This window comes from Rutidosis leptorrhynchoides, chromosome 11 (genome assembly GCF_046630445.1).
Source record: "Rutidosis leptorrhynchoides isolate AG116_Rl617_1_P2 chromosome 11, CSIRO_AGI_Rlap_v1, whole genome shotgun sequence".
In the NCBI taxonomy this organism is placed as follows: domain Eukaryota; kingdom Viridiplantae; phylum Streptophyta; class Magnoliopsida; order Asterales; family Asteraceae; genus Rutidosis; species Rutidosis leptorrhynchoides.
This window is the reverse complement of record NC_092343.1, coordinates 118,024,449-118,096,537: the sequence shown is the minus strand read 5'-3', so window position 1 is coordinate 118,096,537 and position 72,089 is coordinate 118,024,449. Positions and strand designations below refer to the sequence as shown.

Sequence of the window (72,089 nt, the reverse complement as noted above, 5' to 3'; positions counted from 1 at the left end):
ATACCCGCATCTATTTCCAGAAGATTCGTCAACACCTTCAACAGCTTAAAATTTCGGGACGAAATTTATTTAACGGGTAGGTACTGTAGTGACCCGAACTTTTCCATGTTTATATATATTAATTGAGATTGATGTTTACATGATTAAATGTTTCCAACATGTTAAGCAATCAAACTTGTTAAGACTTGATTAATTGAAATAGGTTTCATATAGACAATTGACCACCCAAGTTGACCGGTGATTCACGAACGTTAAAACTTGTAAAAAAAAAAAAAAACTATATGATGACATATATATGGTTATATATATAGTTAACATGATATTATGATAAGTAAACATATCATTAATTATATTAACAATGAACTACATATGTAAAAACAAGACTACTAACTTAATGATTTTGAAACGAGACATATATGTAACGTTTATCGTTGTAACGACATTTAATGTATATATATCATATTAAGAGATATTCGTACATCATAATATCATGATAATATAATAATTTAAAATCTCTTTTGATATTATAAACATTGGGTTAACAACATTTAACAAGATCGTTAACCTAAAGGTTTCAAAACAACACTTACATGTAACGACTAACGATGACTTAACGACTCAGTTAAAATGTATATACATGTAGTGTTTTAATATGTATTTATACACTTTTGAAAGACTTCAATACACTTATCAAAATACTTCTACTTAACAAAAATGCTTACAATTACATTCTCGTTCAGTTTCATCAACAATTCTACTCGTATGCACCCGTATTCGTACTCGTACAATACACAGCTTTTAGATGTATGTACTATTGGTATATACACTCCAATGATCAGCTCTTAGCAGCCCATGTGAGTCACCTAACACATGTGGGAACCATCATTTGGCAACTAGCATGAAATATCTCATAAAATTACAAAAATATGAGTAATCATTCATGACTTATTTACATGAAAACAAAATTACATATCCTTTATATCTAATCCATACACCAACGACCAAAAACACCTACAAACACTTTCATTCTTCAATTTTCTTCATCTAATTGATCTCTCTCAAGTTCTATCTTCAAGTTCTAAGTGTTCTTCATAAATTCCAAAAGTTCTAGTTTCATAAAATCAAGAATACTTTCAAGTTTGCTAGCTCACTTCCAATCTTGTAAGGTGATCATCCAACCTCAAGAAATCTTTGTTTCTTACAGTAGGTTATCATTCTAATACAAGGTAATAATCATATTCAAACTTTGGTTCAATTTCTATAACTATAACAATCTTATTTCAAGTGATGATCTTACTTGAACTTGTTTTCGTGTCATGATTTTGCTTCAAGAACTTTGAGCCATCCAAGGATCCATTGAAGCTAGATCCATTTTTCTCTTTTCCAGTAGGTTCATCCAAGGAACTTAAGGTAGTAATGATGTTCATAACATCATTCGATTCATACATATAAAGCTATCTTATTCGAAGGTTTAAACTTGTAATCACTAGAACATAGTTTAGTTAATTCTAAACTTGTTCGCAAACAAAAGTTAATCCTTCTAACTTGACTTTTAAAATCAACTAAACACATGTTCTATATCTATATGATATGCTAACTTAATGATTTAAAACCTGGAAACACGAAAAACACCGTAAAACCGGATTTACGCCGTCGTAGTAACACCGCGGGCTGTTTTGGGTTAGTTAATTAAAAACTATGATAAACTTTGATTTAAAAGTTGTTATTCTGAGAAAATTATTTTTATTATGAACATGAAACTATATCCAAAAATTATGGTTAAACTCAAAGTGGAAGTATGTTTTCTAAAATGGTCATCTAGACGTCGTTCTTTCGACTGAAATGACTACCTTTACAAAAACGACTTGTAACTTATTTTTCCGACTATAAACCTATACTTTTTCTGTTTAGATTCATAAAATAGAGTTCAATATGAAACCATAGCAATTTGATTCACTCAAAACGGATTTAAAATGAAGAAGTTATGGGTAAAACAAGATTGGATAATTTTTCTCATTTTAGCTACGTGAAAATTGGTAACAAATATATTCCAACCATAACGTAATCAACTTGTATTGTATATTATGTAATCTTGAGATACCATAGACACGTATACAATGTTTCGACCTATCATGTCGACACATCTATATATATTTCGGAACAACCATAGACACTCTATATGTGAATGTTGGAGTTAGCTATACAGGGTTGAGGTTGATTCCAAAATATATATAGTTTGAGTTGTGATCAATACTGAGATACGTATACACTGGGTCGTGGATTGATTCAAGATAATATTTATCGATTTATTTCTGTACATCTAACTGTGGACAACTAGTTGTAGGTTACTAACGAGGACAGCTGACTTAATAAACTTAAAACATCAAAATATATTAAAAGTGTTGTAAATATATTTTGAACATACTTTGATATATATGTATATATTGTTATAGGTTCGTGAATCAACCAGTGGCCAAGTCTTACTTCCCGACGAAGTAAAAATCTGTGAAAGTGAGTTATAGTCCCACTTTTAAAATCTAATATTTTTGGGATGAGAATACATGCAGGTTTTATAAATGATTTACAAAATAGACACAAGTACGTGAAACTACATTCTATGGTTGAATTATCGAAATCGAATATGCCCCTTTTTATTAAGTCTGGTAATCTAAGAATTAGGGAACAGACACCCTAATTGACGCGAATCCTAAAGATAGATCTATTGGGCTTAACAAACCCCATCCAAAGTACCGGATGCTTTAGTACTTCGAAATTTATATCATATCCGAAGGGTGTCCCGGAATGATGGGGATATTCCTATATATATGCATCTTGTTAATGTCGGTTACCAGGTGTTCACCATATGAATGATTTTTATCTCTATGTATGGGATGTGTATTGAAATATGAAATCTTGTGGTCTATTGTTACGATTTTATATATATAGGTTAAACCTATAACTCACCAACATTTTTGTTGACGTTTTAAGCATGTTTATTCTCAGGTGATTATTAAGAGCTTCCGCTGTCGCATACTTAAATAAGGACAAGATTTGGAGTCCATGCTTGTATGATATTGTGTAAAAACTGCATTCAAGAAACTTATTTTGTTCTAACATATTTGTATTGTAAACCATTATGTAATGGTCGTGTGTAAACAGGATATTTTAGATTATCATTATTTGATAATCTACGTAAAGCTTTTTAAAACCTTTATCTATGAAATAAAGGTTATGGTTTGTTTTAAAAATGAATGCAGTCTTTGAAAAACGTCTCATATAGAGGTCAAAACCTCGCAACGAAATCAATTAATATGGAACGTTTTTAATCAATAAGAACGGGACATTTCATGCTTCATGTCTTAATTCTTCTAATTTGTTTAGTTGACTTAATCATAGACGTCCGGCTTCATGTAAATCAAGATTACATGTCTTCAAAGCCCAAAATGCTTTGTGTTCAATTTCTACTGGAAGATGACATGCTTTTCCATAAACAAGTCTAAAAGGTGTGGTTCCAATTGGAGTTTTGTAGGCTGTTCTAAAAGCCCAGAGTGCATCCTCCAATTTAATGGACCATTCCTTCGGATTTGATCCTACGGTTTTCTCTAGAATACGTTTTAAAGTTCGGTTGGTATTTTCAACTTGTCCACTTGTTTGTGGATGATATGCGGTGGAGATTTTATGAGTTACTCCATATCTTTTAAGAACTTTCTCAAGTTGATTATTACAGAAATGAGTACCCCGATCACTTATTAAAGCTTTCGGTGTTCCAAACCTTGCAAAAATACGTTTTAAAAAGTTGACTACAACTCGTGCATCGTTAGTTGGGAGAGCTTGTGCTTCCGCCCATTTAGATACATAATTAATGGCTACGAGAATATATAGATTATTATGAGATTTTGGAAATGGACCCATAAAGTCAATACCCCAAATGTCAAATACTTCACATACTTGGATGACATTTTGTGGCATTTCATCACGTTGACTTATTTTTCCGGCCCTTTGACAAGCATCACAGGATTTGCAAAGAAGGTGTGCGTCTTTGTAAATTGTAGGCCAATAGAATCCAGCATCATAAACTTTTCTTGCTGTTAGTTGAGGCCCATAATGTCCTCCTGTTGGTCCTGTGTGACAATGGTTTAATATTTTACTAGCTTCATCTCCAAATACACATCGGCGTATTATTCCATCTGGACAACTTTTAAACAGATGTGGATCTTCCCAAAAATAGTGTTTTATATCACTGAAGAATTTCTTTCGTTTTTGGTACGATAATCCTTTTTCAAGGAATCCACAAACTAAGTAGTTTGCATAGTCTGCAAACCATGGAATTTCTTTATAATCTATCTTCAATAGATATTCATCAGGAAAGTTGTCTTGTATGGCCGATTCATTCAGAACTTCTAATTCGGGATTTTCAAGACGAGAAAGATGATCAGCGCCGAGATTTTCTGCTCCTCTTTTATCTCGGATTTCAATATCAAACTCTTGTAAGAGTAAGATCCAACGGATTGATCTTGGTTTAGCATCTTGTTTTGAAAATAGGTATCTAAGAGCAGAATGGTCGGTATAGACCACCGTTTTTGCTAGAACGAGATATGATCGAAATTTGTCAAAAGCAAAGACAATAGCAAGGAGTTCTTTCTCAGTAGTTGTATAGTTCGTTTGTGCTCCTTGTAACATCTTACTAGCATAATATATAGGTTGAAATCGTTTTTCAATCCTTTGTCCTAAAACGGCTCCCATTGTAAAATCACTTGCATCGCACATTAGTTCAAATGGTAGATTCCAATTTGGTGTTATCATGATCGGCGCATTAGTTAGTTTTTCTTTAAGAATATTAAAATATTTGATACATTCATCTGAAAAGATGAATGGAGCATCTTTTTCTAGGAGTTTATTCATAGGAGTGGCAATTTTAGAAAAATCTTTTATGAAACGTCGGTAAAAACCGGCATGCCCTAGAAAACTCCTAACTCCTCTAACATTGGTGGGATGTGGAAGTTTAGCAATTACATCTACTTTAGCTCTATCCACTTCAATTCCTTCTTTTGAAATTTTATGACCAAGAACGATGCCTTCTTTAACCATGAAATGGCATTTCTCCCAATTAAGTACTAGATTTGATTGTTCGCATCTAATAAGCATTCGTTCCAGATTAACTAGACATGATTCAAATGTATCACCGAAGACTGAAAAGTCATCCATGAAAACTTCCATGCATTCTTCTATCATGTCGTGAAAAATCGCCATCATACACCTTTGAAAGGTTGCAGGGGCGTTACAAAGTCCAAATGGCATGCGTTTGTAAGCAAAAGTACCATAAGGGCACGTGAATGTGGTTTTCTCTTGGTCTTCGGGTGCTATTGGAATTTGAAAATATCCGGAAAATCCATCTAGAAAACAATAGTAACTATTTCCGGCTAATCTTTCCAACATTTGATCTATGAAAGGTAAGGGAAAGTGATCTTTTCTGGTGGCGTCATTTAATTTTCTATAATCAATACATACACGCCATCCTGTTACAGTCCTAGTAGGAATAAGCTCATTTTTCTCATTTGTAATGACAGTCATGCCACCCTTCTTAGGCACGCATTGAACTGGGCTTACCCATGGACTATCAGAGATTGGATAAATTAGACCTGCGTCTAGCAGTTTAATAATCTCTTTCTTAACTACATCTTGCATATTAGGATTTAGTCTTCGTTGGCGTTGCACATACGTTTTATGACCTTCTTCCATAAGGATTTTATGTGTGCAATACGAAGGACTTATTCCTTTAATATCATGAATCTTCCATGCAATGGCTGGTTTATGAGCTTTCAACACAGAAATGAGTTGTGATTTCTCATTTTCAGTAAGAGAAGACGATATTATTACAGGTAATTCAGATTCACCATGTAAATAAGCGTATTCCAAATGGTTTGGAAGTGGCTTTAACTCTAATTTTGGAGGTTCTTCTATCGATGATTTATATCGATATCTGTCTTCTTCTTTTAGCATTTGAATTTCTTCTGTTGTTGGTTCATATCCATTAGCTATAAGTGTAGCTAACATTTCAGTTTCATTAATTGGTTCATTACCTTCTCCTAAAGAACATTCTCCTGTTCCTTGTAATTCTGGAAATTCTTCTAATAATTCTGCATGTGCATCTATAGTTTGAATATAATAACATGTATCATCTGCAGATTGCGGTTGTTGCATTGCTCTATCAACTGAAAAGGTAACACTCTCATCCTCTATACTTAGGGTCAATTTCTTACCGAACACGTCTATCATTGCTTTAGCCGTGTTTAAGAATGGTCTTCCTAATATGAGAGGAACTTGAGAATCTTCTTCCATGTCCAAAACAACAAAATCTACTGGAAATACTAAAGTACCAACTTTAACTAGCATGTTCTCCATTATCCCTCTAGGATATTTTATTGATCTATCGGCTAGTTGTATGCTTATTCTGGTTGGTTTCAATTCTCCAAGGTCTAGTTTAGCGTATAGTGAATACGGCATTAAATTTATACTAGCACCTAAGTCTGCCAATGCTTCTATTGAACTAAGACTACCCAGAAAACATGGAATTGTGAAACTTCCTGGATCGGATAGTTTTTCTGGTATCTTATTCAACAGCACTGCTGAACAATTAGCATTCATAGTAACAGCCGAGAGTTCTTCCATTTTCTTTCTATTTGAGATTAGATCTTTCAAGAATTTAGCATATCTAGGCATTCCTGAAATCACATCAATGAAAGGAAGATTTACATTTATCTGTTTAAAAATATCCAAGAATTTGGATTGCTCGGCTTCAAGTTTCTCTTTCTTCATTTTACTCGGGTAAGGAAGTGGTGGTTGGTATGGTTTAACATAAGGTTTAGCCTTAACTGTGTTATCTTCATTAACCTTTTCAACTACCGGTTCTTTTTCCTTATCTTGATCAGGTTGTGGTTCTTGTGGAGTAGGAATAGCTTCATCAGACGTTACAGGTGTTTCAGGTGGTTTAAGTGTTGTACCACTTCTTGTGGTAATGGCTTTAGCTGTTTCATTCCGGGGGTTAGCATTTGTATCACTAGGTAGACTTTCCGGTTTTCTTTCACCTATTAACCTTGCTAGGTTACTTACTTCTTATTCCAGATTTTGAATAGAAGCTTGTTGATTTCTAAATGCTTGAGCATTTTGTTCATTAGTTTGTTTCTGAGATGTGAAAAACTGCGTTTGAGTTTCAACTAGCTTCGTCATCATATCTTCTAAATTCGGCTTTTTATCATCGGTTTGTTGTGGTGGTTTGTTTTGAAAATTAGGTCTTTGCTGATTGTAAGTATTATTGGATACTTGTTGATTGCTAGGACCTTGTTGGTTGTTGTATGGAATATTTCAGTTATAACTCTGGTTTTGATTGTAAATCGGTCTTGGCGGTTGATAATTATTCTGATAATTATTTCCAGGCCTTTGGTTTATGTATGAAATATTCTCTCTTTGTTCCATTGTTAATTCAATACTGAGACAATCTTTTGTCAAATGTGGTCCTCCACACTGCTCACAACTAATTCGTATTGAGTGAATATCCTTAGTCATCTTTTCCATTCGTCTCTCCACAGCATCTATCTTTGCGGAAATGGAATCTAAGTCATGGCTAGAATCAGCTCTAGCTGCTTTAGATGATCTAATGATATCTTTTTCTTGGTGCCACTCATGTGAGTGGGAAGCAGTGTTATCAATAATTTTGTAAGCATCAGTTTCGGTTTTCTTCATAATAGAACCACCAGCTGCTATATCTATGTCTTTCCTTGTAGTGATGTCGCATCCTTGGTAGAATATTTGTACTATTTGACAGGTGTCTAAACCATGTTGCGGACATCCTCTTAACAACTTTCCATATCTAGTCCACGCCTCATATAGAGTTTCATTCGGCTTTTGTGTGAACGTAACAATTTCTGCTTGAAGTCTTACGGCTTTAGATGCCGGAAAGAATTGTTTAAGAAATTTTTCAACTAAAACGTCCCATGTATCAATCGCCCCTTCAGGTAACGATTCCAACCAATCTTTGGCTTCTCCCTTTAAAGTCCAGGGAAATAACATGAGATATATCTGTTCATCCTCTACTTCTCGGATTTTAAATAGTGTGCAGATCCTATTAAAGGTACGTAGATGTTCATTTGGATCTTCCTTCGGCGCACCACTAAATTGGCATTGATTAGTCACCATGTGTAGAATTTGTCCTTTGATTTCATAATCTGGCGCATTAATGTCTGGATGAGTTATTGCGTGACCTTGGCCAGTGCGTTTAGCTCTCATTCGGTCTTCCATACTTAAAGGTTCCAGATTCTCCGTAATTGAATTTGTTGAATCGGAATCACTAGAGGATTCTGATTTAATGGTTCGTTCCTCAACAATCTCTGTTTGAATGATTGGTGGTTCCGGAGGAAAGTTTAGTGGTTCAGGATCTACGAACCGTTCCTGAATATTCTCCGGATTCTCAATTGTGAGGTCGGGTTCAAAAAATGGGTTATCGGAAATTTGAACTGGAGTACTTGGTCGACTGGATGACGATTCTAAAGAAAAATCAACGGCAGTAATATTTGCTAAATGTCTTGATCTAGTTACAGGTGGTGAACGTACAAAATGTGGTGAACGTCTTGCTCGGTGCATTCACTGAATATCCTATTAGTTTTTAAAAGAAAAGAAAAATTATAATAAGTTATCCAATCAATATACTTTTCTGATTTTGCCCACGTTTCGAATAGCCAAAAGATGCAGCAGAGGGGCAGGATTCGTTTGGTCTCAATATAATTGAGGACTGTTTGGCTCCAATAACCCGGTCCACTTACAAATCCAACTATTACTACGAACCAGAAAATTTTGATGTCTATTAATTTAACCACTTAAAATAAATTTTCATAATTTTAAGAAATTTAGATAAGAAGTAGAATAAAAATCTATGTCCTAAAACTAGAATAGCGAGAAATAAGAAAGAAAAAGAGTTCGTCGGAAAAAGATCGAAAAAGAAAAATAAGAAAGAAAGATAAAAGGTGAAGGAAAAATAAAAGAAACTTATAAAACTTAAAAATACTTGACTAACTTAACCGTATTACTACAACTAACTTAAAATTATAATCGCAAATTGAGATTACTAATTGGAATGATAATTGATACATAGAAAAAAGTCGTCTAAAAATATTAAAGCTTACAGGAAAAACTAAATCCCAAATGGAAATAACTTAAAAAGAAACTAAAACTTAAAAAGCGTCGCAAAATTCTAAAGTACCTAAATCTTAGTCTAGAGAAAAAGCACTTAAAGAATTCTACGGCAAAGTCTAAAAAATCTAGAAGTAAAAATAACTATGGCAAAAACTAAGTTTAAAACTAAATATGAGCTAAAAATACAAATATTACGCTAAAACAATTAAAAAGGGACAAAATATAAAAATATTTACAAAAGGTTGTAAAAAGTACAATTTTTTTTTATAAAAATATTATTTTTATATTATTTATTTAAAAGTATTAATTTAAATATATAAATAAAACTAATTAAAACTTAATATAACTAAATAATTAAAATTAAATATTAATTTAATTAAAACCTAAATCTTAATTAATTAATAATAATAATTACTCCGTATTAAATGCAGTTAGGGTTCTGTCAGGCGCGTGTCAGGTCCCCTCCGCGAGTCGCGGTAATCGATGAAGCAAACCCCGCGAGTCGCGGGGTTCAGAAATTCAAACGACAGTTTTTTTAAAATTCGACGCGTTTTTATTTATTTTATTTTTTTTCTGTTTTCTGTTTTTATATAAATAAAAGATATTTAAATAAAACTTATATTTTTATAAACTAAAATAAAAATAAAGAAACTTATAAAACTTAAATATTTAACAAAATCTTAAAAATACTTATATTTTTGTTTTTCTTTTTATATTTTTGAATAATTAAAACGTATTTTTACAAAAACGAATTTTAATAAAAGTTAACTAAAAATCTTTTTTTTTTATAGCGTTGCGCTTCCGGTTTTTAAGAGTTCCCCGGCAGCGGCGCCAAAAATAACTTGATGTTAAAGCTAAGGGGTATAAAATACTTATTAATTTTAGAAGAAATACTATTAAATACGATACAATTTTACACAAGATATTTATTTATTTATAGAATGGATATACTTAAACCTTGCTACAACACTTATAGGCAGTGTACCTAATCGTACAGTAGTGTAGTTTTTAGTAAGTCCGGTTCGTTCCACAGGGAATCTTTTTTAAACAAATTTTAACGCTATATTAGTTTACTTTTATAAAAATACAAATATATATATAAGTAATATTATTATTATAAAGGGGGGTTTTTACCATTTAATGACCGGTTTGTCGATTTTAAAACTTTAGTCGCAGTTAAAACCAAATGTAAAATATTAAAAATAAATACAAGACTTAAATTAAAGCGTAAAGTAAATAATGATAATGAAATTGCGAATAATAAAAGTGCGATAAAATAAACTTGCGATAATTAAAAAGTACGATAATTAAAAGTGCAATTAAATACAATAACAATAAATAAAAATGCGATAATTAGAAGTGCAATTAAATATAAAATAAAGGAAATTAAATATGAAATAAAAGAATTATGCTTATTTAAACTTCCGTAATCATGATGTTTGACGTGTTGATTTTAGTTTTATGCCCATGGGTTAATTGTCCTTTGTCCTGGATTATTTAATATGTCCATACGGATTTGTCCATAATAGTCCATCAGTCATAAATATAAAGAGCGAAAGCCTTCGTCAAATTATTCTTATTCCCGAAGTCAAATATTCCAACTAATTGGGGATTCGAATTGTAACAAGGTTTTAATACTTTGTTTAATGAATACACCAGGTTATCGACTGCGTGTAAACCAAGGTTTTACTACTTTGTTAACAATTACACCAATTACCCTTGAATGTAATCCACCCCTGTTTTAATGAGTCCATTGACTATTAATCCATCCCCGTGTCCGGTCAAATGAACAATAATTCGTACTTATAAATATTCCGCCCATCGTGTCCGATTAAGCGTATGTGGTTATATATAAATACGTCGAATTATAAGTTTGTATATTAAATTAACAAGGTATTGTTTAGTTAATATAAAACCCATTAATAGCCCATAGTCTAATTTCCACAAGTGTCGTTCTTTTATCCAAACCCCAATTATGGTACAAAGCCCAATTACCCAATTTTTAGTAATTAGCCAAACATCATGATTACTTCGGATTAAATAAGCATAATAATAACTTAGCTACGAGACATTAATATAAAAAGGTTGAACATAACTTACAATGATTAAAAATAGCGTAGCGTTACACGGACAGAATTTCGACTTACACCCTTACAACATTCGCTAAAATACCCTTATTATTAGAATTATAATTAAAATTAAAATTAAAATTAAAATATAAATATAAATATTTACGTGGTATTATGAGAGAAGAAGAAAAAGATGATGAAAAATGCTCAGAATTCGGTTGCTTTTATAGGGACTTTCAAAACTTAGGGCTCCGCGACTCGCGGCATTTTTGGCCTTCAAACTCCGCGAGTCGCGGAGATTGAAATTACAGCTCAGTCCAGTTTGGAGTCTTTCTTGCCAACGGTTTTTATTATTTATTATAATATATAAATAATTATAAGAATTATTTAAATATTATATTATATTTATGTGCATAGTTGACTTGTAATTTTTAGTCCGTTGCGTCGAGCGTTGAGAGTTGACTCTGGTCCTGGTTTCGGATTTTCGAACGTCCTTGCGTACAATTTAATATCTTGTACTTTGCGTTTTGAATCTTGTACTCTTGTAATTTCGAGACGTTTTTTATCAATAATTGGAACCTCTTTGATTGTCTTTTGTACTTTTGAGCTTTTTTGGTCGTTTGCGTCTTCAATTCGTCAAATCTGTCTTTTGTCTTCACCTTTTATTATTTAAACGAATATTACTTGTAAATAGAACAATTGCAACTAAAAGCTTGTCTTTCTTGAGGAATAATGCTATGAAATATATGTTCGTTTTTAGCATTATCAAATATTCCCACACTTGAGCGTTGCTTGTCCTCAAGCAATATCGTCTTGAAATACTAGAATCACTTCTTTATTCCTCACACTTTGTACATCAGTGATTTCTATACGGCGGTATAAACAATGGTAGTAACTATATGGTTTACAGTCCCACATGACTATAAAAATTTAGATCCATTAAGAAAATTGGATCTTTATGAAAATATTTGATCTTTTGAAAATTAAATCTAGTTTTTTACCCTAGATAAGTTTTCCGGAATAACCCTTTACCGGTCTTTGCAAAATATTTTTGTGGGTTTGGTGGGTTTCAGATTTGAAAATTTTAGCTCAAAACTTGCGGTTTTGTGTCACCCACTTGCTAACCTTGTATTTGGAAAGCAACATGTACAGTTTACTTGTCCCGTATATTACTTTTCGGTAAACTACCGTCCGGTTGTAAAGGAAAGCGTTGAACAAGCAACTGTTAAGGCAATGTCCCCTGACATGCTTTTAATTATGGTCTATAACGTGTCGGACGCAATTACTATCCTTGGTAGGAGCAATAGTAAAGCTCACCCTTATAATTTTTCGGTCTGGCACAAGGTCCTGTCTTTGACCATGCTATGCAACCACCGTTCTTACGGATGACACCCGATTTAGTTCAGGTGACCTAATGAATTCCAGGTGAATTCCTAGGATTTTACGTTCAATGGTAATGAATGCATTGAAAATAGGGTTTTCAGAAAACAAATCGGTTTGTAATTTTGATCAAAATATTTTCTCGTTCAAGTTCGAGTTTAGATATCATTGAATTCCATGAGTTTGAATTCTCAATCTTTAAGGTCAATCTCTAGGATTGAGTAATATCAGGCTTAAAAGCTGATTTTTAATCTTTAAGGAGATTATCCTTTTTGGGGATCTGATTCATTAGTCTTATCCAGCTAATTTGCATGGTGCCCCCCCATTTTACGAGATAAATCCTTCTCAGGGTTAGGATAAATCTGACCACTTGGCGACCCTGTTTAATGCTGAGGTCCGTGGATTTCCTGCTGATTTTAGTGATGACTTTTCTAGATTTTTCGTCAACCTACAGCTGGTCTGGACGACAACTTCCTGACCTAAATCAAGAAGCGCGTGTCTTTTTCGGAAGACTTTACTTCCTTTTAATGATGGAATTGATTCATCGTGTAGATCCATCTTTCTTACAGTAAATCAGGTAAAACTTTTTAGTTTAGTCCAAAGCAAAAGTATTTTCAGTTATTTGCACAAAAATATGTGGCATATGTTTAAGATAACTTGGTAATTTTTCCCACACTTGGCTTTTATTTTCCTTTTTTTATCGTCCTCTATTCCATTTTAAATGAATTTTAACATTTTGGTTTGTTTCTCAATTTATGTCCTTTTCGAGGTAACAATAATTTCGGTGTTATAACCTAGTTTTATCGTTCATAAATATGTATAAACATGATTTTGAGTTCATTTAATTGAAAATTTTGTAAAATTTTACTAGAATTGGGTAGTCAGTATATAAGACTAGGGCTGTTCTTTATTATCAGAGAGCACTAGATTCTAATACAACTACTGCTTTACTAGTATTTTTAATGGTAACCCAGTGTTTAAAGTAAAAATTTTAAAATCCGAAAGAATTTAACCCCTTCCCACACTTAAGATCTTGCAATGCCCTCATTTGCAAGAAATCAGTAACAATTTAAATTATTGAGGGTGATTTGTGTGAAAATGATTAAATTTTTACCAAAGTTTCCAAATATATTGGCGTTTGTTTGCTGAATGATAAATGGTGCACATCATTTGTTCATTCCGTCTTGTTGTTATTTCACATGTATTTTGCATCTTGTCGTCAAAATTAGTTGCTTTTGCTAAACTTAATGCCAGTCTTTGAAAATGCGTTGTTTTATCCTGTTGTGTACATAAGATAAACTGCAAACATATATACATATTTTTGAAGTTTGGTATATTACCCCACATTCAAAAATTATTAAAATCTAGGAATAAAAGTTAGAAAATTATAAAAACTATTACAATATTAACATAAGTATTAAATGTATCAATATTACAAATTACAAAATAAATAAAACTAAGTAGACTAGGGATGATACTGGTACTAATAGGGGTTCCATGCATAACCATAGGTGCTATAGAATGCTTCGGCAGGGTTATACGTAGGATACGGTGGTTGCATCTCTATAGACCAGGGAGGGAAGATGGGTTTTGGTGTAGGAATATAGTTTCTACCTATATGTTGGCAATGAGCTATGATTTAGTTCTGATGAACTTGCCAATCTTCAAATGCTCTCTGTCTAGCATTTTCGTACTCCTGTGAAGCTATAAACCTTTGCATTTCTTGCATTTCATTTCCCCCTCCTACATTACCTTGCTGTTGGTTTCTCTCAACCTGTGGATGTCTACCATGGTATTGTACTGCGGCGTTATTTCGCCTCTTCAAAACTTTAGCACCATGGTATACATTTAAACCTATAGTATCGCGGGGTTCTGGTTCTTCTACTAATAATCCCCCCCGACTTATATCCACACCGAGATATTCACCAATCAAAGTAATAAAAATACCACCTCCTATTATGCTATGCGGTCGCATCCCCTTAACCATAGCTGATAAATAATAACCCACACAATAAGGTATACTTACAGCGCTTTGTGGGTCTCGAATACACATATGGTAAAACAAATCCTGTTCATTTACCTTTTCCTTGTTCTTACCTCTTTGTGTAATCGAATTAGCTAAAAACCTATGAATCACTCTTAATTCGGCTCTATCTATATCCAAATAAGAGTAATTTCCCCCTTTGAAACGGTGATGGCTTGTCATTTGACTCCACATACCGTGTGTATCAAAATTTTCATCTATCTTTCTACCGTTTAGTATCAACCCTCTACAATCGGCAGATGCTAACTCCTCAGGCGTATATATACGTAAAGCCTGAGCCATGTCTAGTAAAGACATGTGGCGCATCGAACCTCCTAACAAAAATCTAATAAATGATCGGTCGGTTAAACTAGCTACCCGATCATTTAATTCTATACTACATAACAATTCTTCACACCATACTTTATATACAGGTCTACGCATGGTGAATAAACGTACCCAGTCATTAAAAGTAGAATTACCATACCTCTGTACAAGTAATTCCCTAATTGGCCCGGCCAATTCTACAGCTTCTAAGGGTCCCCATTATATGACCCTCGGTACCTCAACAACCTTAGAATGAAGAGTATGCAAACCCCTTTGGTATTTTGGATAATCTATCCAAAGTCTGTCAAATCTCAGGTTCGGGTGCAACTCTTCTAAGTGCATATCAGAAAAGGTCATGACTGGATGAGGTATATCCTGCTTGTAGTAGTTATCCACCTCCTGTTGTTCCGCATTCTCAGCAGGAGCATTGCGAGCTTGGGATGAAGATTCACCCCTTTCAGTCTGCAAAACACATCAAACACAATTTTTGTGCATCCAAATATGCATTAGTGTCAGCAAAATCATCAATCAAAATAATTACAATGACATGATCAATTTATATCAAACTTAAGCTTATTTTCACATTTTTATCAAATCTACACTTTTTCAAATAAGCATATACGAAAATGTTCGCCAAGTTCATAAGCATTTAACTCAAATAACATGTCAAAATAATCATTACTAGCAATTAAACAAGTCTCAAATGGCATTATCTCTCAAAAATCAAGTTCATGAATTTTAGACTTTGAAAAAGTCCACTTTAATTCTCAAAATCATGTTTAGGCTCAAAGTTTGGATCATTTAACTACCTAAACATGTTACACTACTTAATTTAGCAACAATTCATGACAAAAATCGGCCATAACCTGTTTATATCAAAAAGCCCCAAATTTGCTCAAGAACACAAACCCTAGATTACTCAAAATTTGAAGTTTAAGGCTTCTAATCATGTTAAACAGCATCAATCTAGGTTATACAAGCATAATACATAAACAATTTAAGCCTAATTACACTAAAAAGCATCAAAATCAAATTGGGGAAAAAATTGCTCAAGAACACTAATTTCGGATTAAATGGTGTTTAGGTGTAGAAATTTACCGTTTTTCTTGAGTAATTCCTAGATAGCATCCTTCTCAACATGATTTTAGCAAAAGATTTGATGATTAACGGTTAAAAATTGTGATTTTGGGGTGTATTTTTCGGGTTTTTTCGAGCAATTTTCGCAGTGTTTTTTTTTCTGTGTTGGGACTGATCAGTTCGGGTGTTTATATTTTTTTTTCTGATTTTTGGTCCTCCCGCGACTCGCGGTGTTTGGACCCTTCAAACTCCGCGAGTCGCGGAGTTTGCTTTTTTTTTTTTTTTTATATCATTAACTTATAAAACAATTAAGTAAATAATTTTTAAAATTTTTGTTTCCCTTGTTATTTAGGACGAGGTCGTTTCGGATCGATGTCCTAGTCCGTCCTTCGACAAAAATTTTAAAATTTGTCTTTTTGTAGCGATTGTTTTAAAAGCTAAGATTTTTGGGTTTTTTTAATGTTTTTGGCATACTTTAATTCAATAAGATTAAAAATAATGATAATAAAAGTTCTCGTCCCTCCCTCGGGTAAAGCAATTTCGGTTCAACGACCTAGTCTTCAACTTACGACGAATTTTAAAAATCATATTTTTAACTTAATGAGATAAAGTAAATTTTTGTTTTTAAATTCACACAATTTAAATATGAAATTCAAAATTAATATTAAAAATTCACACCAAACTTAAAATTTAAAATGCATAAAATTAAAAATTCATATTTTAAAAATAAAAAAATTCACACCAAACTTAATTTAAAAATTCATATTATAAATTCACACCAAACTTATATTAATTTTTTCAAATATTCAAAATTTTAAATATATTGATTTTACAAAGTTTACAATATTAATTTAAGATTTAAATATTAATTTTAAAAACATGGTAAAAATAAAATTAAAAATCTTTTTGGCTTTTTATCCCACTTTAATTAATCAAATATTATCAAAAATATGCGCCCCTCTTTTCGGTAAAGTAATTTCGGTTCCAAGACCTAATTTAACTCATGACAAATTTTTGAAATATTTTGAGTTGATTGATTAAAGATATTTATACCTTAAGAATAAACGTTAAATTTCGCAGTAATGTAATAAATTTTTGAATGATATCAATAATTTCGGTCTCCAAACCTAATTTTATTTAATACTAATTTAATACTTTTTAGCGAACAAATTAGCGTTTATTATCAAAAGGTTAAAAATAAAAAAATAAAATAAAAACTGTACAGACTTACCTGTGAAATAGATTTCTTAGTTATATGATCTATCCCATTCATAAGATAGTCGGTTTAATTGGTTTTCCATAGCTACATAGGCGTAACCTCGAGCATTCAGTGTCTTTTCTTCTAAACATATGAACGGTCCGTCTCTGCATAAAGTAACAAATTCGGTGTTTGAATAGGTTTGATTATTTGAACATTTACCTCCATGTGACCATTTTCCGCATTTGTGACATCTTTCTAGGTGTCGTGCTCTTCTTTTCGCTGCGGATTTTGATTTTCCTTTACCAAATTGTAACTTATTATCTTCGCATCTGGATTCTTTTCTAACTCCGTCCATTCTTTCTCTGATTACTGATACTAGTTCACTCGGTAGTATGTCATTATTACGTTTAGTGATCAAAGCGTGTAGCATTAGACCATGGTTTAGTTCACAGGTAGTTTTCAATTCGTAAAAACCTAAAAAAATAAAAATTCAGAATGGGGGGAGAAGACTAGTTCTTTAGGGTCTGCTAGGGAAAGACCATTCGGATTCCATTTTCGAGAACTACACGAAAAACAGACAATCTAACTCTAACAGAAATACATATTATCTTTTAAAGACTTGATTCTCCCCACACTTAGTTAGCTGTGGTGTCTAAATTGTGATTAACTTCGTTGTCGACTTCCATCGGACTATCTATATAATGTTTAACTCTGTGACCATTAACTTTAAATTCAATCCCATTTGAATTTATTAATTCTATCGTTCCGTATGGGAAAATTCTTTTGACTATGAATGGTCCAGACCATCTTGATTTCAATTTTCCAGGAAATAGCTTGAATCGTGAATTGAAAAGAAGAACTCTGTCTCCTTCTTTAAATTCTTTTGAACTTCTGATTCTTTTATCATGCCATTTCTTCGTTCTTTCTTTATAGATTAACGAATTTTCGTATGCTTCATGTCTTAATTCTTCTAATTTGTTTAGTTGACTTAATCATAGACGTCCGGCTTCATGTAAATCAAGATTACATGTCTTCAAAGCCCAAAATGCTTTGTGTTCAATTTCTACTGGAAGATGACATGCTTTTCCATAAACAAGTCTAAAAGGTATGGTTCCAATTGGAGTTTTGTAGGCTGTTCTAAAAGCCCAGAGTGCATCCTCTAATTTAATGGACCATTCCTTCGGATTTGATCCTACGGTTTTCTCTAGAATACGTTTTAAAGTTCGGTTGGTATTTTCAACTTGTCCACTTGTTTGTGGATGATATGCGGTGGAGATTTTATGAGTTACTCCATATCTTTTAAGAACTTTCTCAAGTTGATTATTACAGAAATGAGTACCCCGATCACTTATTAAAGCTTTCGGTGTTCCAAACCTTGCAAAAAGACGTTTTAAAAAGTTGACTACAACTCGTGCATCGTTAGTTGGGAGAGCTTGTGCTTCCGCCCATTTAGATACATAATTAATGGCTACGAGAATATATAGATTATTATGAGATTTTGGAAATGGACCCATAAAGTCAATACCCCAAATGTCAAATACTTCACATACTTGGATGACATTTTGTGGCATTTCATCACGTTGACTTATTTTTCCGGCCCTTTGACAAGCATCACAGGATTTGCAAAGAAGGTGTGCGTCTTTGTAAATTGTAGGCCAATAGAATCCAGCATCATAAACTTTTCTTGCTGTTAGTTGAGGCCCATAATGTCCTCCTGTTGGTCCTGTGTGACAATGGTTTAATATTTTACTAGCTTCATCTCCAAATACACATCGGCGTATTATTCCATCTGGACAACTTTTAAACAGATGTGGATCTTCCCAAAAATAGTGTTTTATATCACTGAAGAATTTCTTTCGTTTTTGGTACGATGATCCTTTTTCAAGGAATCCACAAACTAAGTAGTTTGCATAGTCTGCAAACCATGGAATTTCTTTATAATCTATCTTCAATAGATATTCATCAGGAAAGTTGTCTTGTATGGCCGATTCATTCAGAACTTCTAATTCGGGATTTTCAAGACGAGAAAGATGATCAGCGCCGAGATTTTCTGCTCCTCTTTTATCTCGGATTTCAATATCAAACTCTTGTAAGAGTAAGATCCAACGGATTGATCTTGGTTTAGCATCTTGTTTTGAAAATAGGTATCTAAGAGCAGAATGGTCGGTATAGACCACCGTTTTTGCTAGAACGAGATATGATCGAAATTTGTCAAAAGCAAAGACAATAGCAAGGAGTTCTTTCTCAGTAGTTGTATAGTTCGTTTGTGCTCCTTGTAACATCTTACTAGCATAATATATAGGTTGAAATCGTTTTTCAATCCTTTGTCCTAAAACGGCTCCCATTGTAAAATCACTTGCATCGCACATTAGTTCAAATGGTAGATTCCAATTTGGTGTTATCATGATCGGCGCATTAGTTAGTTTTTCTTTAAGAATATTAAAATATTTGATACATTCATCTGAAAAGATGAATGGAGCATCTTTTTCTAGGAGTTTATTCATAGGAGTGGCAATTTTAGAAAAATCTTTTATGAAACGTCGGTAAAAACCGGCATGCCCTAGAAAACTCCTAACTCCTCTAACATTGGTGGGATGTGGAAGTTTAGCAATTACATCTACTTTAGCTCTATCCACTTCAATTCCTTCTTTTGATATTTTATGACCAAGAACGATGCCTTCTTTAACCATGAAATGGCATTTCTCCCAATTAAGTACTAGATTTGATTGTTCGCATCTAATAAGCATTCGTTCCAGATTAACTAGACATGATTCAAATGTATCACCGAAGACTGAAAAGTCATCCATGAAAACTTCCATGCATTCTTCTATCATGTCGTGAAAAATCGCCATCATACACCTTTGAAAGGTTGCAGGGGCGTTACAAAGTCCAAATGGCATGCGTTTGTAAGCAAAAGTACCATAAGGGCACGTGAATGTGGTTTTCTCTTGGTCTTCGGGTGCTATTGGAATTTGAAAATATCCGGAAAATCCATCTAGAAAACAATAGTAACTATTTCCGGCTAATCTTTCCAACATTTGATCTATGAAAGGTAAGGGAAAGTGATCTTTTCTTGTGGCGTCATTTAATTTTCTATAATCAATACATATACGCCATCCTGTTACAGTCCTAGTAGGAATAAGCTCATTTTTCTCATTTGTAATGACAGTCATGCCACCCTTCTTAGGCACGCATTGAACTGGGCTTACCCATGGACTATCAGAGATTGGATAAATTAGACCTGCGTCTAGCAGTTTAATAATCTCTTTCTTAACTACATCTTGCATATTAGGATTTAGTCTTCGTTGGCGTTGCACATACGTTTTATGACCTTCTTCCATAAGGATTTTATGTGTGCAATACGAAGGACTTATTCCTTTAATATCATGAATCTTCCATGCAATGGCTGGTTTATGAGCTTTCAACACAGAAATGAGTTGTGATTTCTCATTTTCAGAAAGAGAAGACGATATTATTACAGGTAATTCAGATTCACCATGTAAATAAGCGTATTCCAAATGGTTTGGAAGTGGCTTTAACTCTAATTTTGGAGGTTCTTCTATCGATGATTTATATCGATATCTGTCTTCTTCTTTTAGCATTTGAATTTCTTCTGTTGTTGGTTCATATCCATTAGCTATAAGTGTAGCTAACATTTCAGTTTCATTAATTGGTTCATTACCTTCTCCTAAAGAACATTCTCCTGTTCCTTGTAATTCTGGAAATTCTTCTAATAATTCTGCATGTGCATCTATAGTTTGAATATAATAACATGTATCATCTGCATATTGCGGTTGTTGCATTGCTCTATCAACTGAAAAGGTAACACTCTCATCCTCTATACTTAGGGTCAATTTCTTACCGAACACGTCTATCATTGCTTTAGCCGTGTTTAAGAATGGTCTTCCTAATATGAGAGGAACTTGAGAATCTTCTTCCATGTCCAAAACAACAAAATCTACTGGAAATACTAAAGTACCAACTTTAACTAGCATGTTCTCCATTATCCCTCTAGGATATTTTATTGATCTATCGGCTAGTTGTATGCTTATTCTGGTTGGTTTCAATTCTCCAAGGTCTAGTTTAGCGTATAGTGAATACGGCATTAAATTTATACTAGCACCTAAGTCTGCCAATGCTTCTATTGAACTAAGACTACCCAGAAAACATGGAATTGTGAAACTTCCTGGATCGGATAGTTTTTCTGGTATCTTATTCAACAGCACTGCTGAACAATTAGCATTCATAGTAACAGCCGAGAGTTCTTCCATTTTCTTTCTATTTGAGATTAGATCTTTCAAGAATTTAGCAAATCTAGGCATTCCTGAAATCACATCAATGAAAGGAAGATTTACATTTATCTGTTTAAAAATATCCAAGAATTTGGATTGCTCGGCTTCAAGTTTCTCTTTCTTCATTTTACTCGGGTAAGGAAGTGGTGGTTGGTATGGTTTAACATAAGGTTTAGCCTTAACTGTGTTATCTTCATTAACCTTTTCAACTACCGGTTCTTTTTCCTTATCTTGATCAGGTTGTGGTTCTTGTGGAGTAGGAATAGCTTCATCAAACGTTACAGGTGTTTCAGGTGGTTTAAGTGTTGTACCACTTCTTGTGGTAATGGCTTTAGCTGTTTCATTCCGGGGGTTAGCATTTGTATCACTAGGTAGACTTTCCGGTTTTCTTTCACCTATTAACCTTGCTAGGTTACTTACTTCTTATTCCAGATTTTGAATAGAAGCTTGTTGATTTCTAAATGCTTGAGCATTTTGTTCATTAGTTTGTTTCTGAGATGTGAAAAACTGCGTTTGAGTTTCAACTAGCTTCGTCATCATATCTTCTAAATTCGGTTTTTTATCATCGGTTTGTTGTGGTGGTTTGTTTTGAAAATTAGGTCTTTGTTGATTGTAAGTATTATTGGATACTTGTTGATTGCTAGGACCTTGTTGGTTGTTGTATGGAATATTTCAGTTATAACTCTGGTTTTGATTGTAAATCGGTCTTGGCGGTTGATAATTATTCTGATAATTATTTCCAGGCCTTTGGTTTATGTATGAAATATTCTCTCTTTGTTCCATTGTTAATTCAATACTGAGACAATCTTTTGTCAAATGTGGTCCTCCACACTGCTCACAACTAATTCGTATTGAGTGAATATCCTTAGTCATCTTTTCCATTCGTCTCTCCATAGCATCTATCTTTGCGGAAATGGAATCTAAGTCATGGCTAGAATCGGCTCTAGCTGCTTTAGATGATCTAATGATATCTTTTTCTTGGTGCCACTCATGTGAGTGGGAAGCAGTGTTATCAATAATTTTGTAAGCATCAGTTTCGGTTTTCTTCATAATAGAACCACCAGCTGCTATATCTATGTCTTTCCTTGTAGTGATGTCGCATCCTTGGTAGAATATTTGTACTATTTGACAGGTGTCTAAACCATGTTGCGGACATCCTCTTAACAACTTTCCATATCTAGTCCACGCCTCATATAGAGTTTCATTCGGCTTTTGTGTGAACCTAACAATTTCTGCTTGAAGTCTTACGGCTTTAGATGCCGGAAAGAATTGTTTAAGAAATTTTTCAACTAAAACGTCCCATGTATCAATCGCCCCTTCAGGTAACGATTCCAACCAATCTTTGGCTTCTCCCTTTAAAGTCCAGGGAAATAACATGAGATATATCTGTTCATCCTCTACTTCTCGGATTTTAAATAGTGTGCAGATCCTATTAAAGGTACGTAGATGTTCATTTGGATCTTCCTTCGGCGCACCACTAAATTGGCATTGATTAGTCACCATGTGTAGAATTTGTCCTTTGATTTCATAATCTGGCGCATTAATGTCTGGATGAGTTATTGCGTGACCTTGGCCAGTGCGTTTAGCTCTCATTCGGTCTTCCATACTTAAAGGTTCCAGATTCTCCGTAATTGAATTTGTTGAATCGGAATCACTAGAGGATTCTGATTTAATGGTTCGTTCCTCAACAATCTCTGTTTGAATGATTGGTGGTTCCGGAGGAAAGTTTAGTGGTTCAGGATCTACGAACCGTTCCTGAATATTCTCCGGATTCTCAATTGTGAGGTCGGGTTCAAAAAATGGGTTATCGGAAATTTGAACTGGAGTACTTGGTCGACTGGATGACGATTCTAAAGAAAAATCAACGGCAGTAATATTTGCTAAATGTCTTGATCTAGTTACAGGTGGTGAACGTACAAAATGTGGTGAACGTCTTGCTCGGTGCATTCACTGAATATCCTATTAGTTTTTAAAAGAAAAGAAAAATTATAATAAGTTATCCAATCAATATACTTTTCTGATTTTGCCCACGTTTCGAATAGCCAAAAGATGCAGCAGAGGGGCAGGATTCGTTTGGTCTCAATATAATTGAGGACTGTTTGGCTCCAATAACCCGGTCCACTTACAAATCCAACTATTACTACGAACCAGAAAATTTTGATGTCTATTAATTTAACCACTTAAAATAAATTTTCATAATTTTAAGAAATTTAGATAAGAAGTAGAATAAAAATCTATGTCCTAAAACTAGAATAGCGAGAAATAAGAAAGAAAAAGAGTTCGTCGGAAAAAGATCGAAAAAGAAAAATAAGAAAGAAAGATAAAAGGTGAAGGAAAAATAAAAGAAACTTATAAAACTTAAAAATACTTGACTAACTTAACCGTATTACTACAACTAACTTAAAATTATAATCGCAAATTGAGATTACTAATTGGAATGATAATTGATACATAGAAAAAAGTCGTCTAAAAATATTAAAGCTTACAGGAAAAACTAAATCCCAAATGGAAATAACTTAAAAAGAAACTAAAACTTAAAAAGCGTCGCAAAATTCTAAAGTACCTAAATCTTAGTCTAGAGAAAAAGCACTTAAAGAATTCTACGGCAAAGTCTAAAAAATCTAGAAGTAAAAATAACTATGGCAAAAACTAAGTTTAAAACTAAATATGAGTTAAAAATACAAATATTACGCTAAAACAATTAAAAAGGGACAAAATATAAAAATATTTACAAAAAGTTGTAAAAAGTACAATTTTTTTTTATAAAAATATTATTTTTATATTATTTATTTAAAAGTATTAATTTAAATATATAAATAAAACTAATTAAAACTTAATATAACTAAATAATTAAAATTAAATATTAATTTAATTAAAACCTAAATCTTAATTAATTAAAAATAATAATTACTCCGTATTAAATGCAGTTAGGGTTCTGTCAGGCGCGTGTCAGGTCCCCTCCGCGAGTCGCGGTAATCGATGAAGCAAACCCCGCGAGTCGCGGGGTTCAGAAATTCAAACGACAGTTTTTTTAAAATTCGACGCGTTTTTATTTATTTTTTTTTTTCTGTTTTCTGTTTTTATATAAATAAAAGATATTTAAATAAAACTTATATTTTTATAAACTAAAATAAAAATAAAGAAACTTATAAAACTTAAATATTTAACAAAATCTTAAAAATACTTATATTTTTGTTTTTCTTTTTATATTTTTGAATAATTAAAACGTATTTTTACAAAAACGAATTTTAATAAAAGTTAACTAAAAATCTTTTTTTTTTTATAGCGTTGCGCTTCCGGTTTTTAAGAGTTCCCCGGCAGCGGCGCCAAAAATAACTTGATGTTAAAGCTAAGGGGTATAAAATACTTATTAATTTTAGAAGAAATACTATTAAATACGATACAATTTTACACAAGATATTTATTTATTTATAGAATGGATATACTTAAACCTTGCTACAACACTTATAGGCAGTGTACCTAATCGTACAGTAGTGTAGTTTTTAGTAAGTCCAGTTCGTTCCACAGGGAATCTTTTTTAAACAAATTTTAACGCTATATTAGTTTACTTTTATAAAAATACAAATATATATATAAGTAATATTATTATTATAAAGGGGGGTTTTTACCATTTAATGACCGGTTTGTCGATTTTAAAACTTTAGTCGCAGTTAAAACCAAATGTAAAATATTAAAAATAAATACAAGACTTAAATTAAAGCGTAAAGTAAATAATGATAATGAAATTGCGAATAATAAAAGTGCGATAAAATAAACTTGCGATAATTAAAAAGTACGATAATTAAAAGTGCAATTAAATACAATAACAATAAATAAAAATGCGATAATTAGAAGTGCAATTAAATATAAAATAAAGGAAATTAAATATGAATTAAAAGAATTATGCTTATTTAAACTTCCGTAATCATGATGTTTGACGTGTTGATTTTAGTTTTATGCCCATGGGTTAATTGTCCTTTGTCCTGGATTATTTAATATGTCCATACGGATTTGTCCATAATAGTCCATCAGTCATAAATATAAAGAGCGAAAGCCTTCGTCAAATTATTCTTATTCCCGAAGTCAAATATTCCAACTAATTGGGGATTCGAATTGTAACAAGGTTTTAATACTTTGTTTAATGAATACACCAGGTTATCGACTGCGTGTAAACCAAGGTTTTACTACTTTGTTAACAATTACACCAATTACCCTTGAATGTAATCCACCCCTGTTTTCATGAGTCCATTGACTATTAATCCATCCCCGTGTCCGGTCAAATGAACAATAATTCGTACTTATAAATATCCCGCCCATCGTGTCCGATTAAGCGTATGTGGTTATATATAAATACGTCGAATTATAAGTTTGTATATTAAATTAACAAGGTATTGTTTAGTTAATATAAAACCCATTAATAGCCCATAGTCTAATTTCCACAAGTGTCGTTCTTTTATCCAAACCCCAATTATGGTACAAAGCCCAATTACCCAATTTTTAGTAATTAGCCCAACATCATGATTACTTCGGATTAAATAAGCATAATAATAACTTAGCTACGAGACATTAATATAAAAAGGTTGAACATAACTTACAATGATTAAAAATAGCGTAGCGTTACACGGACAGAATTTCGACTTACACCCTTACAACATTCGCTAACATACCCTTATTATTAGAATTATAATTAAAATTAAAATTAAAATTAAAATATAAATATAAATATTTACGTAGTATTATGAGAGAAAAAGAAAAAGATGATGAAAAATGCTCAGAATTCGGTTGCTTTTATAGGGACTTTCAAAACTTGGGGCTCCGCGACTCGCGGCATTTTTGGACTTCAAACTCCGCGAGTCGCGGAGATTGAAATTACAGCTCAGTCCAGTTTGGAGTCTTTCTTGCCGACGGTTTTTATTATTTATTATAATATATAAATAATTATAAGAATTATTTAAATATTATATTATATTTATGTGCATAGTTGACTTGTAATTTTTAGTCCGTTGCGTCGAGCGTTGAGAGTTGACTCTGGTCCTGGTTCCGGATTTTCGAACGTCCTTGCGTACAATTTAATATCTTGTACTTTGCGTTTTGAATCTTGTACTCTTGTAATTTCGAGACGTTTTTTATCAATAATTGAAACCTCTTTGATTGTCTTTTGTACTTTTGAGCTTTTTTGGTCGTTTGCATCTTCAATTCGTCGAATCTGTCTTTTGTCTTCCCCTTTTATTATTTAAACGAATATTACTTGTAAATAGAACAATTGCAACTAAAAGTTTGTCTTTCTTGAGGAATAATGCTATGAAATATATGTTCGTTTTTAGCATTATCATTAATATATCACATAATATATACATGTTAATAATATATAGTTTCCAACAAAAATGTTAAGCAATCATTTTTAAAGAAAACACGATCGAAGTCCAGACTCACTAATGCATCCTAACAAACTCGATAAGACACACTAATGCAAATTTCTGGTTCTCTAAGACCAACGCTCGGATACCAACTGAAATGTCCCGTTCTTATTGATTAAAAACGTTCCATATTAATTGATTTCGTTGCGAGGTTTTGACCTCTATATGAGACGTTTTTCAAAGACTGCATTCATTTTTAAAACAAACCATAACCTTTATTTCATAAATAAAGGTTTAAAAAGCTTTACGTAGATTATCAAATAATGATAATCTAAAATATCCTGTTTACACACGACCATTACATAATGGTTTACAATACAAATATGTTACATCGAAATCAGTTTCTTGAATGCAGTTTTTACACAATATCATACAAACATGGACTCCAAATCTTGTCCTTATTTTAGTATGCAACAGCGGAAGCTCTTAGTATTCACCTGAGAATAAACATGCTTTAAACGTCAACAAAAATGTTGGTGAGTTATAGGTTTAACCTATATATATCAAATCGTAACAATAGACCACAAGATTTCATATTTCAATACACATCCCATACATAGAGATAAAAATCATTCATATGGTGAACACCTGGTAACCGACATTAACAAGATGCATATATAAGAATATCCCCATCATTCCGGGACACCCTTCGGATATGATATAAATTTCGAAGAACTAAAGCCTCCGGTACTTTGGATGGGGTTTGTTAGGCCCAATAGATCTATCTTTAGGATTCGCGTCAATTAGGGTGTCTGTTCCCTAATTCTTAGATTACCAGACTTAATAAAAAGGGGCATATTCGATTTCGATAATTCAACCATAGAATGTAGTTTCACGTACTTGTGTCTATTTTGTAAATCATTTATAAAACCTGCATGTATTCTCATCCCAAAAATATTAGATTTTAAAAATGGGACTATAACTCACTTTCACAGATTTTTACTTCGTCGGGAAGTAAGACTTGGCCACTGGTTGATTCACGAACCTATAACAATATATACATATATATCAAAGTATGTTCAAAATATATTTACAACACTTTTAATATATTTTGATGTTTTAAGTTTATTAAGTCAGCTGTCCTCGTTAGTAACGTACAACTAGTTGTCCACAGTTAGATGTACATAAATAAATCGATAAGTATTATCTTGAATCAATCCACGACCCAGTGTATACGTATCTCAGTATTGATCACAACTCAAACTATATATATTTTGGAATCAACCTCAACCCTGTATAGCTAACTCCAACATTCACATATAGAGTGTCTATGGTTGTTCCGAAATATATATAGATGTGTCGACATGATAGGTCGAAACATTGTATACGTGTCTATGGTATCTCAAGATTACATAATATACAATACAAGTTGATTAAGTTATGGTTGGAATAGATTTGTTACTAATTTTCACGTAGCTAAAATGAGAAAAATTATCCAATCTTGTTTTACCCATAACTTCTTCATTTTAAATCCGTTTTGAGTGAATCAAATTGCTATGGTTTCATATTGAACTCTATTTTATGAATCTAAATAGAAAAAGTATAGGTTTATAGTCAGAAAAATAAGTTACAAGTCTTTTTTGTAAAGGTAGTCATTTCAGTCGAAAGAACGACGTCTAGATGACCATTTTAGAAAACATACTTCCACTTTGAGTTTAACCATAATTTTTGGATATAGTTTCATGTTCATAATAAAAATCATTTTCCCAGAATAACAACTTTTAAATCAAAGTTTATCATAGTTTTTAATTAACTAACCCAAAACCGCCCGCGGTGTTACTACGACGACGTAAATCCGGTTTTACGGTGTTTTTCGTGTTTCCAGGTTTTAAATAATTAAGTTAGCATATCATATAGATATAGAACATGTGTTTAGTTGATTTTAAAAGTCAATTTAGAAGGATTAACTTTTATTTGCGAACAAGTTTAGAATTAACTAAACTATGTTCTAGTGATTACAAGTTTAAACCTTCGAATAAGATAGCTTTATATGTATGAATCGAATGATGTTATGAACATCATTACTACCTCAAGTTCCTTGGATAAACCTACAGGAAATGAGAAAAATAGATCTAGCTTCAAAGGATCCTTGGATGGCTTGAAAGTTCTTGAAGCAGAATCATGACACGAAAACAATTTCAAGTAAGATTTCCACTCGAAATAAGATTGTTATAGTTATAGAAATTGAATTAAAGTTTGAATATGATTATTACCTTGTATTAGAAAGATAACCTACTGTAAGTAACAAAGGTTTCTTGATCTTGGATGATTACTTGGAATGGATTTAGAAAACTTGGAAGTAAACTTGCAATCTTGGAAGTATTCTTGATTTTATGAAACTAGAACTTTTGGAATTTATGAAGAACACTTAGAACTTGAAGATAGAACTTGAGAGAGATCAATTAGATGAAGAAAATTGAAGAATGAAAGTGTTTGTAGGTGTTTTTGGTCGTTGGTGTATGGATTAGATATAAAGGATATGTAATTTTGTTTTCATGTAAATAAGTCATGAATGATTACTCATATTTTTGTAATTTTATGAGATATTTCATGCTAGTTGCTAAATGATGGTTCCCACATGTGTTAGGTGACTCACATGGGCTGCTAAGAGCTGATCATTGGAGTGTATATACCAATAGTACATACATCTAAAAGCTGTGAATTGTACGAGTACGAATACGGGTGCATACGAGTAGAATTGTTGATGAAACTGAACGAGGATGTAATTGTAAGCATTTTTGTTAAGTAGAAGTATTTTGATAAGTGTCTTGAAGTCTTTCAAAAGTGTATGAATACATATTAAAACACTACATGTATATACATTTTAACTGAGTCGTTAAGTCATCGTTAGTCGTTACATGTAAATGTTGTTTTGAAACCTTTAGGTTAACGATCTTGTTGAATTTTGTTAACCCATTGTTTATTATAACAAATGAGATGTTAAATTGTTATATTATCATGATATTATGATATATAATATATCTTAGTATGATATATATACAGTTAAATGTCATTACAACGATAATCGTTACATATATGTCTCGTTTCGAAATCATTAAGTTAGTAGTATTATTTTTACATATGTATTTCATTGTTAATACACTTAATAATATATTTACTTATCATTTAACATAATTAACCAAGTGTATCAATATCTTAATATGATTCATATGTACCTAGTAAGACGTTGTTATAACGATAATCGTTATATATATCGTTTTCGAGTTTCTTAATTTAATAGTCTCATTTTTATGTATATAACTCATTGTTAAAATACCTAATGAGATACATACTTATAATAAAATCATGTTAACTATATATATAACCATATATATGTCATCGTATAGTTTTTACAAGTTTTAACGTTCGTGAATCACCGGTCAACTTGGGTGGTCAATTGTCTATATGAAACCTATTTCAATTAATCAAGTCTTAACAAGTTTGATTGCTTAACATGTTGGAAACACTTAATCATGTAAATAACAATTTCATTTAATATATATATATAAACATGGAAAAGTTCGGGTCACTACATACTTCACTTTGTCCTCTTCAGTACACTTACTTATGGCAAACACCGATTCGACCTTCTCGGTCCACCGTTTCAATCCGATCGGTCCTTCTGTTCCATCAAATTCCAAAGGTTTGCAGGCAGTGAATTCTTTGTAGGTGCATCTTACACGATTTCCTGTACTGCTAGATCCAAGGTTATTGTTGGTATGTAGCGCGACCTGTACTGCGGCTATGTTTGAAGCAAGAAAGGCACGAAATTCCTCTTCACTCATATTCAAGGTGTGTCGAGTAGTCGGTGCCATTTCCTTCAAAATAGTCAAATGAAACGAGTTAATCATATAGAATATCAAGAGTAGTCAATAGTATTTCGTAGCGTAATATGAACTTATTTATAAAAGCTCTTTCTTCATATTAACGTTTTATACTCTTTAATTCGGGTAGTACCTACCCGTTAAGTTCATACTTAGTAGCTAACATACCATTTCAACTACTACAATTCTATATGAAAAACTAATCACAAAAAATATATATCATATTCAAACCTTTATACAATAACTTGCAAACTTACAATACCGCTATTTTACATATAGCATGAAATATAGCACATAAAACTTTGATACAAAGTAGTTGCGAAGATAATTCTAGTTAATAAATAAGGCGTTCAGCAAAGGCAATAAACACACGTAATTCATACGTCCAGAAACAATTCATGCATTCTGGTTTTACTATGACTACTTCTCATCCTTGGTCTTGTGGAACATAACCGTTATGGCCGTTGATAAGACAGCGTGTTGTAACATCGTCAAAGGGACGAGGGTTACGTAATGTCCAACAGTCCCGTAACAATCTAAAAACCTCATTTCTTACCCCAATTACCGACTCCATCACTTGTGGGAACGTTTTGTTTAATAGTTGTAGCCCGATATTCTTGTTCTCACTTTGGTGAGAAGCGAATATTACTAACCCGTAAGCATAACATGCTTCATTATGTTGCATGTTAGCCGCTTTTTTCTAAATCACGAAGTCCTATATTCGGATATATTGAGTCAAAATAATTTCTTAACCCGTTGCGTAAAATAGCATTTGGGTTCCCCGCAATATATGCGTCAAAGTAAACACATCGTAACTTATGGATTTCCCAATGTGATATCCCCCATCTTTCGAACGAAAGCCTTTTATAAACTAAGGCATTCTTGGAACGTTCTTCAAATGTCTTACAAACTGATCTCGCCTTAAATAGTTGTGCCGAGGAATTCTGACCGACTCTAGACAAGATTTCATCAATCATGTCACCGGGTAGGTCTCTTAAAATATTGGATTGTCTATCCATTTTGTGTTTTTATACTGTAAAATAGACAAGAGTTAGATTCATAAAAAAAATACTTATTAATACAGGCAATTTTTACATATATCATAAAGCATAAGCACATTATATTACATATATTACACCACACGAATACAACTATCTTATTCCGACTCGCTCGTTTCTTCTTCTTCGGTTTTGGTTCGTTTTGCCAAGTTTTTAGGGATATATGATGTTCCCCTAATACGAGCCGTCGTTTTCCACATTGGTTTAGATAAACCTGGTGGTTTAGAGGTTCCCGGGTTATTGTCACAACTTAAGAAATACGGGTGTTGACGATACATATAAAGTTCATCGGGTTTGGAATCAAATTTCTCTATTTTTATACCCTTTTTCCCTTATTGTTCTCTTTTGCCTTATTAAATTGTGTTGGGGTAATTTCTATAACATCATCGGAATCCTTGTCGGGATCCGATTCATCGGAGAATTGGTAATCCTCCCAATACTTTGCTTCCTTGGCGGAAACACCATTGACCATAATTAACTTTGGTCGGTTGGTTGAGGATTTTATTTTACTTGACCGTTTTATTATTTCCCCCACTGGTTCTATTTCTTCTTCCAGTTCCGATTCTTCTTCCGGTTCCGACTCTTCTTCCGGTTCCGACTCTTCTTCCGGTTCCTCTTCGGGAACTTGTGAATCAGTCCACGAATCATTTTAATTTACATTTGACTCTTCATTATTATTAGGTGAGTCAATGGGACTTGTTCTAGAGGTAGACATCTATCACATAATATCAAACACGTTAAGAGATTAATATATCACATAATATTCACATGTTAAAAATATATAGTTTTCAACAAAATTTGTTAAGCAATCATTTTTCAAGTAAACATGGTCGAAGTCCAGACTCACTAATGCATCCTAACAAACTCGATAAGACACACTAATGCAAAATTCTGGTTCTCTAAGACCAACGCTCGGATACCAACTGAAATGTCTCGTTCTTATTGATTAAAAACGTTCCATATTAATTGATTTCGTTGCGAGGTTTTGACCTCTATATGAGACGTTTTTCAAAGACTGCATTCATTTTTAAAACAAACCATAACCTTTATTTCATAAATAAAAGTTTAAAAAGCTTTACTTAGATTATCAAATAATGATAATCTAAAATATCCTGTTTACACACGACCATTACATAATGGTTTACAATACAAATATGTTACATCGAAATCAGTTTCTTGAATGCAGTTTTTACACAATATCATACAAACATGGACTCCAAATCTTGTCCTTATTTTAGTATGCAACAGCGGAAGCTCTTAGTATTCACCTGAGAATAAACATGCTTTAAACGTCAACAAAAATGTTGGTGAGTTATAAGTTTAACCTATATATATCAAATCGTAACAATAGACCACAAGATTTCATATTTCAATACACATCCCATACATAGAGATAAAAATCATTCATATGGTGAATACCTGGTAACTGACATTAACAAGATGCATATATAAGAATATCCCCATCATTCCGGGACACCCTTCAGATATGATATAAATTTCGAAGTACTAAAGCATCCGGTACTTTGGATGGGGTTTGTTAGGCCCAATAGATCTATCTTTAGGATTCGCGTCAATTAGGGTGTCTGTTCCCTAATTCTTAGATTACCAGACTTAATAAAAAGGGGCATATTCGATTTCGATAATTCAACCATAGAATGTAGTTTCACGTACTTGTGTCTATTTTGTAAATCATTTATAAAACCTGCATGTATTCTCATCCCAAAAATATTAGATTTTAAAAGTGGGACTATAACTCACTTTCACAGATTTTTACTTCGTCGGGAAGTAAGACTTGGCCACTGGTTGATTCACAAACCTATATCATACATATATATCAAAGTATGTTCAAAATATATTTACAAAACTTTTAATACATTTTGATGTTTTAAGTTTATTAAGTCAGCTGTCCTCGTTAGTAACCTACAACTAGTTGTCCACAGTTAGATGTACAGAAATAAATCGATAAATATTATCTTGAATCAATCCACGACCCAGTGTATACATATCTCAGTATTGATCACAACTCAAACTATATATATATTTTGGAATCAACCTCAACCTTGTATAGCTAACTCCAACATTCACATATAGAGTGTCTATGGTTGTTCCGCAATATATATATAGATGGGTCGACATGATAGGTCGAAACATTGTATACGTGTCTATGGTATCTCAAGATTACATAATATACAATATAAGTTGATTAGGTTATGGTTGGAATAGATTTATTACTAACTTTCACGTAGGTAAAATGAGTAGTTTTTATCAATCTTGTTTTACTCGCCATTTCTTCGTTTCTAATCCGTTTTGAGTGATTCCAGTGGCCACGATTTCGTATTGAACTTAACTTTATGAATCTAAACAGAAAAAATATAAGTTTATAGTCGGAAATACAAGTTACAAGTCATTTTTGAAAGAGGTAGTCATTTCCGTCGAAAGAACGACATCTTGATGACCATTTTGAAAAACATACTTTCACTTTGAGTTTAACCATGATTTTTGGATATAATTTCATGTTCATAAGAAAAATAATTTTTCCAGAAGTATAGCTTTTAAATCAAAGTTCTTCTTAGCTTTTAATTATCCCAACCAAAACAGCCCCCGGTTTTACTACGACGGCGTATATCCAGTTTTATGGTGTTTATCGTGTTTCCGAGTTTTAAATCATTAAGTTAGCATATCATATAGATATAGAACATGTGTTTAGTTTATTTTAAAAGTCAATTTAGAAGGATTAACTATTATTTGCGAACAAGTTTAGAATTAACTAAACTATGTTCTAGTGATTACAAGTTTAAACCTTCGAATAAGATAGCTTTATATGTATGAATCGAATGATGTTATGAACATCATTACTACCTCAAGTTCCTTGGATAAACCTACTGGAAATGAGAAAAATGGATCTAGCTTCAAAGGATCCTTGGATGGCTTGAAAGTTCTTGAAGCAGAATCATGACACGAAAACAATTTCAAGTAAGATTTTCACTCGAAATAAGATTGTTATAGTTATAGAAATTGAATTAAAGTTTGAATATGATTATTACCTTGTATTAGAAAGATAACCTACTGTAAGTAACAAAGGTTTCTTGATCTTGGATGATTACTTGGAATGGATTTAGAAAACTTGGAAGTAAACTTGCAATCTTGGAAGTATTCTTGATTTTATGAAACTATAACTTTTGGAATTTATGAAGAACACTTAGAACTTGAAGATAGAACTTGAGAGAGATCAATTAGATGAAGAAAATTGAAGAATGAAAGTGTTTGTAGGTGTTTTTGGTCGTTGGTGTATGGAATAGATATAAAGGATATGTAATTTTGTTTTCATGTAAATAAGTCATGAATGATTACTCATATTTTTGTAATTTTATGAGATATTTGATAATGCTAAAAACGAACATATATTTCATAGCATTATTCCTCAAGAAAGACAAGCTTTTAGTTACAATTGTTCTATTTACAAGTGATATTCGTTTAAATAATAAAAGGTGAAGACAAAAGACAGATTCGACGAATTGAAGACGCAAACGACCAAAAAGCTCAAAAGTACAAAAGACAATCAAAAAGGTTCCAATTATTGATAAGAAACGTCTCGAAATTACAAGAGTACAAGATTCAAAACGCAAAGTACAAGATATTAAATTGTACGCAATGACGTTCGAAAATCCGGAACCGGGACCAGAGTCAACTCTCAACGCTCGACGCAACGGACTAAAAATTACAAGTTAACTATGTATATAAATATAATATAATATATAATTAATTATATTAATTATATATATATTATATTTATAAATAAAAACCGTCGGAAGAGAAAGACTCCAAAGTTGTGAGCTGTGATTTCAATCTCCGCGACTCGCGGAGTTTGAAGGCAAAAATGCCGCGAGTCGCGGAGCCCCAAATTCAGAAACCCCCTATAAAGCTCGCGCATTCTGATCGCAAATCATCATCTTTTTCTTCTTCTTCTCATACGTAAAATATATATATATATTTATAATTTATATTTTAATTTTAATTATAATTCTAATAATAAGGGTATGTTAGCAAATGTTGTAAGGGTGTAAGTCGAAATTCTGTCCGTGTAACGCTACGCTATTTTTAATCATTGTAAGTTATGTTCAACCTTTTTACATTAATGTCTCGTAGCTAAGTTATTATTATGTTTATTTAAAACGAAGTAATCATGATGTTGGGCTAATTACTAAAATTGGGTAATTGGGCTTTGTACCATAATTGGGGTTTGGACAAAAGAACGACATTTGTGGAAATTAGACTATGGGCTATTAATGGGCTTTATATTTGTTTAACTAAATGATAGTTTGTTAATATTAATATAAAGATTTACAATTGGGCGTCCCTATAAATTACCATATACACTCAATCGGACACGATGGGCGGGGTATTTATATGTACGAATAATCGTTCATTTAACCGGACACGGGAATGGATTAATAGCCACTAGAATAATTAAAACAGGGGTGAAATTATGTACAAGGACACTTGGTATAATTGATAACAAAATATTAAAACCTTGGGTTACACTCAGTCGACATCCTGGTGTAATTATTAAACAAAGTATTAAAATCTTGTTACAGTTTAAGTCCCCAATTAGTTGGAATATTTAACTTCGGGTATAAGGATAATTTGACGAGGACACTCGCACTTTATATTTATGACTGATGGACTGTTATGGACAAAAACCAGACGGACATATTAAATAATCCAGGACAAAGGACAATTAACCCATGGGCATAAAACTAAAATCAACACGTCAAACATCATGATTACGGAAGTTTAAATAAGCATAATTCTTTTATTTCATATTTAATTTTCTTTATTTTATATTTAATTGCACTTCTAATTATCGCATTTTTATTGTTATTGTATTGCACTTTTAATTATCGTACTTTTTAATTACCGCAAGTTTATTTTATCGCACTTTTATTATTCGCAATTTCATTATCGTTATTTACTTTATGCTTTAATTTAAGTCTTGTATTTATTTTTAATTTGGTTTTAACTGCGACTAAAGTTTTAAAATCGACAAACCGGTCATTAAACGGTAAAAACCCCCCTTTTATAATAATAATACTACTAGTACATATATATATTTTTGTATTTTTTACAAATATTGTGTGTAAAAATATAGCGTTAAACTTCACTAGCTCCCTGTGAAACGAACCGGACTTACTAAAAACTACACTACTCTACGATTAGGTACACTGCCTATAAGTGTTGTAGCAAGGTTTAGGTATTATCCATTCTATAAATAAATAAATATCTTGTGTAAAATTGTATCGTATTTAATAGTATTTCCTGCTAAAATTAATAACTATTTTGTATACACCCCCTACAACATCAATATTTCATGCTAGTTGCCAAATGATGGTTCCCACATGTGTTAGGTGACTCACATGGGCTGCTAAGAGCTGATCATTGGAGTGCATATACCAATAGTACATACATCTAAAAGCTGTGTATTGTACGAGTACAAATACGGGTGCATACGAGTAGAATTGTTGATGAAACTGAACGAGGATGTAATTGTAAGCATTTTTGTTAAGTAGAAGTATTATGATAAGTGTCTTGAAGTCTTTAAAAAGTGTATGAATTCATATTAAAACACTACATGTATATACATTTTAACTGAGTCGTTAAGTCATCGTTAGTCGTTACATGTAAGTGTTGTTTTGAAACCTTTAGGTTAACGATCTTGTTAAGTGTTGTTAACCCAATATTTATAATATCAAATGAGATTTTAAATTATTATATTATCATGATATTATGATGTATGAATATATCTTAATATGATATATATACATTAAATGTCGTTACAACGATAATCGTTACATATATGTCTCGTTTCAAAATCATTAAGTTAGTAGTCTTGTTTTTACATATGTAGTTCATTGTTAATATACTTAATGATATGTTTACTTATCATAATATCATGTTAACTATATATATATATCCATATATATGTCATCATATAGTTTTTACAAGTTTTAACGTTCGTGAATCACCGGTCAACTTGGGTGGTCAATTGTCTATATGAAACCTATTTCAATTAATCAAGTCTTAACAAGTTTGATTGCTTAACATGTTGGAAACACTTAATCATGTAAATAACAATTTCATTTAATATATATATATATATATATAAACATGGAAAAGTTCGGGTCACTACACATGCACTATTCATTTCTTACATATTCTAACACACACCCTCGTCAGATTACTCATTCTGACATCGGAGTGGTTCACGAGGATCTTATTGGCCGTGGTAAGTGCTAATGATCCGGCTTGCATATGATTTACTTAAAAAATGTAGTATCGTTAATTTTTTGACCGAGTTTTAACTTAAAAATAACTATACTTCTTTTTTTGATTAACATCTAATAAAACAATACTTAAACGTCGAAATAAACATAGATTACCTAATATAGAAAACTAAGGTGAAAAGGTTACCTTTTAATGAAATTTGTCCTTTTTTTAAAGGGATGGAATAGTTTTTGGTTGGTGGTCGGTGAAATTGCTAGGGTTTTTTTTTTAAGACTTTATATATAAGGTTTAACAATCACGAAAATTCACAAAAATCTCCTTTTTCAAAACGACATATAATATTTGACTAAAGAAAAAAATTGTTGCGAAAATGCCAACGCAAATTGCATTTTGTTTTTATGATTCACGTATCAAATTTGCATTTTGCAGCTACTCATTCGCAAATCGCAAAATGGATTTTTGCGAATAAGTGATCGAGATCCCGACCCGTAAATTTGTAATGTCATATCTTTTTATTCTTATCTTTGACTTAGTCACCATTTTTTTAAATGCATGTTTTTTCTTCTTTTAAGATCTATCCATCTGTATTGAATTCAAAGTACCAACTTTTATTTAAAAATCGACCTCATGTTGCGATTGTGTTTTATGTACAAATGTGTCATTTGCGATTTGTATTAGGTTTAGTCTAACATTGATAATAAATTTAACGAATTACAAATTATAATGTTATATAGCAAGTTTTGAGCGGTTAAAGTATGTTTGAAAGTAGAAATCAATGAAAACGTCAAAACTTAAGGTCTTCGAGACTGAATTTCAAAAAAAATGTTGAGACAAATCGCGTTTAAAAAAAGATATGGCATTGCAAAGTTTGAAAGAAGCTTTAAACGTTTCCTATTTTCCAATCTATTCGCAAAATTGCAAATAGAAAACGCATATCGCAAAGTTTTTTTTTTGCCATTTGCGAATTGGATAGTTTTCTCAGTCGTGACCGAGAAAACAAGAACATTAGCAAATCGTTTAGAGCATTCGCAAATCACAAACAGTAATTTACGAATTGCGAGGACTTTTTCTTAATATTTTTTTCTTTCTAGATGAAATTTATATCTCATTTTCCTAAAAAGGACATTTTATTGACTTTATTTTATTGACTTTCTCATGTAATCAAGGTTGCAAAATTCGCTATTTGGGGATTAATCGGTCAGGACTTTGGAAGGATTAATCGGCAATTCGGGGATTAATCGGGGATTAATCGAATTGTACTTTACGCATTTAAATATTAAATTTCAAAAATTATATATGTAAATATAGAAGAAAATCATAAATATAGACATAAACTTTAACATTATTGTCCAAATTTGTTCATTTTGTTCAATAATTATAAATTTCTAGTTTAAATTCATGTTAAAATACTGATCGACTTTGGTCGACTTTGATTACCAAATTCGATTTTGACCCATCAATTGACGTTGACCGATTAATTAAACGGATTTTGAAAAATCGGAACGCATTGCTCCTAAAAATGATTAATCGGAGATTAATCAACGAGTAAACGAGTTTTTTACAACACTGCATGTAATAATAATAGGCATAGGCATTAGTACATCTTAGGGGTGCTAAAGACAAGGTTGCAAAATTCGCTATTCGGAGATTAATCGGTCGGGACTTTAGAAAGATTAATCGGCAATTCGAGGATTAATCGGATTGTACTATATACATTTAAATATTAAATTTTAAAAATTATATAAGAAAAAAAATCATAAATATAAAAATAAACTTTAACATAATTGTCTAAAATTGTTCTATCTTGCTCTAAAACTATAAAGTTCTAGTTTAAATTCATGTTAAGATTTATCCATTTTTTACTTTAACCGATTTTGGTTACCAAATTCGGTTTTGACCCATCATTTGACGTTGACCGTTTAATTAAACAGTTTTCTGGAAATCGGAACGAATTGCTTTTAAAAATGATTAATCAAAGATTAATCGGCGAGTAATCTGGTTTTTTACAAGCTAAAAGATCTTAGATGTATCATCCTCAGCCCTACCCAAAATCCTAAACCCTAAATATATAAACCATTTCCCGCGTCTTTTATTGATTTCCCGCCAATTGTTTATGCTCATTTTCCCTCTTTTACACACAGAAAAATCATCAATAATCACAAATTAGCTACACAAATCCACCGATACCGATCTCAGATCGAACTAAAATGGATGAACTCGACTGGCTGGAAGCTGATCTACATCTACACGAAGACTATTTCGACGAACAAGATGTTGAACCACCACCACCACTACCCGAAGAAGAAGAAGAATCTAACATCCAATCAGAACCGATCGCAAAACCTAATCTATCAATACCTAAGATTCATACAACCACCGCATCGGAAACCGAGAATTTGCAACCGAAGAAGCGATTTCGTCCGATAAACCCTAATTCAATCGAATCCATCGACGATGAGGTTATAGTAGAAGATAAACGGTGCAAAATTGATGAATCTACTCCGATTGAAGATGACGATGAATGGATGCGGTACTCTCCGCCACCGCCACTTGAAGAGGCGGCGGATGATGTTGAGGTGGCGGAGGTGAAGGAGAAGTTTATATCGCGATTTGTAGCTGATATTGATGGTGATTTCATGCCTGTGACTGGACCGGATGGTGATAGGGTTTATGCGAAGTTGATTAGTGAGGTGTATGATGATGATAAGATGAAAAAATTGGATGTGAAAGCGTACTCTAAAGGTATAATTCTGTTTAATTCGCTAGCTTCTTTTATTATTCAATATACTAAGCAAATTTAAACACCTTCATTGTTTTTATGTATCATAATAGTTGCATTTTACTGTGTATTTATGTTGGCTGTGTACGTAGGTGATATTGTGTATGAAATCATATGATGGATCAATTGTGCAGGTCTTATGGTGGAGCCAATAAACGTTTTAATGCAGAAGGTGGAACGAAATATTTTGCAGAAGGTATGCTTTTTCTGTTAATGAGAATATGTTGAGTTTTTATGCTGCTTTACCTTCTGTGGACTTCACCATGTAAAGAGTGAAGGAGAGATATCATATGTGATTCGATTATTATCTTTTGCGTGTTAGACATGGTTCAGTTAGTGGTTTTATGAATGGCTTTATAATATTTAGTGTCCATTATATGTTATTTTCTTTATTGTGAAGAAACACAGATGCCTCAGATAACCATAAAAGAAAGTCAAGTCTTGTACTCTTTCTAATGGCCATTCCTTTTAGCGTACTGTTACATGACCTTTTATTATTGTTGTTGCATGAAGGCTTTGGAAGTTAGTGTCGCTAGTCAGATTGATGAAAATATTTCTGAAACACCTGTGGTGAGTGAACGACTGTGGGTGGATAAATATTCTCCAAATTCATTCATGGAGCTTTTAAGTGATGAGCATACCAATAGAGAGGTATGTATACTACATAAAGTGTTGATATGAACCTATCATTAGCTTAAACAATGTAATCTTATTCTTTTTCGTGATTTTCAGGTCCTTTTGTGGTTGAAACAATGGGATTCTTCTATTTTTGGGTCTGAACTCAAAAGTACAACAGATGACGTTTTGTCTGCTCTAAAAAGACATTCATCTGTTTCTCAATTTAAGAAAGTTTCTAGCAAGAGTTCTTTTGGGAGGAACAAAGACTTTGTATCGAGGAATGAAACTTTTGGAGAACACAATCACTTTGATAAAGATAAATATGATTCTCATGGCACTCAAGAACTTCATAACAAGAAGAACAAGGATTCTGGCCCACCAGAACAAAAGGTAACCTTAGGGGCTATTTTAAATTACTATTTTTATTAAAATGATTAATTCCTATGTGGATATTGATGGCATTATGGATCTAGAGTAACTGTATGCATGTGTACTATTCTATTTGATTTAGGACTTATTGGACTTAATATTGAGCTGCAACCAAAAAGTCCTAACGAAACACCTATAAATTCTTACCGAAAATCTCTTCACTTACTTAAGTCCAATAAGCCTAAAGTAATTAGGCCCTTACTGTTTCGATAGCTCAGCATCATCCAGCCATTGAAATTTTTCCTTGCATCAGATCATATTCCTTTCTGGGTCTGAGTCCTGACTTATATGTATGATTTTATATACTCAAGATTTTTTGAATCTTTACATATCTCATCATATGGAATATAAGTTTAGCTACTAAAAATGTCCAATTTAAATTTTTTCCTTTCATTTTAGCATCAAAGAGAATTTTGCTTTAATGCTTCCCAACAGTGATATACTAGTTTCTATATATGTATACATTAACTGTCCAATTGTTGCAGATCCTTTTACTATGTGGCGCACCAGGTCTTGGGAAGACAACACTTGCACATGTGGCTGCTAGGCACTGTGGATACCGTGTGGTGGAGGTTGTTATTTATTTATGGCACATGCTTATACACATTTTGAAATGTATGTCTATATGTTGTAAGCTTTCTATAGTGTGCACCTATATGGACATTCACATAGGAAAATGTTCTTGGTTTCTGTGACACATATATGGACATGCACATATGAGAGTATATTTGTACATTTTCAATTTATATTCACTAAAACTGGCTATATCTATAGTGTGACACCTAGATGGAATATAACTTGAATCAATCTCACTGGTTAGTACCTAGGTAATTTGAGTTGAAATCAGTTTTTTTCATCAAGAAGTTATGGTAATTACTATCTCAAAGTTCTATGCCAGATAAATCATAGATGTGGCCTGATATATGTATCTACTTTCTACAGATTAATGCCAGTGATGACCGGTCATCCTCAACAATTGAAACCAAAATTCTTGATGTGATTCAGATGAACTCTGTCATGTCAGATTCAAGACCAAATTGTTTGGTATGTTACGTCTAGCATACAATGTACGTTTATGGTTTCTTGTTCTTGGTAGAAGGTTTGAAATGACTTTTTGTAGGTAATTGATGAAATTGATGGAGCCCTTGGTGATGGCAAAGGTGCAGTCGATGTGATTTTAAAGATGGTAAATTATGCATTTTTCTTCTTGATAAATTGCAAAATTCAATAACTATATATGGCAAAAAGAAATGAACCTTTTTCCTTCTCATTTATTAATTTATCATAGTAACCATCCTCTAGTGTAAATATATAAGTATAGTAGTATACAACTCTCTAGAATGGTTTTAATATGATATTGAAACTCCACGCGTGATGGTTATGTATATTTTTTTGTTTAGATATAACAAAGTAGTATTATTTGCTTAGCTAAGTATTATCGACACAGGTGTCTGCTGACAAGAAGTCTGACACAGGGGCAGAAAATATTGGTCAATCAGAACAGTCCGGGAAAACATCCTCAAAGAAGAAGAAAAAGGACGCACCACTTTTAAGACCTGTAAGACATAGTAACTCTATTCTAATATTTGATGACCTGCTCTTGTTTATTTTATACTATTGGCTTGACTTCATGTGCAGGTGATTTGCATTTGCAATGACTTATATGCCCCTGCTTTGAGACAGTTACGTCAAGTGGCAAAGTAAGAATTGTTTAGTTTGTTTTTCAGGCTAAATAACAGAACATGATTATTGACAATCTTTCTTTTAAGTACTAAGTAATGTCAGGTTTGTTGAAAACGATGATCTAATACTACTGTTATGCACATTAGGAATGTTATAAAACTTAGGACTCAGACACCATATTCATTATTGGTTTATAGTTTTATTTAATTAATGAGTGTTTTAGATAAAAAATTATCTACTCTGCAGTACATATCTGCAATAGAAACTGATAACAAATTTCTACATCTGCAGGGTTCATGTATTTGTTCAGCCAACAGTAAATCGCATTGTGAGCAGGTGAAAATTCAATTAGATTTAGTAATCAAACATCTTATTGAGGTTTTAAATAAATTGGTTCATTTGTATATTGTATCTTATGGTCTTAGTAACAATATATATTGATATTATAGACCGTTTTTAAAGCAAAATTTATATATTATACCGCCATGTATGCTGTGTAATATGCTAATTTGCAAAAACTTATTACCAGTCTTATCTTCATAACCTCTACTGTACACCTAGCATTGGTGATGTCATGGTTAAGGATATACTGTAAGTGACAATTATGCTTGTGGCCTCGATCAATAAGGGAAACTTTAGACTAAAAATTTCATCTTTGTATTACTTATGCTCACCTATGGTTTTCTACTCAAATATTCAGGCTTAAATATATATGCAACAAAGAGGGAATGAGGACGAGTTCTATAGCACTTACTGCATTGGCTGAATACACCGGTAAGTAATTTGCATATTAATTATATATCCCGCAAGATATAACTTTCAGCTAAATCTATACAGGAAACATAAACTTAAAGGCGTATTAAAATCTTGGAAGTTGTATATATGTTGTTTCATCATGGCTGTTATCATTTGTGTGTTTAATTTGAAGGGACATAGTTTCAGAACGTTGTAATAGCATATATCATTAAATATTTACTAATAGAGCTACTACTATAGTAAACTACTTTATCCAGATTTATATATATCTAATATCATTTTTTTCTTAATTCCTAGAATGTGACATACGCTCATGCTTGAATACACTTCAGTTTCTTAACAAAAAGAAGGAAACCCTCAATGTGGTATGTTCACTTGAGCTTATTCTTCTCTATCGTTATACTTACTATAAGAAATAACGTTGAATTCGTTATGTTGTTATATGTATCATGTCTGTAAAGTTTTCCCAGTTAAACTTAAAAACTGTCTTTTTTTTTTTTTTTTTCTTCTGTATTGTATTGTATTGTATTGTATTGTATTGTAGTTGGACATCAGTTCTCAAGTGATTGGCAGGAAGGATACCTCAAAAAGTGTATTTGACATATGGAAGGAGGTGTGATTCGGTGAACCATTTTTTATTTTCATACATTTTAACCATTCGCGACCTTATTAAATATGGCAGTACATGTCCTTTTCGTATTTAAAAGGTTTTTCAGAAGAAAAGACTGAAAGGGGTAAGGAAGTCTATGGATGGATGCGGAAGCAAATTTAACGAGTTTGAATCTATGCACTCTTTGATATCTAGTTGGTATGTTAAACACATACAAAAGAATTAACTTCCTTTCGTTTTAATCGCCACATACTATATTATATGTTGACTTTTGACTTCTCAGCGGCAACTATGATCCAATATTAGACGGGATCCATGAAAACATCCTGCAACTAAATTATCATGATCCAGTGATGATAAAAACTGTAAGTTGCTCTATTAAGTAACATGTACTGTTCGGCGAGTACTCGGTTTTTTGCAAATCGGGGAGTACTTGGCAAGAACTCGGTCAAGCTTGGTCAAAACTCGGGATTACCTCGAAAATCATTCAAAACTTTGCCCAAACTTTGAGTTTTTCAGAAAATAGTCAAAATTGGGCAAAGCTTGGTCAAAATCGGTCAAAGTCAAACTTGGTCAATATCCGAGTAGTCCCTGAGTAGTGATTTTTTGAAACGTTGGTAACATGATGGGTTATAATAGACATATGGCTAAAAGCTACTTGTCTTGCAGGTCAAGTGCATGCACAATCTTGAAATTTCTGATATTCTTCATCAATATGTCATGCGCACACAAAAAATGTCACTAGAAGGTAGTCATGTTTCATCTTAACAAGCTTTATATAATTTTTTTAAATGGAAATGAAAAACTAATACATTCTTGCTATCATTTTGTAGCGTATCAGCCCGCCTTTGCGATTGCTATACATGGTGTGGTCTCTCAAGTTGAAAAAGCTAACATTCAATGGCCAAAATCTTTTCATAGGTAAATTTTTTTTTAACTTTATAAAGATGTCTGCTGGCTATAATAAGTGGCTTCATTTTTTTGTCCTGTTATGTAAATTTACAGATACCGAACATCACTCGTTGACAAAGTGGAAGCATTGCATTTGTGGCACAACAAAATATCCCCATGCATTTCGAGACACATATCGACCAAATCATTTGTGGAGGACTTGGTTTCCCCATTATTACATATTCTGTCACCCCCAACGTTAAGGCCGGTAATTTACTTGTATAAATCTTTTTCTTATACCAGCTATTTTGTTTTTTGTTACCTTCTATAATTAACTATACAATCTCAACCCATGATTGTGCATAATGAATGCGTACCCATGTTAATGTAACTTATAATGTTTGTTAAGTGTCCTGAGTTGCTCCTGGCTATGAAGGGTTCTACAACTTTTAAGAATATTAAAGATTTAATAAAATCCTTGTAGGATAATAGTAGAACTTGATGTGCATCTCATCAATTGTAGGTGGCTATTTTAACCCGTTAACTTATAAATGGGCCGATGCCTGTTATGTAATATTTCTTATTGGTCTTGTGGGTTCAGCAGAAAATAGCTTAAACGAATAAAGGCCTAATTTGTTGAATGCCATCCAAAGCGTATCTATACTTCATCAAACCTCTAAAACCGTTTTCTGTATTTGAATAAGTTTGATTCATAGTGACATGATAAAATTCATTAAAAACTTTGACAAATCCCCACTTAGTTTTCCTACCAAACCTATTTTGACCAGTTGACCTACCCGTTTTGACCCAAACCTATTTTGACCTGCAACCCACACGAGTCACATTTTTCTTACCTCAATGTATAATCTCTTTACTGTCATAAAAGTACTAAATAATTGCTACTTTGTACATTTAAATTACATATACGCCTAGTTTTTGACACAGTTATGTCTGCATCGGTTCTGCTTTTCCAGGTGGCTTCACATCTGTTGTCTGAAAAAGAGAAGAACGAAATGACCCAGCTCGTAAAGACCATGGTGTCCTATGGCATAACATACAAGAACAAAAAAATCGACCCTTTACCCGGTAAATTGCAAAATCAATTCACAACAGACGCTCCAGTACTCACATTTGATCCTCCGATTGCCGACTTTATAAAATTTGAGGTTGGGATTGTTCAAATTTGCATCATAATATTTCATTTATGAATTTTATGTCTAATATACAATATCTTCCTGCAGGGCTACAGTTGTAACTATTTTGCTCTTGCCATAGCTGTGAAGCAGGTTCTATGTCACGAGGTAAGCATAATGTTCCTTCAGGTCTTCTTAGGTATTCTTATATTCTCACCTTTTTACTATTATGTTCTTGAACAGAGGTCATTTTTTGTAATTGTCAAAATTTGAATTTTAGCCCGAGCTCGACTAGGTTTGAGCTTGGATCGTTCAAAAATAAAAGAGCTTAAGTTTGTGCTCGGCTCATTTCGAGCTTAATGTATTAAGCTTGAGCTCGGCTCTTTTAATGGTATATAAGCTTGCTCGAGTTTGACTCATCTATATATAAAATAGTTATTATTGTGTAATAATACGAGTATATAACATATAACATATAACATATATTATATTAAAATAAAAATAATAATTCATGTAATTTAAATAGAAGTCTCGTTCAGGTTTGAGAGATTATTCGAGCTCGATATAAAAAGCTTGAGCTTGAACTCATATAATGGAAGATCTTCATAATATGTTCAAGCTCATGCTCGTTTGAGCTCGGCTTGAATCGAGCCTTTATCGAACTGAGCTTGAGTGGCTCACGAGAAGCTCCACTCATTTACAGCCTAGGTAGGTCAAGCCGCACTATAAACACCACTACATTAAGCTTAAATATAAATACAAAAATCATAGTATTAGAAGAATAACTTAAATTTTAAATGACACGATTTGAGGGGCTGTAAATTAGCGACCTTGGAACACTTAAATTCTTTCCTATATAGAAAATATCTGCACATCAAAAAGCCCGATTCCAGGAATTTTTTATATGTTGCGTTGTATACACTCGTAGTTAATTCAACAGCATGTTTTTTTTTTTCGTACTAGCGGTCTTCTCAACTATACATTGATACTAAGAATTCAAGTCAGCACAAGATTTATGATCATGTAACAACATTTCCATTGTAGGTCGAAAAGCAAAGGATACTACAAAGTAGCATTAACAGAACAAAGATTGCAAACGATGTGGGTGATGAAAAAAGAACATATCTTGCAGGAAAAGAGAATTTTATTAAACGTGATAATGCACCGGAAAAAGCCAAAAGTACTAGCAACTTAAATACTTCATCTGGTCCCCAACATTCTAAAACGCCTACTCCTGTTAATATTACTACGACCTCTGTTTCAACATCTGAAAAAAGTGCCACGTCCATTGAGATAGTAAAACCCGCAGCAACCACAAAGAAGAAAGTAAGCGGCTCGTTTAACTTCTTTGACAGGTAATCTGATATTATACTTCTTATAAACCTCCTTAAACTTTTTGTTGGTAACGATAAGCAGAGGATAGCGCTACTTTAGGATTCGACATATCTTATATGAGTTTCTCAATTTCGATTTTTACTATATAAGTAACCTCTAGGTTTTTGTCATCTTATGTTTGCTATCGTAGTACTGTAGTTGAGTTTTGGTGACTACACCAGTAGTGGTTATGCCATTTTAGTCGAGGAATCGAGAAACTTTTTTTTATTCTGTAGCTAATAGTCATTGTATTAATTTATAAACCAGGTTTAAACGAGTGAGTGCCAATGGTTCTCAAATGACCGAAACAGTGAAAAAGGTTTCAGCAACATTAGAGAGAGATTCACGCCCCGTGTTATTCAAGTATAACGAGGTATTTGTTCTGTTCTTTGTTTTTTAATTATTATTCAATTAAATTAATTGTGAATGCTGAAGCACTGAATTCTCACACCCATAACGCGATTGCTGCTGTTTCGGTGTCTAATATTCATTCTTGAATTTGTTTTGCCTGACATTGTCCTCATGCCGCAGGGGTTCACAAATGCAGTTAAAAGACCAGTTCGCATGCATGAATTCTTTTTATGACATTGACACCAAGTTGTTTTTTTTCTTTTTTTTTTCTTTCTGTTATGTCTAACATCACTAACACTTGTGCTAAAGTTATGTATCAATTCCTTTTGTCATTAAATTTCACATTTCAAATTACATAACGAACAAACATAGCCATTCAATCAGACTTTTGCTCCATTTATAGGAACCTTGTATCTTTATAACCCAAAACATAGATATTAAAACTAATTAAAAGATTAGAACTCAAAGGGCCGTGAGATCATGGGTTCAAGTCCTGTTTAGGACATTATTCTTATAGAAAAAAGATTATGTTTAGGACATTATTCATATAGAAAAAAGATTGTGTTATGATTAAACAAAACTGTTTAGATAAACCAGGAACTCCTGGCGTAATTTTGTCCTTGAAGAATGCATTTTCACAACCACGAAATGCAGAGTAATACACAATACAAATGTTGTAATCCTCTATCATAAAGTCAAACTTATTGACTGGTTTAGTACATAGTTACAAACCGACAAGATAACTCCATGATTACCTTCTTTGATATTAAAAGCCAAGGTCCTCACTTTTAAGAGGTATAGCTCATTTCTCACATTAAAGAGTTTAACACTAAAGCTTGCAGCCATTAGTATAAGAGAACATTAAACTATTTTCCTTCAAAACTCACTTCGAAAAATTAGAATCTTGAAAGATGGAGTGCAGTTACGATCTAAATGGCCTTAAAACTAGTTCTTTTCTAATCCACTAGAATATAATCAAGTCAACCAAACTAAGCACTGGAGTAGAGTGGGCCGTCTAACCATGAGGGAGGTGTACGACACAAAACCATTCTGGGAACATGGTCGACCAAAAGCCTGCTTGCTCTTTTTTCACCTCTTGACACATATGACTCATTAGTGTGAGCTTACACTCACCGAAACCAAGTTATCAACATGATCCTAATAACTTGGAGAAAAATTTCCGCCTTTGCGCAGCATGCCACCTGTCACCTATGGTAATGAAACTCCCCATCTACAGGACGTATATCGATGCCCTCGACAATAAGCCCGGATTTCCAGTGAAGTTCATTCGTCTCCATAAACCTCATGTCGACTTCACCGTCCATATTGTCGTTGTAAAACTTACCTAACTCAACCTCCATCCATCCATCTGCTCGCCTATGTGGGACCCCGCCTATTACTTCTGTACGTGTATGTGCAGAATTATGCAAATTATCACTAGCTTTTGATGGTTTTAAGTAAACAACAGGCATATCAACATCTTCACTTTCATCTTCTACTTCCATTTCACCTACGTGACGTCTAACCGATGTTTTTGCTGCGAAATCTAGCCCATGTGAGAGTTGCCCAATGTTGTATACAAGAAACGCAGCATAAGTAGTCTCGGATGATAGCATCGTAGTTTTGAACTTGCCTTTAATTTCAAGCCAACAAACAGCTAATAGCTCAGCTGCCTTTGAGAATCTGCAATCATGCAGCAATTAAGTAAATATCTTCTTTATTCTAACATCATCGTCAATTCAATATAATATATATAAATATATATATATATATATATATATATATATATATATATATATATATATATATATATATATATATATATATATATATATATATATATATATATAACGACAACCCTTGGGGATGTCGTTAAGGTGCAAACAAGACTTCTTATTTAATAACCACCATATAAAAATCAACACTAACCACTTTGTACAATAGATTGATGCACCTTAACGACAGTCCTAATGGCTGTCGTTAGAAAAATCCAAAATAATATTAAATAAAAGAAACTTAAACTCACATGTATAATTAACGAAATAAAAAACACAAGGAGTGAAAGGAGCGACCTCGATTCAGGTAAAGGCCTCCATCTCCAGAACACTAACGTGTCCTGCCATGCAATTGAAAGCGACTTTGCTCCTAGCATATAACATTTTTTTCCGTCTTTTTTATTTAACGAGAAGCTCTGTACCCATGTTTTTTTTAATCTAAGTTAGAAATATGATTCAGATGTACAATGTGTGTAGGAGCTAGTAAAGAGAAGACCATAACTAACAAAATCTTAGTAACAAATATCATGTAATTCCCTCAATAAAGTAATAAACAAGATTTTGTAGCAAAATACTCCTGTTTATGTAATAATAAATAATACTCTAGCTTGTTATTACATTATCGCCAGCTAATAATTAATAGCTTAGTGACAGTCATCATAATCGCCGCTCATAGTTAGAATTAAGCATTTCCGACCCAGCTTTGAAATGTAATACATAATGCATTCTTCATTCCTTCCCCATCTCTGCACAATGAAATCATCAAAGCTCAGATAAGGGTCTCGATCTTTGGATTTTAGTATAAAATTATAGATTCTATTATTTGCTTTTAGAGATATTATCAAGTACAAGCCACCAATTAAAACCCTTGATATGTCCCAGAGTTTAACCAGGGATATTTTATGCAATTAGTTTGATTTGAAAGTTTTGATTTAGAAAAAAAAAAAAAATAATTAAAAAACTTCTCTTGAAAATCTGCCCCCACAAGATCAGCTCAAGGGAAAACAAGAATGGAATGCCGTATGTATTACACTGTCGCATTTGCTTGTGAATCTAATTCACCCACTCGTCGTCACAAATACTCGAACTAGACTATATGAACACATTTAAGATCCTAGTTTCAGGGTCTCGCTACGCTTGTTTAGCCAAGTTAGAAGCCTACAATTACTAATAAATGCCATGTAAATTACCAAGGATGCATCAACATTTAATATACAAATAAGAAGTCACAAAAACTTCACCTCGGGTCCTAATTTCTTGTCCCTTCACAAAAGAACAATCGTTTTCGCACTTAAAAAAAGATTATTCTCGCTTCTCTAAATGATTTGTGTTGATTATCTAGCAATAAAGACACTAAAATTCTGCAGTTATTCAAACTAATTACTCATGTATAACTTCTATTACATGTGTAAATATGACATAAAAATCTACAATTATATATTATGTTAGTATCCATAGTCTCACATAACAAAAAAAACGAACCCAAAACTAACAGGCATTTCATCGAACAGTTGGTGTGCAAAATTAAAAATAAAAAAAACATACCAAGTTTCCATCATCAAGAAGAAGGTGAGAATCACACAACCGAAAATACAATTCTTTCTTAGACGTAAAACCCACCGGAGTAACTGATCGTGAAATAATATCCATATAATCAGCCGGCAAAAAAGGCTCCCAAACAGCATCAGAATTAGCAAATAACTTAAAACCCCTACAAATAGATGAAGCTCTACAAGCATCACGAGGTGAAGTGTGTGAAAGAATGTAAGACACACAACCTTCTGATAATAACACAAAATTAGTTGAATTTCCTGCTGAAATTGTTAGTTCTGAAGAACCGCCTTCAGCTTCAATCGTCATAATTATAATTTAAATTTAAAATTTAAAATTAAAATTAAAAGAAAGTAAGGAGCTTTACATGTATGAAAGAAAGGGGTTTATGTTTAAGTTTGGGGCCGATGGGGGTGAGAGAGATCTGGGATTTTAATTGGATGAAGAGGGTACAAGTCTTGATATGATTGGTTGGTGCCACCGTCATTGAGAATGGGAGTTTTTGGATTATTCATTGTGTTAAGGAAAAAAAAAAAAAAAAACTACTGAAAAAGGGCGTGAAACTGAATTAAAGCAAATGTATTTTTGTATTTTTGGTGACGACTCACATTACGTTTGCAATTTATATCCTTCTGTAAATTGTAGAAAAAAATGTGTGGATAGTCCTTGCGGTTTGTTAAAAAAGCTATCAAGTCTAAAACTATATTTTCAGGGTGGAGAGTCCTCATAGTATGCAAGCGTTGATGGAAAACCGTGTGTACTTTTCATTCAGATTAACGCAGCGGATAGTTAAAATAAACATATTTTACATTACAAAACATGCACACGATTCACGGTTCCAACAAGATCCAATTACACCACTAATAATTGTCAAAATATATAAATTCACAAAGTGAGTAAATGTTATACCTTTCTTGAAGAAATGAATTGATGGAGAGAAACTCACGATCAAAATTATGACCGTCTCTTTAGATAGTCCACACTACACTTCAAGCGACTGTCAATGGATGCTAGTCCAAACCCCAAGTAACGTATTAATATAATCAAATTATATTAATACAAGAACTAATATTCCGTATGTATTATTTCCGATTTGATTTCAGAAGAAACCAAAAACAATGTAAACTTTGCTTTGGTGTTTGTGAGCCTAAATAGAAAAATTGGTTTTCTTCTCTTTTTTTACACAAAAGAATGTCAGAGAGTAAAACTATATGTTGTGAGATTTTATATGTATTATATACACATACAAACACTCATAAGTTAGTGGTCAATAATTTTGATCTACTTTTTAATTTAAAACAAGATAGTAGGTATACTCCACTCAAGATGTTTAATTCCTTTTGTGACCAAACTACTGCACTGGGCCGAAAGCAACAAACATGTTGATTATTAAAAGATACGGAGTATGATTTAATTAATTAAACTATTAAATCTCTTATTTAATTTTAGATAATTAATTCATATAGACTAATTACTTAATTAATCAATTCATAACTAATTATTTTAACTTGTTTCGTTACTTGAGTAATATATATACATCATATATATATATATATATATATATATATATATATATATATATTTCACTTGACGTCTAGGTGTATATGTGTGTGACTCCGAAGGCTCAAATAATTTTAGCCATATAGTTATATGGTGTATCTTGCACATTAATCTTACAGACTCCCACTTGTGCATGACACAACACTAGGTAACTATATAAACAATGTATAGCGTCTAGCAACACACCATTGTTCCTAAATTCATTTGAGGATAGTTTCTCATAACTGCACTTAGTAAGTGATAAATGTCATTTGTCCTTTTGTTTCAGATACTTTAGTTAAACTTGAGATATGGATCATCGGTCATTCTCATTTGTTTAACGATTTTATTTCTCGATCTTAGAACTGAATTAGATTACCAAATTAATTAAGTATCATCTTAATTACCTCTGGGTGCGGCCACACAAATATCTTATTCATTCATCGAGGAGCTCAAAAGTATCTAACTCCAAATATTTTGGAGGAACAAATCCTATATTGCATACACATGTCTCTCATGAGCTTTACATTATACCCAATAATGGCCTTTATTACAGCCTTATTCAGGACAGCATTTAACCATATCAAAGTACAATATTCCACACATCGAAACCGGCGTACATCTCAAGTATAAGGACATAAAGAAATAAACACTAAAAGATTCACTACTGACAACGATCCATGTAGTGATATCTCGGTTGGGTCATTCCAATATTCATCATCAATGAATACATATGAATTTTGGTCTCTACAAGTTAACTATTTATCATCAATAAATATAACCAAAACTTCATATTAATCTTAATTCATGTTATTCCCATAACATGATCGATTATGGAGATTTTGAATAATCAACAATTATTCATGGATTAAACATGCTAATATAGAACACAGTGATATAAATGAAAATGATCATACCATCAATATATCAATTCATTATGATAATACTGTTTAATGTTTCAAAAATATCCAAATACTAAATTACAAATTAAAAAGATCAGCAGCATAACGAAGTCCAATACTACTAGCATGATCATCATACTTGTTGTGTGTCATGGGCTTCATGAACGGGTCAGCCACATTATCATCTGTATTAACCTTGAGAATACTAATATCATTCCTCTCAACGACTTCTTGAATGTAGTCAAACTTTCGAAGAATGTGTCTGCTACCTTTACGTACACGTGATTCTTTCGCAAGTATAATAGCACTTGAATTATCACAGTACATTTCTATAGGGAATTCAATGCTGGGAACTACTCCGAGTTCAGCAATAAACTTCTTAATCCAGACAGCTTCTTGAGCAGCTTCTGAGGCAGCAATGTATTCTGCTTTCGTTGTAGACTGTGCAACAGTGCTCTGCTTTGAGCTTCTCCAATCAACTGCCCTGCCATTCATGACAAAGACATACCCTGATTGGGATCGAGAATCATCTCGATCAGTTTGGAAACTAGCATCTGTATAACATCTAATACTCAAATCTTCTTCCAAACCACCGTAAACTAAGAACATATCTTTAGTTCTTCGCAAATATTTAAGAATGCTCTTAACAGCAATCCAATGTTCTTCACCTGGATTCTGTTGATAACGACTCGTCAAACTCAAAGCTAACGAGACATCAGGTCTAGTACATAACATGGCATAAATAATGGATCCCATAGCCGAAGCATACGGAACACATTTCATTCGTCTTATCTCATCAGGTGTGATAGGACTTTGAGACTTGCTCAAGGTTATGCCCTTTTGCATGGGCAATGCTCCGCGCTTGGAGTTTTGCATGTTAAATCTTCGCAAGATTTTGTCAATGTATGTACTTTGACTCAAACCAATAAGCCTTTTGGATCTATTTCTATAGATCCTGATTCCTAGAATATAGTTAGCTTCTCCAAGATCTTTCATGGCAAAACATTTTCCAAGCCAAAATTTGACATCTTGCAAAGTTGGAATGTCATTTCCAATAAGTAGTATGTCATCAACATACAAGATCAAGAAGACAACTTTGCTCCCACTAGCTCTAATGTAAACACAGGGCTCATCTTGGTTTTGAGAAAAACCAAACTCTTTGATTTTCTGATCAAACTTAAGATTCCAGCTCCTGGATGCTTGCTTTAATCCATAAATGGATTTTAGAAGCTTGCATACTTTAGTAGGATGCTTAGGATTCACAAACCCTTCCGGCTGAACCATATATACGTCCTCGCTTAGGTCGCCATTTAGGAAGGCGGTTTTGACATCCATTTGCCATATTTCATAATCATGAAAAGCAGCTATGGCAATAAGTATCCTAATTGATTTAATGCTCGCGACTGGTGAAAAAGTTTCTTCAAAATCAATTCCTTGAGTTTGAGTATAACCTTTTGCCACCAACCGAGCCTTAAAAGTATTTACATTACCGTCCATGTCAGCCTTCTTCTTGAAGACCCATTTACTCCCCACTGTCTTGCAATTGGGTGGAAGATCAATCAAGTCCCATACTTGATTATCTTTCATGGACTGCATCTCTGTCTTCATAGCATCTCGCCATTTGTCAGATTCTAGGATCTGATATGGCTTCACCGTAGCTAGAGGGTTCATCATAATCCCCTAGATGAGATTCATCTGAATTAATCAGAAGATTTAATCTCTCAGGTTGATGAGGAGTTCTACTAGATCTACGAATTACAGGTGCAACACGTTCTGGCTCACCAACAGTGTGTTCAGCTTCAACGTGCAGTTGGCTAGTGCCTTCAGAAGGTGTGTTACTTTGTGATTCTTGAATTTCCTCAAGATCTACTTTACTCCCACTGACTTCTTGTAAGAGAAGATCTCTTTCAAAGAATTCAGCAAACCGAGCAGTAAACACTTTGTTTTCAGCTTGGTAGTAAAAGTAGTAACCCATTGTTTCCTTTGGGTATCCCACAAAGTGACATTTGATACCTCTGGGTTCTAATTTGTTTGATGTGTCACGTTTCACATACGCTTCACAACCCCAGACTTTCAAATAAGATAACTTAGGACTCTTTTCATGCCATAACTTGTGACGATCGCTCCAAATCCATATGGACGAACACGTCATTCATCGATTTCATTGCGAGGTATTTGACCTCTATATGATACGTTTTGTAAACATTGCATTCTTTTAAAAAGGCACACCATAAATGAATATTTAAATCAAAGGTTTTCGACATCTGATGATTTCTACATATAGACAATCACAGTAAATAATAGTTTACAATAGTAATTTCGTTGACAATGCAGTCAAAATAAGATACATGGTGATGATTTGGTGAATGCAACATTTCCTTGATAAATATGCCATGTAAGACTCCATGCACATAGCTTGTCTAACATATAAGCAAACAGCGGAAGACTTCTAGGGAACCTGAGAATAAACATGCTAACAAATGTCAACACAAAGGTTGGTGAGTTCATAGTTTTAGTGTTTCACATAATCTGTATATAAAGGTGGATCACAAGATTTCAGTTGTTTCATCCGAAACGTTTATCAAAATATTCTACGAAATTGAGCACCCTGGTAACTAAACTTAACGTATATATAATTTATACCCTTTGTATAATCATCTTAATAATACACGCAAACCAACGTGTACGCTTCTCAAATAGCATACGTCCGTTAAAAGGCTAGTACTCTAGCTCAGACGGGGATATCAAGCCCTATGGATCCATATACTACTACTCGCGCCCACCAGTTCTTATAACCGGCAGTTACTAGTTACCAAAGCTAAGGGATTTTCGGTTCAAACTCAGTGTAGAATTTAGTATGTACTTGTATCCATTGCGTTTAAAATAAAGTGCATGTATTCTCAGCCCAAAAATATATATTGCAAAAGCAATTAAAAAGGGAGCAAATGAAACTCACCTTAGCAGCACATAAAGTTGTTCATCGTAATGTGACCGAAACTCGGAATATCAAATAATCCTAGATCTCAACCTAGAGAACATATGTTGGTCAATAAATGTCTATCAAGCTAGGTCAGGTCATAGTGTATCACAATCCTAATGCTCGAGATCGACATACAAAAGTTATCCAAAGTCGTTTCAAAAAGTCAATTTTGACAATAGTTCAACAAACGAGACGTACCTTATATAAGGATTCATTTACTCGGTTGGTAATAGTTAAAAGTTCACTTTATCAATCTCGTAAATAAGTTGTTTAAATCTTAATTGCAGATTCAAAAGCAAATCCAATTAACGTCAATTATAATTCAGTTGACCATATCTTTTGATTCGTTCATCGAAATTACGCGATTTCTAAATGAAAAGTTATTGATTTTTCGCCAGCTTTCCGAAAACATGTATATCATATACCTTTTACCAGTAATATATGTATTTAATTCGTGATTCATTATAAACTGTTTAACGACGAAATTTAGCATACAAGCATGTATAAATATATACTCGAGCACTAGACATGTATACACTATTAATATATAAAAGATAAGATATGAATACTCACCTATCAATATTGAGATTCAATATTGCAGGAAAGTATGTAGACGCAACAGAGATGATAAATACTAGGTTTGACTTGCGAACAATACCCATGAACATTACCCATAACCTCCATAGCTATAACCCATAATTTCCTTAGTTCTATCCCGTTTGAAGCTTGTTTTAAAAGTGACACGCTCATGACCTCGTCGTAATATTTTATATATAATATTACTAAAAATATTAAGATTAATAATAATAATAATAATAATAATAATAATAATAATAATAATAAATAAATAAATAAATAAATAAATACTTACATAGTAATAGGTGTAAAAAAACATGCGCAAGAAACCTGGTATTTATAACCATAATTCCTGATTCTGATGCCCATGCGATCGCATGGGTTTTATGCCTATTTCTCATGCGATCGCATGGCCGTCAGATCCAGCTCACATATTTTTTGTTTTCTTGTTTGTCGACATAATTAAATATAATATATATAATATATATAATTTAAATAATTAATTATATATTATATTAAATTCATGTGCATAGTTGACTTGTAATTTTCGTTCCGATGACTCGTACGTTGTCACTCGACTTATGTCCCGGTTCCGGTTTCTCGAACGCACTTTCGTACGCTTAGAAAACTCGCAATTTACGTTTTGTGACTCGTACTTTTGTCAAAATATAGTCTTAAATTATTAATAAACTATATCATTCAAAGTGTATCTTAAACTTTCGAGTGTTTTGGTCATTTACTTCTATAAATCATTGTCTCGCTATTTGTTAATATATATATATATAATAACAAATCGTTTTATGACCAAGTTAATATATATTTTCAACATTCATAAACACGTTTTAAATATACGTCGTAAGTTATTCATACAATTAATATTCCAACTTATCATATATATTCACATAAGTATTTAAACCAATAAGTTTAATGTACGGTATCAAAAAAATTAATACATTGTTACGTTTTCAAGTTATAGTATATATATATGTATCTATATACATATAATTGTTCGCGAATCATCGAGAACAACCGAAAGGTATTTGAATACATGAAAATAGTTCAAAAATTTTGAGATTCAGTTTTACAGACTTTGTTTATCGTGTCGAAAATGTTACTCATACAAAGATTAAGTTTAAATTTGGTTAGAAATTTCCGGGTCATCACAGTACCTACCCGTTAAAGAAATTTCGTCCCGAAATTTGAGTGAGGTCGTCATGACTAACAATAAAAATGTTTTCATGCCGTATATATGTTGATAAATAGAGTTTTATCACCGTTGAATAATATGGATAAAACAATCCGATTATTCGAAGCGTATGAGAGAAGTTATCGTAAAAGAGTGAAATGGAGAATAGAGATTCGTCTTAACTCTTGACGTATTAACGATTGATTTCCGTAATTTAAGGAATAGAAAATCTTCATAATCTAAATAAGATTTGATTCTTCGGAATTTAAGGAAATTAAGATTTCTTTTGATTAAATGCGTAATTTGCCTCGATTGCTATGTTTGATATTTCGCTATAAATTGACCTCTTCCGTTTCATTATTTTCATCACTCTTACATCTTCTTCCTCATTTTCTATTTTCAAAAGATTGTAAAAATGCTTCATCCAGTTCTGATTCTTGATATACTCCTAACTTTCATATCTGTCATTCTTCTTTTTCATCTACCACCGGAAGAAGTTATTTTCTTCTACCATTACCTAGGAGTTATAGTGTTTTTCATTCTCCCGTGTCTTTATATTGCTATACGCATTGATATACACGGTTTGTAATTTCTGGGTGGTTGTTGGGTTTTATATCTTCCCTTATATTTCGATGTCTCTGCTTCTGTCTTTCCATAATCATTGACATCCACAGTTAATACTCTCTCTAATTTACTGTGATTTATATATACTCCCATTGATATTTTGAAGCTTCATGCTTTTGTTTTATCTTCCCAACTTTAAATCAAGCGAATAATGGTCCAGAATTCGTAGGTATGAATTTCAGAATGAACATAATTAATGTTCTAAAAAAACGGTAATAGCACAATCTGACTTGTCAAATTACCAGAATACCTCGAAAAAGACCGAATCATTAAGAAAATATTTTCTTGATAGTTTAGAGGTTAAATAGAATGAAAGAGTTATGTAACATGGTTTATAATGAGGGTATGATCTGTGAACTTTTATCACGTTCCATTAGAAACTCAGCATGACTTACTGTAATATAATCACGTTGATCAAGTGTCATTATATTATAATAACTCATGCTTCAGTTCCCAACACCACTTCAAAAATATTCATATTTTAAACTCGAAGGTTTCAGAATTTAGAAACTAAAATAGTTTCTTTTATGATGTTACACAGATATCGCAAGGATAAAATTGATTTTCGATGAGAATGATTATGGAATTATCTCCAGAAATATGGAGGATATTTATAATGAAAGATACGATGATATCTTAGAATTTCTAATATCAGAGGATGATGAAAAATATTGTCCGCAAGGGTGTAGATTCGGAAGCAAGGTATTCGTTGAAATGTCCCGTTCTTATTGATTAAAAACTTCCATATTAATTGATTTCGTTGCGAGGTTTTGACCTCTATATGAGACATTTTTCAAAGACTGCATTCATTTTAAAACAAACCATAACCTTTATTTCATCAATAAAGGTTTAAAAAGCTTTACGTAGATTATCAAATAATGATAATCTAAAATATCCTGTTTACACACGACCATTACATAATGGTTTACAATACAAATATGTTACAACAAAATAAGTTTCTTGAATGCAGTTTTTACACAATATCATACAAGCATGGACTCCAAATCTCGTCCTTATTTAAGTATGCGACAGCGGACGCTCTTAATAATCACCTGAGAATAAACATGCTTAAAACGTCAACAAAAATGTTGGTGAGTTATAGGTTTAACCTATATATATCAAATCATAATGATAGACCACAAGATTTCATATTTCAATACACATCCCATACATAGAGATAAAAATCATTCATATGGTGAACACCTGGTAACCGACATTAACAAGATGCATTTATAAGAATATCCCCATCATTCCGGGACACCCTTCGGATATGATATAAATTTCGAAGTACTAAAGCATCCGGTACTTTGGATGGGGTTTGTTAGGCCCAATAGATCTATCTTTAGGATTCGCGTCAATTAGGGTGTCTGTTCCCTAATTCTTAGATTACCAGACTTAATAAAAAGGGGCATATTCGATTTCGATAATTCAACCATAGAATGTAGTTTCATGTACTTGTGTCTATTTTGTAAATCATTTATAAAACCTGCATGTATTCTCATCCCAAAAATATTAGATTTTAAAAGTGGGACTATAACTCACTTTCACAGATTTTTTACTTCGTCGGGAAGTAAGACTTGGCCACTGGTTGATTCACGAACCTATAACAATATATACATATATATCAAAGTATGTTCAAAATATATTTACAACACTTTTAATATATTTTGATGTTTTAAGTTTATTAAGTCAGCTGTCCTCGTTAGTAACCTACAACTAGTTGTCCACAGTTAGATGTACAGAAATAAATCGATAAATATTATCTTGAATCAATCCACGACCCAGTGTATACGTATCTCAGTATTGATCACAACTCAAACTATATATATTTTGGAATCAACCTCAACCCTGTATAGCTAACTCCAACATTCACATATAGAGTGTCTATGGTTGTTCCGAAATATATATAGTTGTGTCGACATGATAGGTCGAAACATTGTATACGTGTCTATGATATCTCAAGATTACATAATATACAATACAAGTTGATTAAGTTATGGTTGGAATAGATTTGTTACCAATTTTCACGTAACTAAAATGAGAAAAATTATCCAATCTTGTTTTACCCATAACTTCTTCATTTTAAATCTGTTTTGAGTGAATCAAATTGCTATGGTTTCATATTGAACTCTATTTTATGAATCTAAACAGAAAAAGTACAGGTTTATAGTCGGAAAAATAAGTTACAAATTGTTTTTGTAAAGGTAGTCATTTCAGTCGAAAGAACGACGTCTAGATGACCATTTTAGAAAACATACTTCCACTTTGAGTTTAACCATAATTTTTGGATATAGTTTCATGTTCATAATAAAAATCATTTTCTCAGAATAACAACTTTTAAATCAAAGTTTATCATAGTTTTTAATTAACTAACTCAAAACAGCCCGCGGTGTTACTACGACGGCATAAATCCGGTTTTACGGTATTTTTCGTGTTTCCAGGTTTTAAATCATTAAGTTAGCATATCATATAGATATAGAACATGTGTTTAGTTAATTTTAAAAGTCAAGTTAGAAGGATTAACTTTTGTTTGCGAACAAGTTTAGAATTAACTAAACTATGTTCTAGTGATTACGAGTTTAAACCTTCGAATAAGATAGTTTTATATATATGAATCGAATGATGTTATGAACATCATTACTACCTCAAGTAAGATTTTTACTCGAATTAAGATAGTTTATAGTTATAGAAATTGAATCAAAGTTTGAATATGAATATTACCTTGAATAAGAAAGATAACCTACTGTATATAACAAAGGTTTCTTGATCTTAGATGATTACTTGGAATGGATTAGAAAGCTTGGAAGTAAATTAGTAAACTTGAAGGGATTTTTGAAGTGTTCTTGAAGTGTTCTTCCTATGATAATTATAGCTTGATGCTTGAAGTGATTTTTGATGAAGATGATGATTAACTACTGGAAAAATACGTTCATAATAGTGTGTGTGTGTTGAGAGAGAATTAGAAAGAGGATTGGAAGTGAAATGGAGTGAATGATGAGTGGTAATTGGTGAGTGGTGAGTGGGGTTAAAAGGAGTTCTAGTTAGTTGACTAGCTCATGGTAGAAGTTAAAATTGATTAGTCATACATGACATAATCAAGAGTGGAATCCCATGCTAGTTCCTATTGGTAAATACCCATAGTAAGTACGTTTTGAAGCTGTGTATAATACGGGTAAGAATACGACTAGAATTCTTGATGAAAGAAAAGAATGGGAAAGTAACTGTAACCATTTTTGTTAAGTATGAGTGTTTTGATATATGTCTTGAAGTCTTTCAAAAGTATTTTAATACATCTAAATACACTACATGTATATACATTTTAACTGAGTCGTTAAGTCATCGTTAGTCATTACATGTAAGTGTTGTTTTGAAACCTTTAAGTTAACGATCTCAATTAATGTTGTTAACCCATTGTTTATTATATCTAATGAGATGTTAAATTATTATATTATCATGATATTATGATATATTAATATATCTTAATATGATATATATACATTTAAATGTCGTTACAACGATAATCGTTACATATATGTCTCGTTTCGAAATCCTTAAGTTAGTAGTCTTGTTTATATGTATATAACTCATTGTTAATATACTTATGGAGATACTTACTTATCATAATCTCATGTTAACCATATGTATATCCATATATATATCGTCATGTCGTTTTTACAAGTTTTAACGTTCGTGAATCGCCGGTCAACTTGGGTGGTCAATTGTCTATATGAAACATATTTCAATTAATCAAGTCTTAACAAGTTTGATTGCTTAACATGTTGGAAACATTTAATCATGTAAATATCAATCTTAATTAATATATATAAACATGGAAAAGTTCGGGTCACTACAGTACCTACCCGTTAAATAAATTTCGTCCCGAAATTTTAAGCTGTTGAAGGTGTTGACGAATCTTCTGGAAATAGATGCGGGTATTTCTTCTTCATCTGATCTTCACGCTCCCAGGTGAACTCGGGTCCTCTACGAGCATTCCATCGAACCTTAACAATTGGTATCTTGTTTTGCTTAAGTCTTTTAACCTCACGATCCATTATTTCGACAGGTTCTTCGATGAATTGGAGTTTTTCGTTGATTTGGATTTCATCTAACGGAATAGTGAGATCTTCTTTAGCAAAACATTTCTTCAAATTCGAGACGATTAATAAGCTACTGGTCCGATATACCTTGGATTTAATTTCCCTCGTTTACCAAATCGAACAACGCCTTTCCAAGGTGCAACTTTAAGCATGACCATCTCTCCAATTTCAAATTCTATATCTTTTCTTTTAATGTCAGCGTAGCTCTTTTGTCGACTTTGGGCGGTTTTCAACCGTTGTTGAATTTGGATGATCTTCTCGGTAGTTTCTTGTATAATCTCCGGACCCGTAATCTGTCTATCCCCCACTTCACTCCAACAAATCGGAGACATGCACTTTCTACCATAAAGTGCTTCAAACGGCGTCATCTCAATGCTTGAATGGTAGCTGTTGTTGTAGGAAAATTCTGCTAACGGTAGATGTCGATCCCAACTGTTTCCGAAATCAATAACACATGCTCGTAGCATGTCTTCAAGCGTTTGTATCGTCCTTTCGCTCTGCCCATCAGTTTGTGGATGATAGGCAGTACTCATGTCTAGACGAGTTCCTATTGCTTGCTGTAATGTCTGCCAGAATCTTGAAATAAATCTGCCATCCCTATCAGAGATAATAGAGATTGGTATTCCATGTCTGGAGATGACTTCCTTCAAATACAGTCGTGCTAACTTCTCCATCTTGTCATCTTCTCTTATTGGCAGGAAGTGTGCTGATTTGGTGAGACGATCAACTATTACCTAAATAGTATCAAAACCACTTGCAGTCCTTGGCAATTTAGTGATGAAATCCATGGTAATGTTTTCCCATTTCCATTCTGGGATTTCGGGTTGTTGAAGTAGACCTGATGGTTTCTGATGCTCAGCTTTGACCTTAGAACACGTCAAACATTCTCCTACGTATTTAGCAACATCGGCTTTCATACCCGGCCACCAAAAATATTTCTTGAGATCCTTGTACATCTTCCCCGTTCCAGGATGTATTGAGTATCTGGTTTTATGAGCTTCTCTAAGTACCATTTCTCTCATATCTCCAAATTTTGGTACCCAAATCCTTTCAGCCCTATACCGGGTTCCGTCTTCCCGAATATTAAGATGCTGCTCTGATCCTTTGGGTATTTCATCCTTTAAATTTCCTTCTTTTAAAACTCCTTGTTGCGCCTCCTTTATTTGAGTAGTAAGGTTATTATGAATCATTATATTCATAGATTTTACTCGAATGGGTTCTCTCTCCTTCCTGCTCAAGGCATCGGCTACCACATTTGCCTTCTCCGGGTGGTAACGAATCTCAAAGTCGTAATCATTCAATAATTCAATCCACCTACGCTGCCTCATATTCAGTTGTTTCTGATTAAATATGTGTTGAAGACTTTTGTGGTCGGTATATATAATACTTTTGACCCCATATAAGTAGTGCCTCCAAGTCTTTAATGCAAAAACAACCGCGCCTAATTCCAAATCATGCGTTGTATAATTTTGTTCGTGAATCTTCAATTGTCTAGACGCATAAGCAATCACCTTCATTCGTTGCATTAATACACAACCGAGACCTTGCTTTGATGCGTCACAATAAATCACAAAATCATCATTCCCTTCAGGCAATGACAATATAGGTGCCGTAGTTAGCTTTTTCTTCAATAACTGAAACGCTTTCTCTTGTTCATCATTCCATTCAAATTTCTTCCCTTTATGCGTTAATGCAGTCAAGGGTTTTGATATTCTGGAAAAGTCTTGGATGAACCTTCTGTAGTAACCAGCTAGTCCTAAAAACTGGCGTATGTGTTTCGGAGTTTTCGGGGTTTCCTACTTTTCAACAGTTTCTATCTTTGCCGGATCCACCTTAATACCTTTTTTGTTCACTATGTGACCGAGGAATTAAACTTCTTCCAACCAAAATGCACACTTTGAAAATTTAGCGTACAATTCTTCCTTCCTCAATACTTCTAACACCTTTCTCAAATGTTCACCGTGTTCTTGGTCATTCTTTGAGTAAATAAGTATGTCATCAATGAAAACAATGACAAACTTGTCAAGGTATGGTCTACACACTCGGTTCATAAGGTCCATGAACATATCTGGTGCATTAGTTAAATCAAATGGCGTGACTATAAACTCGTAATGACCGTAACGTGTTCTGAAAGCAGTCTTTGGAATGTTATCTTCTTTCACCCACATTTGATGATACCCGGAACGTAAGTCAATCTTTGAATAAACAGACGAGCCTTGTAGTTGATCAAATAAGTCGTCGATTCTCGGTAGTGGGTAGCGGTTCTTGATGGTAAGTTTGTTCAACTCTCGGTAGTCGATACACAACCTGAATGTACCATCTTTCTTCTTGACAAACAAAACAGGAGCTCCCCACGGTGATGTGCTTGGTCGAATGAAACCGTGCTCTAAAAGTTCTTGTAATTGGCTTTGCAGTTCTTTCATCTCGCTGGGTGCGAGTCTGTATGGAGCACGAGCTATTGGTGCAGCTTCTGGTACAAGATCTATTTGAAATTCAACGGATCGATGTGGGGGTAATCCCGGTAATTTTTTCGGAAATACATCGGGAAATTCTTTTGCAATGGGAACATCATTGATGCTCTTTTCTTCAGTTTGTACTTTCTCGACGTGTGCTAGAACAGCATAGCAACCTTTTCTTATTAGTTTTTGTGCCTTCAAATTACTAATAAGATGTAGCTTCATGTTGCCCTTTTCTCCGTACACCATTAAGGGTTTTCCTTTTTCTCGTATAATGCGAATTGCATTTTTGTAACAAACAATCTCTGCTTTCACTTCTTTCAACCAGTCCATACCGATTATCACATCAAAACTCCCTAACTCTACTGGTATCAAATCAATCTTAAATATTTCGCTAACCAGTTTAATTTCTCGATTCCGACATATATTATCTGCTGAAATTAATTTAGCATTTGCTAATTCGAGTAAAAATTTACTATCCAAAGGCGTCAATGGACAACTTAATTTAGCACAAAAATCTCTACTCATATAGCTTCTATCCGCACCAGAATCAAATAAAACGTAAGCAAATTTATTGTCAATAAGAAACGTACCCGTAACAAGCTCTGGGTCTTCCTGTGCCTCTGCCGCATTAATATTGAAAACTCTTCCGCGGCCTTGTCCGTTCGTGTTCTCCTGGTTCGGGCAATTTCTAATAATGTGGCCCGGTTTTCTACATTTATAACAAACTACATTGGCATAACTTGCTCCGACACTACTTGCTCCGCCATTACTCGTTCCGACACCATTTGTTCCTTTCGTTCTATTAACCCCTGGTCCGTAGACCTCACACTTCGCCGCGCTATGACCATTTCTTTTACACTTGTTGCAAAATTTGGTGCAGAACCCCGAGTGATACTTTTCACACCTTTGGCATAGCTGCTTCTGATTGTTGTTGTTGCGGTTATTATTGTTATTGGGATGATTGTTGTAGTTGATGTTGTTGTTGTTGTTGTTGGGCCGTTTGTTATAGTTGCGATTGATGTTGCGATTGTTGGGATAATTGTTGCGATTATTGTTGTAATTACTGTTGTTGTTGTATTGGTGATTCTTATCACCGTTTTCCTCCCACTTTCTTTTGACTTGCTTCACATTGGCCTCTTCAGCAGTCTGTTCTTTAATTCTTTCTTCAATCTGGTTCACTAGTTTGTGAGCCATTCTATATGCCTGTTGTATGGAGGCGGGCTCGTGTGAACTTATATCTTCTTGGATTCTTTCCGGTAATCCTTTTACAAACGCGTCGATCTTCTCTTCCTCATCTTCGAATGCTCCCGGACACAATAGACACAATTCTGTGAATCGTCTTTTGTACGTGGTAATATCAAATCCTTGGGTTCGTAACCCTCTAAGTTCTGTCTTGAGCTTATTGACCTCGGTTCTGGGACGGTACTTCTCGTTCATCAAGTGCTTGAATGCTGACCACGGTAGTGCGTACGCATCGTCTTGTCCCACTTGCTCTAGATAGGTATTCCACCATGTTAACGCAGAACCTGTGAAGGTATGCGTAGCGTACTTTACTTTGTCCTCTTCAGTACACTTACTTATGGCAAACACCGATTCGACCTTCTCGGTCCACCGTTTCAATCCGATCGGTCCTTCGGTTCCATCAAATTCCAAAGGTTTGCAGGCAGTGAATTCTTTGTAGGTGCATCCTACACGATTTCCTGTACTGCTAGATCCAAGGTTATTGTTGGTATGTAGCGCAGCCTGTACTGCGGCTATGTTTGAAGCTAGAAAAGTACGGAATTCCTCTTCATTCATATTCACGGTGTGTCGAGTAGTCGGTGTCATTTCCTTCAAAATAGTCAAATGGAACAAGTTAATCATACAGAATATCAAGAGTAGTTAATAGTATTTCGTAGCATAATATGAACTCATTTATAAAAGCTTTTTCTTCATATTAGCGTTTTATAAGTTTAAATTCGGGTAGTACCTACCCGTTAAGTTCATACTTAGTAGCTAATATACAATTCAACTACTACAATTCTATATGAAAAACTGATTATAATAATATTTCGCGTTCAAACTTTTATACAATATTTTACAAACTTACAATACCGCTTATTTTACATAAAGCATGAAATATAGCACACAATAACTTTGATACAAGATAGTTGTGAAGATAATTCTAGCTAGTACACAAGTCGTTCAGCAAAGGCAATAAAGACGCGTAATTCATACGTCCAGAAACAAGTCATGCATTCTGGTTTTACTAGGACTACTTCCCATCCTTGGTCTTGTGGAACATAACCGTTATGGCCGTTGATAAGACAGCGTGTTGTAACGCCGTCAAAGGGACGAGGGTTACGTAATGTCCAACAGTCCCGTAACAATCTAAAAACCTCATTTCTTACCCCAATTACTGACTCCGTCACTTGTGGGAACGTTTTGTTTAATAGTTGTAGGCCGATGTTCTTGTTCTCACTTTGATGAGAAGCGAACATTACTAATCCGTAAGCATAACATGCTTCTTTATGTTGCATGTTAGCCGCTTTTTCTAAATCACGAAGTCCAATATTCGGATATATTGAGTCAAAATAATTTCTTAACCCATTGCGTAAAATAGCATTTGGGTTCCCCGCAATATATGCGTCAAAGTAAACACATCGTAACTTATGGATTTCCCAATGTGATATCCCCCATCTTTCGAACGAAAGCCTTTTATAAACCAAGGCATTCTTGGAACGTTCTTCGAATGTCTTACAAACTGATCTCGCCTTAAATAGTTGTGCCGAAGAATTCGGACCGACTCTAGACAAGATTTCATCAATCATGTCTCCGGGTAGGTCTCTTAAAATATTGGGTTGTCTATCCATTTTGTGTTTTTATACTGTAAAATAGACAAGAGTTAGATTCATAAAAAAAAATACTTATTAATACAAGCAATTTTTACATATATCATAAAGCATAAGCACACTATATTACATATATTACACCACACGAATACAACTATCTTATTCCGACTCGCTTGTTTCTTCTTCTTCGGTTTTGGTTCGTTTTGCCAAGTTTCTAGGGATATATGATGTTCCCCTAATACGAGCCGTCGTTATCCACATTGGTTTAGAAAAACCTGGTGGTTTAGAGGTTCCCGGGTCATTATTACAACTTAAGGACTTCGGGGGTTGACGATACATATAAAGTTCATCGGGGTTGGAATTAGATTTCTCTATTTTTATGCCCTTTCCTTTATTATTTTCTTTTGCCTTTTTAAATTCAGTTGGGGTAATTTCTATAACATCGTCGGAATTCTCGTCGGAATCCGATTCATCGGAGAATTGGTAATCCTCCCAATATTTTGCTTCCTTGGCGAAAATACCATTGACCATAATTAACCTTGGTCGGTTGGTTGAGGATTTTCTTTTACTTAACCGTTTTATTATTTCCCCCACCGGTTCTATTTCTTCATCCGGTTCCAATTCTTCTTCCGGTTCCGATTCTTCTTCCGGTTCCGACTCTTCTTCCGGTTCCACTTCGAGAACTTGTGAATCAGTTCACGAATCATTCCAATTTACATTTGACTCTTCATTATTATTAGGTGAGTCAATGGGACTTGTTCTAGAGGTAGACATCTATCACATAATATCAAACGCGTTAAGAGATTAATATATCACATAATATTCACATGTTAAAAATATATAGTTTCCAACAAAATTTGTTAAGCAATCATTTTTCAAGTAAACACGGTCGATGTCCAGACTCACTAATGCATCCTAACAAACTCGATAAGACACACTAATGCAAAATTCTAGTTCTCTAAGACCAACGCTCGGATACCAACTGAAATGTCCCGTTCTTATTGATTAAAAACGTTCCATATTAATTGATTTCGTTGCGAGGTTTTGACCTCTATATGAGACATTTTTCAAAGACTGCATTCATTTTAAAACAAACCATAACCTTTATTTCATCAATAAAGGTTTAAAAAGCTTTACGTAGATTATCAAATAATGATAATCTAAAATATCCTGTTTACACACGACCATTACATAATGGTTTACAATACAAATATGTTACAACAAAATAAGTTTCTTGAATGGAGTTTTTACACAATATCATACAAGCATGGACTCCAAATCTCGTCCTTATTTAAGTATGCGACAGCGGAAGCTCTTAATAATCACCTGAGAATAAACATGCTTAAAACGTCAACAAAAATGTTGGTGAGTTATAGGTTTAACCTATATATATCAAATCATAATGATAGACCACAAGATTTCATATTTCAATACACATCCCATACATAGAGATAAAAATCATTCATATGGTGAACACCTGGTAACCAACATTAACAAGATGCATTTATAAGAATATCCCCATCATTCCGGGACACCCTTCGGATATGATATAAATTTCGAAGTACTAAAGCATCCGGTACTTTGGATGGGGTTTGTTAGGCCCAATAGATCTATCTTTAGGATTCGCGTCAATTAGGGTGTCTGTTCCCTAATTCTTAGATTACCAGACTTAATAAAAAGGGGCATATTCGATTACGATAATTCAACCATAGAATGTAGTTTCACGTACTTGTGTCTATTTTGTAAATCATTTATAAAACCTGCATGTATTCTTATCCCAAAAATATTAGATTTTAAAAGTGGGACTATAACTCACTTTCACAGATTTTTTACTTCGTCGGGAAGTAAGACTTGGCCACTGGTTGATTCACGAACCTATAACAATATATACATATATATCAAAGTATGTTCAAAATATATTTACAACACTTTTAATATATTTTGATGTTTTAAGTTTATTAAGTCAGCTGTCCTCGTTAGTAACCTACAACTAGTTGTCCACAGTTAGATGTACAGAAATAAATGGATAAATATTATCTTGAATCAATCCACGACCCAGTGTATACGTATCTCAGTATTGATCACAACTCAAACTATATATATTTTGGAATCAACCTCAACCCTGTATAGCTAACTCCAACATTCACATATAGAGTGTCTATGGTTGTTCCGAAATATATATAGATGTGTCGACATGATAGGTCGAAACATTGTATACGTGTGTATGGTATCTCAAGATTACATAATATACAATACAAGTTGATTAAGTTATGGTTGAAATAGATTTGTTACCAATTTTCACGTAGCTAAAATGAGAAAAATTATCCAATCTTGTTTTACCCATAACTTCTTCATTTTAAATCCGTTTTGAGTGAATCAAATTGCTATGGTTTCATATTGAACTCTATTTTATGAATCTAAACAGAAAAAGTACAGGTTTATAGTCGGAAAAATAAGTTACAAATCGTTTTTGTAAAGGTAGTCATTTCAGTCGAAAGAACGACGTCTAGATGACCATTTTAGAAAACATACTTCCACTTTGAGTTTAACCATAATTTTTGGATATAGTTTCATGTTCATAATAAAAATCATTTTCTCAGAATAACAACTTTTAAATCAAAGTTTATCATAGTTTTTAATTAACTAACTCAAAACAGCCCGCGGTGTTACTACGACGGCGTAAATCCGGTTTTACGGTATTTTTCGTGTTTCCAGGTTTTAAATCATTAAGTTAGCATATCATATAGATATAGAACATGTGTTTAGTTAATTTTAAAAGTCAAGTTAGAAGGATTAACTTTTGTTTGCG

General features: G+C 33.1%; 2 protein-coding genes across 2 annotated transcripts; one reads left to right on the top strand and one right to left on the bottom strand.

Moving 5' to 3' along the window:
• The first annotated feature begins 40,282 nt into the window (after positions 1-40,282).
• Positions 40,283-49,064, top strand: LOC139876713 (uncharacterized). Its single transcript, XM_071864089.1, has 23 exons — positions 40,283-40,878; positions 41,050-41,111; positions 41,429-41,566; positions 41,648-41,923; positions 42,448-42,534; positions 42,905-43,006; positions 43,083-43,148; positions 43,410-43,520; positions 43,601-43,662; positions 43,937-43,981; positions 44,346-44,419; positions 44,699-44,766; positions 44,946-45,014; positions 45,109-45,209; positions 45,295-45,376; positions 45,681-45,759; positions 45,845-45,932; positions 46,017-46,170; positions 46,877-47,068; positions 47,144-47,203; positions 48,080-48,390; positions 48,677-48,782; positions 48,941-49,064. Exons 1-23 carry the CDS (start codon positions 40,344-40,346, stop codon positions 48,992-48,994), a joined length of 2,922 nt encoding a protein of 973 aa, XP_071720190.1. The 5' UTR covers positions 40,283-40,343; the 3' UTR covers positions 48,995-49,064.
• Positions 49,065-49,382: 318 nt separating this feature from the next.
• On the bottom strand, positions 49,383-52,524 carry LOC139876584 (putative F-box protein PP2-B12). Its single transcript, XM_071863925.1, has 3 exons — positions 52,081-52,524; positions 50,833-50,951; positions 49,383-50,443 (listed from the first exon to the last, which is right to left on the bottom strand). Exons 1-3 carry the CDS (start codon positions 52,393-52,395, stop codon positions 49,966-49,968), a joined length of 912 nt encoding a protein of 303 aa, XP_071720026.1. The 5' UTR covers positions 52,396-52,524; the 3' UTR covers positions 49,383-49,965.
• Positions 52,525-72,089: the final 19,565 nt, after the last annotated feature.

Excerpts from the sequence above, each read along its gene's own strand:
- LOC139876713 (XM_071864089.1), top strand. The coding sequence starts at position 40,344 with ATGGATGAACTCGACTGGCTGGAAGCTGATCTACATCTACACGAAGAC. Across the intron at positions 43,982-44,345 it reads GTAAATCGCATTGTGAGCAG|GCTTAAATATATATGCAACA; the intron begins GTGAAAATTCAA and ends TCAAATATTCAG. Across the intron at positions 45,210-45,294 it reads CACTCTTTGATATCTAGTTG|CGGCAACTATGATCCAATAT; the intron begins GTATGTTAAACA and ends TTGACTTCTCAG.
- LOC139876584 (XM_071863925.1), bottom strand. The coding sequence starts at position 52,395 with ATGACGATTGAAGCTGAAGGCGGTTCTTCAGAACTAACAATTTCAGCA. Across the intron at positions 50,952-52,080 it reads TTCTTGATGATGGAAACTTG|AGCTTCTCGTTAAATAAAAA; the intron begins GTATGTTTTTTT and ends ACATGGGTACAG. Across the intron at positions 50,444-50,832 it reads AGGCCTTTACCTGAATCGAG|ATTCTCAAAGGCAGCTGAGC; the intron begins GTCGCTCCTTTC and ends GCATGATTGCAG.